The sequence below is a fragment of the Physcomitrium patens genome, chromosome 16 (assembly GCF_059467195.1).
Source record: "Physcomitrium patens ecotype Gransden chromosome 16, ASM5946719v1, whole genome shotgun sequence".
NCBI classification, from domain to species: Eukaryota; Viridiplantae; Streptophyta; class Bryopsida; order Funariales; family Funariaceae; genus Physcomitrium; species Physcomitrium patens.
Window position 1 is genome coordinate 12,132,428 of NC_143425.1, and position 72,089 is coordinate 12,204,516.

The 72,089-nt window shown below is 36.6% G+C and overlaps 3 protein-coding genes across 6 annotated transcripts; 2 read left to right on the forward strand and 1 right to left on the reverse strand.

Moving 5' to 3' along the window:
* Positions 1–5,648: 5,648 nt before the first annotated feature.
* LOC112293451 (putative lysine-specific demethylase JMJ16) lies at positions 5,649–14,217 on the forward strand. Of its 2 annotated transcripts, none has more exons than XM_024542866.3 (12): positions 5,649–6,985; positions 7,348–7,694; positions 8,359–8,430; positions 8,550–8,627; positions 8,747–9,244; positions 9,563–9,781; positions 9,943–10,104; positions 10,367–10,741; positions 10,862–12,317; positions 12,557–12,663; positions 12,872–13,063; positions 13,334–14,217. In XM_024542866.3, exons 1-12 carry the CDS (start codon positions 6,943–6,945, stop codon positions 13,808–13,810), a joined length of 4,026 nt encoding a protein of 1,341 aa, XP_024398634.1. In that variant the 5' UTR covers positions 5,649–6,942; the 3' UTR covers positions 13,811–14,217. The 2 variants fall into 2 exon arrangements, with proteins under 2 accessions (XP_024398634.1, XP_024398635.1); XM_024542867.3 differs by having other exon boundaries at positions 6,619–6,985; positions 7,459–7,694.
* Positions 14,218–16,329: 2,112 nt separating this feature from the next.
* Positions 16,330–19,246, forward strand: LOC112293388 (bidirectional sugar transporter SWEET4). Of its 3 annotated transcripts, XM_090257015.1 has the most exons (7): positions 16,413–16,551; positions 16,743–17,198; positions 17,322–17,358; positions 17,683–17,896; positions 18,029–18,190; positions 18,340–18,462; positions 18,621–19,246. In XM_090257015.1, the coding sequence occupies exons 2-7, from the start codon at positions 17,162–17,164 to the stop codon at positions 18,846–18,848; spliced, it is 801 nt and encodes a 266-aa protein (XP_090113141.1). In that variant the 5' UTR covers positions 16,413–16,551; positions 16,743–17,161; the 3' UTR covers positions 18,849–19,246. The 3 variants fall into 3 exon arrangements, with proteins under 3 accessions (XP_024398475.1, XP_024398476.1, XP_090113141.1); XM_024542707.3 differs by lacking the exon at positions 16,743–17,198 and having other exon boundaries at positions 16,330–16,551; XM_024542708.3 differs by having other exon boundaries at positions 16,408–17,198.
* Positions 19,247–21,324: 2,078 nt separating this feature from the next.
* Positions 21,325–26,737, reverse strand: LOC112293957 (uncharacterized). Its single transcript, XM_024543989.3, has 3 exons — positions 22,225–26,737; positions 21,889–22,021; positions 21,325–21,758 (listed from the first exon to the last, which is right to left on the reverse strand). Exons 1-2 carry the CDS (start codon positions 25,132–25,134, stop codon positions 21,890–21,892), a joined length of 3,042 nt encoding a protein of 1,013 aa, XP_024399757.1. The 5' UTR covers positions 25,135–26,737; the 3' UTR covers positions 21,325–21,758; position 21,889.
* Between the last annotated feature and the right edge of the window lie 45,352 nt (positions 26,738–72,089).

Consider the following 72,089-nt stretch of genomic DNA (forward strand, 5'->3'; position numbering starts at 1 on the left):
ATGATCCCCGTAGATATATTTTTGTATAGATCTTAGCTTGATTCAACTGATCAAGAAGTCTAGATATCAAAGGTAGCGGGTACCTAATTTTTATAGTGATTTTGTTGAGTCCTCGATAATCAACACACATCCGCAATGATCCATCTTTTTTCTTCATAAATAAAATAAGAGCTCCTGTTGGAGATTTGGAATAGCATATGAAGTTCTTGGCCAAATGCTCCTTGAATTCACCTAACTCATTTTGAGATAAATAGTAGATTGGTCCAAATGGCGGTTGTGCTTCTTCTTGAAGGTCAATTGAGCAATCATAGGAACGATGTTCTGGAAGAGTATGCGCATTCTTTTTTTCAAATACATCTTAAAAATCTTGATATTGGCTTGGAATGCCACTTGAAGTTTTTCTACTAGTAGAAAAAAGTGTAGCATAAATGACACAAGGTGATCCTTCTTTTATAGCATGCAAGAAAGCACTTGCACCTACAAATATAGATTTAATTATACTAGATTTATGACTTTCTACTTAATTAACTATACTCTTAGTTATACTTTTAGAAAAGTCAAGACTATGAGAAGTTCAATCTATTTTAGGATTATATTTTACTAGCCATGATAAATCAAAAATGATTGGATTAGAAGAAGATGTAATGATATTAAATATTATAAAGCTACTATGACTATTAGTTGCTATTTCTATAGGAAGGATTTCATGAGTAACATCTCTTGAAGATAACGAACGATGATCTATGACTTGTACATGAACAGGTTTAGTTTAGGGTTTAAGAGAAGGTTCTGAGGAGAGGATAGGACCTTCACTAAGTATTGTACAAGGTTCCAGCCGCACAGTCCCTATTATAGCTGGACAAATTTGTTTTCCGATAAGCTATCTTCTTTGATTGCCGTACTCCTCACTTTATGGTTGCGTCACATTTTTGGACAATGTTGAGCATTGTGCTTAGATTCTCCACAATATAAGCACAATCCTTCTTGACAACGATGAGTATTTTCTTGCTCAATAAGAGGTTTGAAACATACTACATCAATTTGCATATCCTCTACTTTCGAATGTATGTTAGTGTTGCTATTGAATTGTAGTAACGTTTAGGTTCCCTTATACAATTCTCAGATCAAAATTCAAAAAGGCGATTGTCGCACCTCACAACAAAGTCAATTGCTTGTCTCAATATTTTAGAATCAGGTAAGTTGAGCATTAATTTTTTTACCTCATATTATAATCTATAGAGAAATTGGCTAATAAGTGCAGCATCATCCCACTTGATATCATTTGCAAGTTATCAAAATTGTGAAGCATATAACGTTACTCATCAATTGTTTTGTCATAAAATACGGATCTTATTGGTTGCAACATGAATTATATCATGTTTTCCATACATGGATCGAAACTCCACTAAAAAAGCCTTTAGATTATCTAATATTGGATCTCATCGTTTAAGAAAAGATAAAAACCATGATAATACTGAACTTGAAAGAAGCATAGCAATGAATCTAACTTGTGATCCTGGAGTTGGATAGCTTTGGGGTTGAAGTTCAATCACAAGTTACACTTGATTGATAAATCCTCAAAACTTGGATCTGATGCCATCAAACTTCACGGGCAGAGTAATTCTTGGTTCTCTAACAACAAAAGGGCGTTCCACTACAGGAGAAGAGACATGATTTGGTGCAGATATTGAAGCAGCTCCAATCATTTCTATATCTTCACTTCCTGTCAATTTTGTTGCTCCTTGTGGTGGTAAATTGAGTTGATACATCGCAAGCATTAACTTCCTCAATTGCTCTTGCATTTGTGACATTGCACTCTTTATTTCAACAAGTTCTGCCATAATAACACTTAGAAAAGAGAAGATGTCAAATAATCCTCAAGACAAATAGAAGAGAGGACTTGAGAACAAAGAAAATACTAAGGACAATATCAATTTAGAAGAGGGTAATCCGCAACTTCTAATATGCTTGTGTCTTATCAAAAAAAAGGGGGCAATCCACTCTTAATCAAGATTAGACAAAGCTCTAATATTATAAGTGTACTCTTATTAATTTGTCAAGGACAAGAACATGATAAAGACAAATAAACAAGTGAGACTTCTCTCATAGAAAGATGACAAAATAGAAATAACTTGATATTTATATTAAGAAAGAAACTCGAATGGCTATTCCCAAAAGCCAAGAAAACTAAAGACCCTTGAAATTAGATTGGAATCAAGAAAGAAGTTGACAAGAGTGAAGAAGGCTTCACTCTTGTCTCTATACATACTATCTAACTAAGGGCTATGTGGCGACATTCTATAGGACCTCCAATATGTGTTGACTTTGTAGGACACATACCTTGACTTATAAGGCAAGTTTTTCTACGTGTGGACCACATAATTAGCTTGGTCTTCAAGCTAATAAGATGTGTGGTGCATGGCCAACTTATTGACCACGTTTCTAATCCCAAAAAGTCAATTAAAGACACCTATAAATTCAAAGTAGTGTCTATGAAGCTTCTAAGAAGCTTTCATACCAAATACTATAGAATTAACTTACTTTTATCTATTTTTACTTATTTCTATCTATTTATACATGTAATTATTGGCTTACATGCATATGTCCATGACAGTATGTATGCAGACACACACACACACACACACACACACACATATATATATATATATATATATATATATATATATAATATTTTATACAGTAAATATTTTCTAATAAAAGAAATTATATTTACTCAAAATTTCAATACATTTTTTGGCCTAAAATTCATGTAGTGATAAGCTCCATTAGTACTATATCTAGAAAAATATGATGTCATTGAAAAATATCTTTGAAAACATTGAAAATGATTTAAGCAAATGAACATGGTTATCTAGTTCATACTAGAAATAAAGATGATAAAACATTTAATATTGTTGGTTAACTAGTGGTTAGTTGATATGTTGCAATGTATGATCTAAGTTTAAGCATTAAATTTTATATTTTTATATATTTTTTTCTACATATAAAGTAAGTCTATTCAATAACATATTTATAAAAGACACAACAAACAAAACTATGCAAATAAGAGACATTGATAATCAAAAATCAATAATATATTAATAGAAGGTGTATTACAGCTCCAAAAGCTAGATTATATTTATTTGGAATGCATACAGATGAAGAAATATCAAACATTGTTTGATCAATACTACATTGTCTTAGAATATAGCAATTAATATTTAATTTTAATGATATGCTTAAATTATATTACAACATGCAAAAAAATATATATTTTTTTATTTTTATTTTTAAACATGTGTATACACAAAATATATACAAATTTTCATTAATTTTATTTTCAAAAATTTTCAAAAATGAGTTTTTGATAACATGAATTTACAATTATCGTTTTTTCTAAAATAGTATAACAAGTGAAAGATTCTATTTTAGAATTATTATTAATGATTTTTTGAAGTACTCAATTTTCTAAACATTCGTGAATAATATGTAAAACAGTTCGTCCAAAAGTTTATAATGCATGTTTTAAAGTGGCATTAATAGAAGATAACAAAGAGTCAATGGAACAGCTTAAAAATTTACCAACAACAAAATAAGTTGATCAATTGGGAGTATTATTCACATCAATTTTATTAGCAAATGTAAATGTAGCATTGTAAGCTACGAAGCAAATTTGAAATAAGTATTTGTAATGATTTACATTACTAGTTTATTTGTAGATATGTGATCCAAAATCCTACAAAAAAATTGAGTATATGATCATGGTTTGATTTTTTTTTCTCTAACAAAATGCTTCAAGAATCTAATAAAAGATTGGAATATTTTCTACCTTTGTCTTTGTTGAAAAATAATTCGACTCCATAACAATAACTTAATTGCTCAACATAAGACTCGATGTTGTTAAGAGGTTACATAAGAAGCTGAAGTTATTTTCTTTTAAATTAACAAACAGACAAGGTATTGTAAACAAAGATGTAAATGCTTCTGGAATTAACCATTGTGTGTGTTTTGTGTTTTTGCAGGAGTTCATTTTTTTCACTGTTTTTTGTGTAGTTTTTGTGTAGTGCTAATGAAAGATGTTTGTATGTTGTGATGAGTTGTTGTATTGTGTATCATTGTACACAAATAACTTGCTTTTGCAGATTACATACAAAAACAAGGCAATGGTCACTAGTACTGGTAAGTGTGTGTATACATAGTATATTAATTATACTTATGCATTTAGTGTTCATATAATTTTTACAATTTAATGAATTTTTTTATCACAAGAGTATGGTTCAATAACAACTTAAAGTTTATTATTTTTCAGATTATAACTATTTCATTGTGTGTGTATCTATATTTATATAGAGAATTTTCTTGATAAATTCTCTTAACCTTTGATAATATTTCTTCACCTAATAAGAATTGAAATTGAAGTATTATTATTTTACAGATTCGTGCAATATACGTTCAAACTGCTTTTGATAAAAAAAACCATATTATTTTGTGTCTTATTAAAGTGAAAAATGTTCAGCCAAATCATACCCATACTAAAAATAAAATAACGTCAAATAGTTATTTCTAATAGGAAGTTGCTGTATCTAAAGAAATATTTGTAAGGACTTTATTTATTTACTTATAACAAAAAATGATACTTTTGTGCAAAATAAAAAATAAAATAAAAAATGACAGTAAGAATACAATTGTACTAAAATACAATAGACACACACATTTCCAACACTCTGTTATTAGTTATATAATTTTGAAGTTTAAATTTCCATTCAACATTTATTTCTAAAAGTATACCTATTGCATTTATTTTTCAATGTAATTCACACTGTTATAAAAGTATTGAATCTAGTTTGAGTGATCAATATATATATATATATATATGAACAATCAACTTAACTTTGATGTTGTAGAAATATCTCAAAATATATATTTAAGTCATTTTTTCAAACAGCCTATAGGATTTTGAGGCCAAAAGGGTCTTCTATCTAGATACATCAACATTGAATATCAACAATTCACCAAATTCAGTCAAAACTCTTAATAACAATAATCGATTTTTTCAAGATAGTTAAATATCCATGACAAAGTTGTACAATTACCCAAGTCTTGCAAAATGAAGTGGTATCACTACAATTGAGATACTATCAAAACATGGAACACACCATAAAAAACCAAAACTATGGCGACTTTCTAAAAAAGAGGATAAAGTTTGCTAATGAAGTAATAGAGAGCATCATCACATTTGATTCATCCTCTTTCGCTTTTACGATGTCTTTTAGGGCTAAAATCAGCCTCCAAAATAATGTAATAAAAGTGGCAGAGCTTTCAAGGCAAGAAGAGGCGGATCATTTGAGGAAAAAGCAGAGGGAAGTGCCAGCTCAGCAAGGCTTCCACTAATGATAGCGCAAGCTCATTGGATGCCCTGATCATGGATCCACACACTTGGTGCACATGGATGAATGAATAAGTAAAATGATAGATGAACAAATGAATGGATGAATGAAGGGAGAGATGAAGGGAAATGATCATGCATGCATACATGAGCATGGGCTATGGCTCCATCCCTTATGTCATTCATTCCCCATTGAATCCCCGTCGTCTCGTTGGTCGCCATTAGGTCACGCCATAGCCGCAAATCGAGCGTCTACTGCTGCTGCTCTTTTCCTAGTCCTCGTCATTGCCGTCGTCGTCGTCGTCATCGCTGCCAATTTGCCACGCCATTTCCGCGCGGTCACTCGCTCTGCCACACGGAATTTCTATTGTACTTTTTATTTGGTTTTGTTTTGTTTGGGTGTTGTTGTTCGGTTGGTTGTCGGGGGTTTGAGTTTGACACACCGGATTTGACATCGCGTTGCAGTTGGTGATGGTGTTGTGGCGCTTGCTCATAAGCTTGGTCATCGTCTGAGTGTTAGAGTATGGCTTGATGGAATATAGGAGTGGGAGTGGGAGTGGAATGCCGATCGTAGTTGCCTTGGGCAGAGGAAAGTTGTAACAGACGAATTGAGGTGGGATTTGGTGTTACAGAGGGGCTTTGATGTGGATTTGGTAGAGTGGGCCAGCGTTGTATTGATTTTATTATTATTATTTGTTCATTTACTTTATTTCGTGAGCGCGTTAGAAGTTGACCAAGAGCACCGATGGGGAGCTTCGGCAACTGTGCAGATTGAGGGCTGTGCATACTTGTTTGGTTTGTTTTGTGGAATTTTAATTAGTACTTTGGGAGAGGGGGTCTAAGAGTTGTTGTGTTCAATGGTGTGTCGGTGGAGGTGGTTGTCGTGTAACTCTGTCGCGTGGGATGAGGAGTTGGTGAGTAGGTTATGAAGGGGACGGATGGAGTGCATTTGCTTCATTTTGGAAGCAACCTGGATCTGTGGAGAAGTGGTGGTGTGTTGACTAATCAACTATGAAGGTTTTCTAAGTGCAAACTGGGATGTCAGGTTTGCTAGACTGTTGTGATGACGAGGAAGATGGCAGGGTTGGTGATCTGGTTGTGCGTGGGATTCTTCCTCAATTAGAAGCGGTAAAGTTTATGGGACAGGTTGATGTGGTTTGTCAAAGGTAGCGTTTTGGGTGTTCATGATCCAGCGAGGGGATGGGTTTTAGTGGGGCGGAGTAGCAATTCTCTTATGATTGCTGGAGCTGATTTCAGAAATTTGTGTCCCTTGCGACGAAATATACAAAACCTTTCTTGAGTCTCGCGAAGAGAGAGTCGAAGAAGAGTTTTGAGAGAGGATAGTGCTGGGCTCTGAAGTTGCCAATTGTGTCCTAGATGACCGCATGATAATGTTAACTGCTAGTCGTTGTCAGTCAGCTTGAAGCGCAATAGAGTGGATGGGAAGGCAGTGAGTAACCATCGAGCTTTACCTAAAGGTTCTTTTCAGCTGCATGGACACCATTCTATGACAGGGAATTTATGTTTGTCTCTGCGGTAGTCTCGACTTGAAAAAGATGGCGTTGCTGCCACCTCTTGCTGACTCCGTGAGGATGTCAGGTACGTCCGACCATCTCCTACTTTTGTCATCTCTGCACTGTGGTTTTGTTCTTTCATTTATAGTTGCACCTTTTTGAGCTTGAATTCTTGACAGTTTCACTGCTAGGGCTGTGATAGTGCTCTCTACATGTCCGTTGCGGAGTGGGAAATTCAAAGAACTTATGACATGCCATGTGGCGTTAATGCCAATGAGAGCTATGTCGGGGTTTTGCGTGCTTCGATGGAAGATCGAACTGCTTAGCGTCGTTGCATCTTTGCTTGTAATCATTTCGTTGTAGCAATTGCTTTGTGTTCTCGATTTGTTTGCATGGGGTAGTGATGAAGAGAGGACTGACTATTCACCATACATACATGGACTGCAGCTACACTGGGGGGTTTGGATGCACACCCTTCCTTTTACTCGAGTCATGTGGATGTGTCTGGAACTGAAAATTCCCCTCATGTGGTTCTCACATTCCATGGGTCTGATCCAGAAGAGTTTTCCCAGAAGCACATTTTGGAAACCGTGGAATTGAATGTTTCTACGGACAGTCAAGACGAGTCGCCCTTGCCGCCTGTTCGTCGGAAACGGATCATCCGAAGGAATCCAACAGAATCCAGTAGTGAAGATGAGTACGTGCCTAAAACTGTCAGGCGCAAATCTCGAATTAGCTATTGCGAGTCCGACGGTAGCCCAGACGAAGAGGCTGGCCATGTTCGTCTGCAACAAGTAAATATTTATCCATTTTTCTCGTATTGATCTTGTCTGATTCTGGCGCAGGAGTCTAAAGCATAACCCTACATAGCATCTCGACACTCGCTTTCGTACTGCATGGATGTGAAGGTTTGAGGAATGTAGAGCATGTTAATGATCTGTTACGTAAAAACAAGCATCTCGAAGAGAAGCATATTACATGAAGTTTTACAATACTCAAAGGAATTTTATGATAAGTGAACACGTAATAAGTTTTTATGGTCTAAAAGGCACTAAGCAGCAACAAGAACGAAGGAAATCAGAAACTTAAGCTGGTGTTGGAGCTTCTTTCACAGTCCAAGACTATTGAATCCGTTTTGCATGTTGGTTGTCGAATTCATTCATGGGAGGTAATAGCTCGTTACCGTAGGCGTATTTGAAGGATAATTTAAGGGTATTATAAGACTCGTGACTTAGAGAGGTGGTCAACATCGCATGATGTTTTTATACGGTTGGGTGGAGATTCACTCTTGCAAAACCATATCAAAGTCAAACATGTAATGTGTAAGAGTCATGTATTGGGTATTGGCACTGGCTATAGTCAACTTCGACAAATGTGTGTTTTTCCAAGTATGTCTAGACGACGTCTTCATTGCAAGTTTACAATGATTTCATACTGGTCTTTCGTATGTGCTCCCAGGCTGTTGCTACAAAGCCCGAATTACCGTATGGCGTGCTGCGCGGTTGTCCATCTTGTCGCACCTGTCAAAAGGTGACCTTGGAACCTTCTGTTTTGATCGTCCAGGTTATGCTTCATGTAATTTCACTTCTTCAGTGCCTTCGAAGATGCAAGGGCTGAATTTGTACAACTTAATTTGCTATTCGAACTAGGTGTTGGCAACTTGGCGGCCGGATGCTGGTCGAAGGCCCTGTATTGATGAGGCCCCCGTTTTTTACCCGACGGAGGAGGTACGTGTTTCACATCGCAAGTCCTTAGAATCTGTGTCTTTTAGATCTACGTCATACTTTACAGTACTTGTGATATCCTTCAGCTCAAACAGCCAACCTTGCCTCATTGGCTTCTTCAGGAATTTAAAGATCCTCTGAGGTATATTGCAAGCATTCGAGCTAGAGCGGAGCCCTATGGAGTTTGTCGCGTTGTTCCGCCACAGTTATGGAGACCCCCCTGTCCATTGCGAGGGGATTCTGTAGAGGCCCAAAATATGGAGTTTCCAACACGTGTGCAGCAGGTTCACAAGCTTCAAATTCGGCAACCAACTACCAAGGTGTGGTCACCAACAAAACTAGCTAGCAAGAGGCGTAGAGGACGGGCAACAATCGGTAGAATGGGAGGTTTAGCCGCTTGCACTACCTCCCCACCTATTAACGATCAACCGGAGTACTTTGGATTTTGGCCCGGAGACCCGTTTCCATTGAGAGCCTTCGAAAACTATGCCAATGACTTCAAAAGTCAGTATTTCCGCATCCCTGAACGACAAAGTTCAGAACCTGATTGGGAGCCTACGGTCAATATGATTGAAGGGGAATACTGGCGTATTGTTGAGCAAGCCACGGAACAGATAGAGGTATTTCACCATTTTTTGAATGTCGAAGCAAGTCGTTGTAAATTGCTTTGTCAATTTACTTCATAGTATGGGCATCTCAACCTAATCAATATATATATATTTATACATATTAAAGGAGTATTTCCCTGCTCGATCTTCGATGTTGTATTTGGGCTTTAGCTAATTGGTTCAAAAGTTGAAAAGCACGTCTTTTTTTAGAACGTAAGCGCGGGATCTACACTTAGAATGCAGCCCATCACGAACTTTTGTATCTCTAGGTGAGTGCAGGTTAAGGATACGTAATAAGTCCTGATTTTTTTGGTCAAATATTTGGAGCAGGTTCTATACGGCGCTGATGTGGAAACTGGAAAGTTTGGAAGCGGTTTCCCTAAGGCACCACTAGGGTCGGAGGCTGCGACTCATTATGAGAAGTCAGGCTGGAATTTGAATAATATAGCAAGATATCCTGGTTCCATGCTATCATTTGAGGATGGAGACATTTCTGGGGTGCTTGTGCCGTGGTTGTACATTGGGATGTGCTTTTCTTCATTTTGCTGGGTAAGTAAAAAACCTGACCTGAATTGATTTCTCGAATGTAACATGCAGTTATCAAACTTGAGTTGATGTACAGACTTTAGTGCGTTCTGCAACTTACCATTTCGCGATATGGATGTTAACCTTGTAGTCCTAATCTTCATAAATTGTGGAGTATTTTGCAGCATGTAGAGGACCATCATTTTTATTCCCTCAATTATATGCATTGGGGTGCACCGAAAATCTGGTACGGTGTTCCTGGGTCTGCAGCTGACAAATTAGAGGCAGCAATGAAGAAACATTTACCTGACCTGTTCAGTGAGCAACCTGACCTTCTTCACAAACTGGTAATATAGCGTACTTCCACACTAGTTACTTCGACCTTCATGATACTCATTTGGGTTTTGTGCCTTTTGGACTGGTTTGCTATCATATCTTCATTATATCTTATATGTAATCAGCAACTTTCTGCCGTGTAGTATGGTATAAAGCTAGTTACTTTAGGAGATGATGTTCAACCCAAATTCAGTCAGTGTTGTCTCTTGTTTCGTGGTCTAACTGGCTGATATGACTATCAAAGAATGACTTCTGTAAAAATTTGCCGTTCAGGTAACTCAATTGTCTCCATCTTTCTTGAAGCCAGAGGGAGTTCCAGTCTACAGGCTTGTGCAGCAGCCGGGCGATTTTGTGATCACGTTCCCGAATGCTTATCATTCTGGATTCAATGCGGGATTTAATGTTGCTGAGGCTGTGAATGTTGCCCCTGTGGACTGGTTGCCTCATGGCCAAGCAGCGGTGGAACTTTACAGAGAGCTTCATCGTAAGACATCTGTGTCGCATGACAAACTATTGTTGGGGGCAGCCAGGGTGGCAGTGAGAATGTGTTGGCACTCGCAACAAAACGCAGGTGGCTTAAAGCCAAGTTTGGTTTCTTCATGGCTGGCTTATTGTGGGGAGGGTGGTATTCTGGCCAAGGCTCTCAAGGTAAGCATTGGATACTTCTCAAAGTAAGCAATGAACACCTTGTTCTTTATTATTATTATTATTATTATTATTATTTCTGGTGTATCCGTCCTTTGATGGCATCTTTGATGGTCTTTACAGGCAAGGGTGGATATGGAGCGTGTGCATCGGGAATCCTTGAAATCAAGTTCCGGTGAACTGTTGACGTTACCAGCGAAGCAGATGGACAGCAGCTATGATTCTACGGATGAGCGAGAATGTGAAACATGCAAATATGATCTACATCTGTCGGCTGTGGGGTGTGTATGTTGTCCCGACAAATTTACATGCTTGCTACATGGCCACCTTCTTTGTTCATGTCCCTGGAGTAAGAAAACTATGTTTTACAGGTATGATCTAGAGCAGTTAAGCCTATTATTGGCTGCTGTCGAAGGTCGTCCTGGGGCTGTTGCTAATTGGGTTAAGCAGGATGCTCTGCCACCTATTCCGTCACCTAGTCTTCGGGACTTGCTGCCTTCCCAAGTTCTGGCTGGGTATGTACCTAGAGATATCAATCTTCAAATGCCACATTCTTCCATGAGTTCTGCAGTTGTGAAGACTTCTACACAAATAAACCCCGTAACGTTTGCAGTTAAGAAAAAAATGGCAACGCAGAATGTCGGTGGGCTTCATCAGGTCTACAACGTGCTTAATTCAGAACCTGATAACAAGGCTCGGTCCTTTCTGAAGCCCCCCACTTTGGTGAGGAATTCCGTTCAAGTGGCATCGGCTCTCAACAATAATAACCTTCCGGAGCACAACGGTTCTTTCATACGCTCAGAATTGAAGGATGGGTTAGGCCATTCGGAAGGTGTATTCTTCCCGAAGCCCGGCCACGGAAGAAAAAATGCCCCAGAACATTCTGGGTGCAGTGTATCATTTCAAAGGGAATTCCTAAACACAAAATTGGGATCAACACAACAACCAGCTCGCTCTTCCTCTGAAAAGCTGAACGTGGACGCGTCCAGACCTGAAGTCATAATGCTTAGTGATGAAGAAGAGGAAATGGCTACCTGCAAGTTGAAGGAAGCAGTGGAATCTACATCTCCAGTTCACGAAGCATCTAGCGTTGTTTCCTCTAGGGCGGCAGAATGTGATACGGGCAATAATTTAGGGGGTCGAGGATGTCGAGCACAGCCTCAGGTTGGTTCCGACATTGCCAGATGTAGGAGTTCGACCAGTAACCCCCTTAATAGCTGTGGTGTGTCATTCCCTGAAGGGGATCCTTCTCATGGGTCCCTTGAAGTTGCTAGAGCTGGCGGTAGCATGAAGCAGCTAGCATCAGTGACAGCTGTCAGAATCCCTGTTAAGGAGAGACCATTGCATGCCCTTTCATCGGCGAGTATTTCTGTTAAACCGGAGGCTGAGGTGTCGAATGGGCACATTGCTCCCCCAAGGTCTACGACCGAATTGGTGACAGTCTTACAACGCAATGGTAGTGTATGCGTTCCTCCCAGGGTGGCCCGAGTTCGTGTGAAAAGGGAGGTGGAGCTTCTTGATATTGGACGCCTTGTGCTGAGAGAAGGGTGGCATACTAATCTCGCTATTTATTCAGCAGGTAATGCTTCTTTGCTTTGAGATAAGATTAAGCTAACTTTTGGCAAATGTTGAGATGAACTCCCTCTGCGAACATGAGTAGTCTTGCCTTAGATAGTTGCTATTTTTTAATGTTCACGCTTGTAATCATGGTCTTTCCTTCCTCCTGAATGTATGCTGTTAAATATCAGTTGATTTGTAGGCATTTAGCTGGGACGCCTAGTGATGGTCTCTAATCAGAAAAGTTCTTTTTGGTTTTAGGCTTTAAAAGCCGCACACGCTTCATCGATGTTGAAGATGTCCTTAAGACGTGCATTTACGTATCGGAGATTATTGATCGAGGTTCGAGTGCAAGGCCTTTGTTTCAGGTAATTTTTGATACGTTCTTCGCTGCAAGAAATTCGTCTTAATTTCAAATTTCAAATTTCGGAAATTTCAGAAGTAGATTCGTCTACTTCTGAAAGTTTGTGAGGTTCATTAGATTCGTTTAGCAGCTATGAAGCTTATTAACTTTTGGGTAGTCGCTGGTTCATCCCTAGTTCTCATTTGTCGCTCATCCTTTTCCTTGTTTTCTAGGTTATACATCCAACCAAGCGGGAAATCTACTTGAGTGAGACTATAGACGGATGTTGGCGTGACATTCAGGATCAGATTAACGAGGCAATTATCGCCCGCCGTTCTGATAACGTTAAGTTGCAGCTACCTCCTCTCTTACCGCCCCCAAGCGGTCTGGAAATGTTTGGCCTTACAACGACCTCCATTGTCGAGGTAAAGATCATTCAACTTCTGATGACATCGTTGATCAACGTTTCATTCATGCAATAGGTGAAGCCTGGAGAAATTAATGATGCGAATAGATGTCATGCATGCTTGAATCCAATTCTTTGGTTTTTCTTCAAAATATGAATGTATGGGTATATCCGTCACGTGTTTTGTTCCCCTTTACAGTTTACTCGTCCTTGCAAACCTGTTTCTCAAAATTCAACCTTAGACTTGAGGCGCATCAGCTGATCTGAGAACCATGTATTTGTTCTGCAGGCTATGGAGGCGCTGGATTCTTTCCACCAATGCTCTGATTATTGGAATGGCAAGCAGGCTCTTGTAAAGCAGAACTTCAGACCCGATCTAGCAGAGCCTGAGTTTCGGAGAGCAGGGATCAGTGTGGGCCGGTTAAAGGAGGAGTGTCTGGAACTGCCTTTGAGGGCTATGCCAGACAGAGCACCACAAGATAGGATTGTAAATATAAATAGCAGGTCATCTGTGAATATTAACAACACGAAGAATACTTCAGGACATGCTTTTGAGCAGGGGAATCCTGCAAGGCAAGGAGTTATGTCGAGCGGCTTCCGTAATGAAAGGCAGGATGCGTACTCCACTCTTCAAAGTCTCTTTCAAAGGGCAACTTCAGCAGAGTTGAGGGTCTTGTACCGCTTATTCACCACTGAGACACAGGGGACTGATTGGAGCTCTGCATTCCGAGCTCTTACTGAAGAAGTTCAAAAAAGATTTTTGTGATTAAGAACAGATACTTTGACACTATCATTGAATTTATACCACTGCAATTGTGGGTCAGCAGCAGTAGGTTCTAGTGAAAAAGAATTCGGAACGACTGGTTTTTCAAAAGGATGATTATTTTATTACTCAAGTAGAGCCTTGCAATTGAAGGCGCCCTGGATTACATTATGGCCACGAAGTGGCTCATTTAGACTCCTTTTATCTGAAGCTGGGGATACTTCAGGGGATACTGATCTTGTTGCTGAAAGAATGTAAGTCCCTAAGGCTACATAGAGTATAGCTCATGTCAATGCTCATTGAACTTAGAAGTTCTGGAGTTTTTTTGTCCGCGCTTCGGTTTTTCAGAATGTACTTCCTAATTAGATCTTCCTTTGCATGTTGGAATTACGCAGATCTAGAATTGTTCACCTATTGTCACTATTTGCAGTTGGATCATGCTGAAGATTAAGTTGATAGGTTGGAATGACGTAATCAAATCTAACGAGATCATAGAAAAACCAGTCGCGCAACTGAAAACATCTTTAGTCCTATCAAAGTGCGGCGTTGTTCAACAAGCCTACCTTTGGAGGTCCCATCTGGTGGTTGAAGCATTGTTTGAAAGTCTCCCTTGCAAATTTGACGCCACTTAATTCACGTCAGAACCATTTGGCTTTTGAGCAGCCCTTCTGAACCTTATTGGAACTTGTCTGCTCCAACATGGACCGGTGCCAAGCCATTTTGGTATACGTAACTTTCAAAGATCCTATTGAATGGGGGAAGTAAATATGCAGAAGCAGACATTAAAGAGAGATTGGGACTAAATGTTTATCTTTCTTGAAATAAATGACGCTTGTTGCCCATACTGAAGTGAAATCCGGTTACAGCTGGAATTGAAGATGCCATGGATTACCATCAGCTCTCCAGATTGTCCACAGAACCAGCCACCAACCGGCTACGAAGTTACCCTCATTGTAGGTGCAGAACTCAGCATGACCAAAACGGGTATGTCGATGAGCTGATCGACCAGTACAAATTCAAGGTCGTTGTATATAATTGTCCAGGGGTTTTGAGGTCACCAGAATATAGAAATTAACTTTGCATCTTGTAATTCAGACAGGAGTTGGCTGCAACTTAGCTAGGTATTGATAGTTTCTGACTGGGTGCCTAGCTCAAGCATTTAGTTCATCAGATCGAAATATTATTTTAAATGGTTCTAAATGGAAATCTTTATCCACAATTTGAAGCTTCTTGTGCTGTTTTTCTACGTTGACTATTAGAGTATAGATTGTTATTTAAGACTGATATTAGAATGGGCCACAATGTAGCGGTGATTGGCGTGTCTTGTTCCTTTCTATATTATGAGATAAATGAAATGAAATTAATTTACTGAGACAAATTTAACTGGAAAAGATGTGGAAGTAGATATATAATAAACATCAATAACACACTATTAAAACGTATTAGCAAAATTAGTTTAAAATAAGATTTTAAATATTTCTAAGTATTCAATTTGAATGATTTTTTTGGAGGTTTTTTAACTTTATAATTTTTTGTTAAGTTATTACAGTCTAATATATTTTTAATTAATACTTCTGAAAATATATTGCAGTATCAAAATAGAGAAGTAGAAAATTACAAGCCACAGTATTAACAGCCAGCCAAAAGAGGAATTGGCGAGATTAAGAATGATTATAACTTTATTTCTTTTTATGTTAGCCATAAAACATACAGAGTACTGTCTTGACTTTTAGTAACTTACCATACTCACATATTAAGGTGACTTTATTTTGTTGAATTATATTGTTTTTCAAATTTCCACTCGTGGCTAGGACAATCAATATCACAAATATTATTTAATGAAGACTGCAAATCTTTTACCGACATGCCATTCAAATACGTGCAATTTTCCCAATTATTATCCTAACACCAAAAGTAAGAAATTAATCTAAAATCACTTCAACATATAATGTATTAAATAAAAGAGCTTACAAGTGTTCAAAAGCGCAACTTTAAACCCACCCACTCACACATCAGACGAGAATAGAAACATCGTCGACGGAGCAGTTCGTCGCGGGGCCAGACTGAGCTGGTCGATGAGGGAGCGCCAACGCTCACGAGCAGTCCCCACTCGCAGTTGCCATTTCTATCAGACATGAATCGTAATGCCGTGGAATCCATGAGGCGAGAAGAGAGCATGAGAATCCATCGCACTTCAGCGAGGCTGTACCAGCTATGCCCACAATGCGAACTCGCCTCACGCAGCCCATGTTGAGTTGCTGATAGAAGCTCAGGATTGACGGAGTTGGATCCTCATCAGAATCTGAGCTCTGAAGGTGCTGCTTTACTTCTCTCTTGTTCTCTCTGTGTGGTGGATTCCACGGGGTAATGGGTACTTGGATGCCGTTCCATCTTCCATCGTTCGGCGTTGTTGTGGTTGGGTTGTGAGGTGACGACGATTCTGGTTTCGGGATGGCGTTACGGTAGCCCTGCGGTCGGGGGAGAGCAGCTCATGGTAGAGTGCTGGGTTCAAGACCCGTGTGGTGATGCGACAGAGCTGCACTTTCTTTCCACGAGGAGTCTAGGAATGTGCTAGCTCTGATTGAGAGGAAGTTTGAGTTGCATGGTTGTTGACGACGGTGGTAAAGGGTCGTTTTTGTTCTGTGAGGTTGGACCTGCGGACCCCGTGACGTTTATGCAGGAGCTGTATATTGCAACTGAAACTATGGGCCACCTCAACATCAAAGATATCCTAGGAATCTTGGGTGAGGCTCGAGCCTTCTCTACGTGATGTTTCATGTTGTTTGGGTGAATCTGTTGTTGATACCCTTTTACAACCTCACCTTGCTAAGCAGCAATATCACGTTTCACATTGGGCACTACTAATACCATGATTCTATTTTGTTTTATTTTTGTGACATGTCCACTCGTTTGAAAACTGGACGCATCGTAAAAGCTGTAATTGTGTGAAATTTCATCAGTCTCTTCAGTTTCAAGACTAAATTCCCAATTCACAATGGCGGGCTTAGAAAAACACACAAGATTCGATACTTTTCTTTGGTCGTTCCTGAATATTCCTAAGAGACCGAGAACTTGCTATAATCGCACATTGAAGTCGGTCTCGGAGTATTGGAACAAGACCTGTGAGGTTTCAAGCCCGTCTGTTCTATTCATTTCGCCGTCAACCTTGGAAGAAACCCACCAATTTAGTCTGATAACGTGCGCCACAATGACTTTTCTATAGTAATCTTCTATGACGGGGTTCAGAAACTGTCTCATCCTCCCAGTATGCATTACATTATTACGGGCAATAAAACGCTAGGATAGTCCGATGTAGAATCCAGTAGATAGAGTCTTGTTCGATTATTTCTTCTTATGACCAGCAAGTTCAAGAAGGCGTCGATGGCTCAAGGTGAAACGGCATGTGTATCACTTTTGAAGTTCTAGTGATATTAATTACAGAATTCCATATCTCGTTCATTTTTCCACATTCATACTGTCAAGTAACTTTTTTATTTCTGCCGCTTGTGTTCAGGAAACATTACTGCTATCTGTTTGATTACCTCACCGATGTAAGTTCACGTTGACATTTTCTAACGACAGACAGTGCAGCCTGAAACTTGATTGTGTCTCTCATATTTGAAAACGAATCAAACATGTTTCTCATAGTGGGTGGACAGAATAATATGCAGAAAATGCTACTGGATTTTTAAAAAAGAGCCGATTTTATTCAGGCCTAAACATGCATGTTGAATCTGAACTTGTAAACAGTAGTGCGCATAGAAATTGTCATGCATACGAAGCACCACGTTTTTGTGAGCCTAGAAATATACATACATACATATATGCATGAGTGTTCGCATGTTGAGTGTGCGAGTCTCTTGTAACTTCTACAGTCCCACCTTCGTCGACATCGTCAAGAGGAAGTCAGTGGGAGACTACTCTGGCATCCCCTATATATGCACCCTTCTCAATTGCCTGCTCTGGGTCGTGTATGGCCTCCCGGTGGTTGAGCTTCAAGTGTTAGTGGTCACCATCAACGCAGCCGGCGTTGTGATTGAGATGATATACATCGGGTTATATTTGAAGAATGCGCAGAGAAGCGTCAGGGTAAATTCGACAATCAAAAACGTCTTTTTACATAGACATCAGTTCCTGTGTTGATGTTAAATAAGGACGATCCCTAGACAAGTTAATGCTGATTTCGACCTGCCCTTAGCTGCGTTTTGTCTGTGACCGCAGGTTAAGGTGATGAAGGTTTTGCTAGCAGTTTTGATCCTGTTCACTGCGATTGCGGTGCTCGTGTTCGTACTCATCCACGACAGAAAGACCCGCAAGCTTCTTGTTGGGACACTTTGCGCTGTATTTGGAGTCGGAATGTATATTTCGCCCCTTGCAGTCATGGTGCGCCCTCTTGTCCCAACAATCTTCAAGTAAACTGTCGGTTGTTTGAAGAACTGCTCTACGATAAATTGCTTTCTTTCTTCCTTTCTCTTCCTCTTCTTTTTCCTCAATATGGAACTTATCCAACTTTCTTATGCTTTGACATACAGAGGTTGGTAATCTGGACCAGAAGTGTTGAATATATGCCTTTCTTGCTCTCCCTGTTCAACTTCATCAATGGACTCGTTTGGTTTGGCTACGCGGTTATTGGCCACCTTGATATCTTCATTGCAGTAAGTCTCCACACGGACTCCCACCTGTGTAGCTAGTTTTAATGTTTGCTTCCGCTATATGTTAGTAATCTCACAACAATACAAACCGGATGATTCATTGTTACCTTGAAATCGTCATTCATGTTAACCACGCTCCATTTGTAACTGACTGGTTTCAGATTCCCAACTGCCTCGGTGCTCTGTCTGGTGTTGCCCAATTGTCACTCTATGCTTACTTCCGACCTGCGACACCGACAGTTCGTGACCGGAATGAAGAAAAAGGCAACTCCATGAAGTGGGTCTCGAGTTCCGTGTCCATCCTGGTGGAGCAGAACGACCATCCTCCCTTAAATCAACCTTGTGGATCTATCGAGGCTCTTCAAATTTGCGAGAAAGCGAGCAACTGATGACATTATCTTTGTTCAGTCATCCTGTTCTGTGATACTGAGCTCGATGTCTCTGATTATAAATTAATGGATTCTGCCAGTGGATGATGGACAAGATTGTTGATAGCCTAAAAGAAAACAAGCCTATCAATTTCATGACAGCACATGAAATTAGTTGTCGGTAAGGATTAGAACTTACTGACAGTTGCTGTCTGCCTGCTCATTGACAGCCATACACCGACTTTTTGTAACGATGAGATTTTAGATGTTCCATCGTTGCCTACTGTGAATTCAATGTAAGTCTTACAGTATAATTTTTCTTTTCTTTTTTATTTATTTATTTATTTTTCAATCCAACTTTGTCTTTATATTTTGCAAGGTTATGATTTAGTTGATGTATGCAAACAATAAAGTGTACAAGTTTCTTAAATTTGCTCTTTAAGTTGTCAAACGTTTTTTGTTCCTATATCTTTCATGGAATTTAATTCCATCTTTCAGTTTTTTGATTTAATAGTGAAATTAAAGTAATTTTTGATGATAGGAACTAATGAAGGAAAATGGAACAGATTATGTATATCTATATCTATATCTATATATATAATTCTAATACACAATATTTATACTTTATTTTTGAATATTGCAATGCAATGATAGTTATCTATATATATACTTAGGTTGTTTTGTAATATGCAATATAAAGGTAACACAACTATCATAAATATGTCTTATAATTATTGTCATCAAATTGATGGTAAAATGTTGAATAACAGGTTTAGAAGAAAAAATTTAATAAATTAGTAATTTACAAATAGATAAAAATTTAATGCCTTTTCTACCTATTGTTTACCTAAGAAGAATTTATTTGCTTGCGTGGATAATACCCATCAAAGGAACCAGATGGAAAGACATTAATGAAATAATAAATGACGAAATAAGGAATAATAGATGATATTGCCACAATTAACGGAGACATAGCTCAAGATCAAAGACTATTTATGGATAAAAGAAATACAATAATGATAGTTGAGAATTATCACAATGCATAAGCTAGTCTTAGGCAATAGCTCTGCGAGGTAGAATAGTGCTGAGCCAAAGACCATATAATTCTAATTGAATTAATAAATAAAACTTGTTTTCCAATCATCATGTCTTTTGCATTTGATTTTACAAGGTGGTATCTTATGCTTGCTCATAATTTTAAAAGCTTAAGTAACACTATCATTGAAGTGAGGTTTTAGAAGAGAATATTATTTTTATATGATAAAATGTGTAGAGGCTTAATATAAATCAATTGAGTATAAATGATATGTTGCATAGAAGGATAGAATAATTATATCTATTGCAACACTATTTACAGTCTTGTCGTTTAGAAGTGTGAAATTATGTTGGATACAAAAATTGGCAAGTATTTAGTTGGATAGTAAATCCAAAACACCATGCACTTCCTAAAATGACTTATTTCAAGTTAATTGATTTTTATCTCAATTTTTTTGTTTTTGCTATAGTGGATGATTTTTTTGAAGTTTATCCTACTCTCTTATGCTTTGACATACAAAAGTTGGTAATCCAGATCCAAAGTATTAAATACATCCCACTTTTTTTTGTCCTTGTTCAACTTTATTAATGGACTAGTTTGATTTGGCCATTTGATTATCAATTACCTTCATATCTTTATAACAATAAGTCTAATTCATTTAACAATAAGTATGTATTTTAAATATACATTATTTAGATTATATATATATCTAAAATTATGCTTAGATTATTTTGTAACATACAATATGAAGTTGACATAGCTATCATAAATATATCTTACAATTGTGACCATTAAGTTGTTGGAAAAATATTGGATAATGAATTTATATAAAAAAATAGCTAGCAAATTATCAATTTGGAAATATGTAAGAAGTTGACACTTTTCCTACTATTGATGTTGGATGTATATGAAAGAACATTATTTGTATATGATTAAAAGTGTATTGGCTTGATTTAAGTGGATAAAACAAAAATAATAGGTGGCTGAGATGAATAAATTAACCATGCACATTAAGACATTATTCACTTTCTTCTCATTGACAAGCGTAAAAACTATTCAATTTTTATGAAGATTACAAATGCAATACACCATGCACTTGATAAAATAAATTCTTTGTCATTTGATCTTGACTGCATAATTTTTGTCATTGTTGCAATAGATGATTTTTTTTTAAAGAATAAATAAATGAATGGTTATTTTAATGCATTTGTATCCATTAGGGCATTCTCTTTACAATTGTCACTGTGAAGGTTTTTAAGGTTGCTATACTCTCACAGTGGAGTAAGGTAGGTCCATGAACCAAAATGACTTTTGTGTCATTTGATTTTACACAAAATGACTTTTGTGTCATTTGATTTTTCACAAAATGACTTTTGTGTCATTTGATTTTACACAAAATGACTTTTGTGTCATCTGATGTGCATTTGTATACACTAAGTCATTGTCTTATAGAAAATGACATATTATAAAAGATCTAAAGATCGATAAGAATTAAAAAGAAAAATATTAAAAAGATTGTCTAGTAGCACAAGGACCGTAATTCTTGGCTTCACGAACACTTTTTCTTTAGTTTCGTCGCCGTAAAAGAATAGCGGTGATTGAGAAGGGATTTTTCCTATCAGTGGTGTCATGAGTTCAATATACTGATCCGTGTTGATATGCTTGAAACGATCCTCCATGATTCCCGACTAGCATGTCCCATGCTTACGGAGTACTGGGGGGTGAAACACTATTCACATTTACAGAGTACTAAACAAGTTCTCGTCTGTTGATTCGTGTGCACACAAGCTTGCGGGGAAAAGACTCGTCTAAGAGGCTTAGTATCCAAGAGCTGGTTCCACAATGTCGCTTCATCACCTCTTTTGAATAAATCTTAGCATTCAGAAGCATTTCAGCTGCAAAGAAATCGTTGTTAAATTAGATCCATGAATCAGATGGTCGTGCAAATTGAGCTTCTACCGATGGGTACATAGAAATTCTAATTTCAGAAAGACATGAGTGTCTGGAGAAAATGAGATTTTGTACATTAGACGTGGGCCGATTTGAAATCAAAAGGTGTAGGTGATTGTTTTTCACGAAGTATAAGCCTAGCAGGTTCGATCGGCTGGTGACGCAGTTGTCTGCAAAGAGCGCGCCTGAAAATTTTGGAGACTGACAGCTGCTCGAAATTTTCACATAGCCAAGATAATGCTTGTTAGCATGACATTATACGAAACGACACACAAAGGAGCTATTTATCGATGAAGAAGACGCATCGGAATCTCATATCCACACATGTAACCAAGCTTTAAATCCTTAACCTTCAAAGAAACTCATTCAACAGAGGGACAATTCCTTGAACCGAGACCCACAAACACTGACCGTGAAACGGACGCGTCGGGGTAGTTTGGGAGGGGCACTCTTAGTGAGAGCTTTCCTTGGAGTTCCTGAACCTTTCCGCCGCTGCACCACGAGATTTGCAGGTTCTTCCTTTCCCACGGACTGCATCGTTGGTGAGTTCTTAAGAACAATTGCCTCACCTTCGCTACTCACATAACCACTCGAAGTTGAACCTCCCTGCTTGTCAAGAAGACCAGTTTCTTCAACCAATGCTGAGGTTGATGCCTTCCTTCTTATCTGTGCCGAAGCCTCATTGAGCTCTAAAGATTGAAAGTAGTTGACGAGAGTGGCCTCTGGGCAGTGTGCTGTGCCTTTCAGCTGAGAACTTCTAAATTTAGAAGTATATTTGCCAGTTTTAGAGAGCTTGAGGAGAGAACCAACGTCATTAGAAGCTCCTTTCGACCTATGACCATCATGTTCTCTTGCAGAGATATCCACCGCAGTTGGAGCTAAGGCCGGAATCAATGTAAGTGGAGGCTCATCGGAAACCTGAGGATCAGGATGATGAGTCATGCTGTTCATAGGGCTCGAATATTCAGAGAGATCCTCTTGAATAGATCCGTATGAAGCGCTGGCGCTAGATTTGGACACCGATTGTCTAGAACAGTTTCCAAAATCTTCGAAGTCTCGGCTTGAAAACATAATGTTAGACGCTGAAGTCTGGGCACTGCTCTCGTCAGGACCACACAAGATGCTTGTGGGGGACGAGGGCGCATTGAGATGGCTGTTCTGTATGCACGAAGCAGAGTATTTATCCTCTGAACTGAACAAATTTCTGCGATTCAAAGTCGTTGAATTTGTTGACGGTAGTGGATCAATCAGTGACATATCGGAGCTGCTAAAGCTTGAAGTTTTCTCCTTGAAAGACTGTTGACTACATGATTTAGACATTTTGATCTGGCATCCTTCGCGAGGAGTCGAGCTGCAGCGACCCACAAGACCATGTCGTTTTCGACGCTCCGCTGAACCAGGGGCTCTTGGAGGAAGCTTTTTACTAGAAGCATGCTTCAACAATGTTCGCTCACCTCGTTTCCGATGTGCTGGCGAAGAGGTTTGTATGCAGGGAGCGAAGAAACCTGCGAAGGGGTGGGAAGCTCGAAGCTCGCGACTAAAGCTCTCGGCACTACAATACGACGAAACAGCAAGCCGAGGAGGTAGTTGTAGCAAATTAGGACTTCGTGCTACTATCTCCACTTTGGCTTTCCCTGGAGCATCCTCCCACTCGAAAGGCACAGAAAATGCCGGCGAACCGTTATGCATACTTGGTGTGCTCCAGGGTGATTCAAACGCCTTCACCAAGAATCTTGCCGCTGCAGATCCGTCGAAGTCAATGTAGGTGTCTCCTCCATGTATACTATACCTTCTGCTTGACCGTTCAAAACCAGCATTTCTTAAATTCCCTCTCAAATATGCTTCGCCGTAGTACCTATGGCTGCCAGTCCGCCCTGCGTCAAGTTTTCCAGTACCCGGGGAGCTTTGTGTCGATGAACTTCGTATGTGGGCAGTTCCTCTTCGGGGAATGCCATCCTCCGTCACTTCCGTGGAAGGTTTTTCTTCGGACTTGTGCGAACCTGATTGAGCTTCTGCAAAATTACTCACCTCAATGCTTTCTCGTGAAACCCTTCGAGCTAGCATACGATCTGCAGCGTCGGCTATGGTCTTGGGTATACCTGGCTCCTCCTCCCACTTGAATGGAACCGCAGCCAGCACAGATGGGGTGTGGTCAGGAGACGAATTGCTGACATTGGTCGCCTTGGGCCTCTGCGCATGCTTACGAACGGCAACCACCTGCTCTTGTATGGAACCATTATTTAACCTTGACGTCGGAGTGGACAGGTTTTCTAGTGAGAACTCTGCACATCTACGAGGACTACCTCGATGATCAGATGAAGAATTCCCCTGTAGCCTCTTTTCTCCAAGGTTAAACGTAATCTCTAGCTCACCGAGCGCGTTCTCTTCAGCCTTGGATTGGAATTGGCTTGGAATCGGGTGCTTCTTATTCACTGAGGTGGGGCTGCTCTTGATAATGCCGTTGGACGATGTTGGTTGACTTGTCTTAAGCCTTTGGTCATCTTTCCCAGCGGCCTTTCTAGTGTTCTCTTTGTGGTATTTTCCAGCGCTCTCTTCCACCAGTCTTGGGCTAGACGGATGAGCCTTCAAATCCTTCAACCTTCTAAGAATCTCACCTCTTCCTGATGAAGGTGCGACACGCAAAACGATTTTTTTGCAAGCTTCAACCTGCAACTTATTCAGACGATCTCCTAATTGCGCATCACATCCTTGTTCATCATTAGCAGGTGCACTTAGCAACGCGACAGATTCGGTTGAGTCCAGAAGTTTCTTCAGCTGTCTTGGTGACTTTAGATGCCCAGATTGGACTCCAAAAGATTCCACTGTTCCGTTTCGTTCGGACGGAGGGCTTCCACCTGGATTCTCCGCCAAGATCCTACATTTATCAATCTTCTTTGTATTGGTTTCTCTGCAGCTATGTGCATCCCTCTGCAGCATTGTCTGCAAGCTGTCGCTACATTGTGAGTCCAACGGAAAGAGGAAGCTGCTCGCCCAGGCTGCAATTTCCTGCCTACCCAGTGGCCAGCCTGCAGTCTCTCCGACCCTGATACTCACCTCTCCGTTGAAATCGCTCATACTATGACCGACTTTGCTACTGGGTTGTGGGTTTGAGGCAGTGTGAGATTCGGACTTTGCACCGAGTCGGTGACGATTGGAGGAGACAGGATAGAGAGGAAGCTCTCCATCATCACCGTTCAAGTCACCAGTGTCTGGAGGAACTCCAGCATGCTTGACCCTACAAATGCGTTTATCATGAACGCGAGTTGCTTCCTTAACAGTGCGGTGCTTGCCACTGCCAGTGATCCCCCTATTTTCTCCCATCAGTCACCCAATCACTCTTTGAGAATCATACGCGTGAAATGCGCTACATGTAAACGATTCGCACACTTACTAAAATGTACACAGACAGGGGCAGTAACAAAACCTTTGCATTGCACTCAGTCCGGATCCAAGAAAATATTCAATGAAATTTCACTCGCAGGTACGTAGTAACGTTCTGACAACCAGTAATGAAATCTTCTACTCGACGGCTCAATAGTCTTCGATGTGATCACTAATCTTCTTTCGAATGCACCTGATCAAACTCTGTATTCGTTAGACTGATTCGAACCGCTAAGCTTCGACAGCTGATGACTTCATCCGTGAGCAAAGAACTAAGCGAGCGATCTAATTCGAAAACATTGCACTGCACTCGTTCACTGCATGACTTGCAGTAATCAGGAGCACCGCAAGCAGTACTGTGGTGAGAGCTACTGCTGTGGGGTTCGTACTCTTCGAGCCTCGAAGTCAGTACGAATAAAATCAGTGTCGGTGGCATTCGATGGTAAGGCATTCGATGGTAAGGCATTCAGATGTCGATGTCATTTCTTTCACGGACTCGAAACCGAAAAGGAAAGTCGTGCTATCTCCTCGATGGTCCGAGCTAATTAAACCCGCGCTCACTCACAAATAATACCAGCTAGTGGTGGATGGACGAGGAAAATCTCCCGCATAATTCTGAGCACATATGTGTATGTACTGACATCTGCTAGACCTATTTGGCGTCCACAAAAGTGCATTTTACCGGCATATCCTCCAGCAACAGAATGAATTTACCTCCACTAGCCTTGCAGTGTCCAAAGGTTATCTTCATCCATGGGTGAGTGAGAGTGGAACCGATTCTCTCCGGCCCTCCTCCACTGGTCCGTGCGAAACGAGAAAGGATATTTACACACAGAAAGATACAACGGAAAGTTATGAAACACTAATTGGCCGGTGACCGCAAAGCCCGCATCTATATGCCAACAAGCACCACCCACTAGCAGCACCCTGGAGCATCTAGCTGTGGCAGATAGAAGGAAGGGAGAAAAATGCCATTGCTGCAGCTCTAGACTGTCGCGATGGAAGTCAATAGAGGGGTATTTTTAGGTGCGTCTCGGCGCGATGCCGGTGGCTGGGCCGATAACCACTGTCCTCGAGCTCCGCGACGCTGCATGGGTGGCGCCAATCCGCCTGAGCAGTTTGGGAGATTGGACATGCAGCTGAAGCAGCAGAAGCATCAGCAGTGAATTATTTGCGTGGGGCACTGTCGTTGTCTCTCCGCAGCAGCCGTGAGAAAATCGCGTCTGCAATCCAACTGCAGGGGTGTCGAGATGGATGATTCCAGATCGGTGGTTTCATCGCAGCGAGTTCTACTGTCCATGGCTTTTGGCTAAACATGCATCATGGGTGCCTCAGAAACACTGACGAACATTCCTCCTGGTGTGGCGTTGCGCATGCTCATCACACATCTTCGCGACCAAGTCCACCGTCATCTTATGAGCCTCGAATCCTTGCCGCATGAATGCCGCCGCTCCCTCTCCCTCCCTCCGTTCGTCCGACCCGTCTTACTTGCGTGACGACGAGCACGGCGGTGTTTTATATTGAAATAAAAGTTATGAAATGGTACCATTCAATGCTGTCTATGAGATTGCACACCAAACAATACCATTTCTTTACCAGGAGAGAAAACAAAATTTTACTTTTCTTTACTTTAAATTAAAAGTGATACATACTAATGTCTTCCATGTCCTTTATTAGTGAAAATTGAGTGTTCATATTATTTAACGTAGAAGAACTAGAACTATGTCCCACATCGAAGGGCATGTGGATACGCCTTTGAGAAATTACAAATCATATGAATTTTTATATTGTAACTCAAACTTAACATTACTCGATTTTGGTTCAAAAAATAATATGCATAATTTTTTTGTTGTAGATCATGTTTGATAATTTCTATACTATTAGAAACAAAAAATAAGTTAATTCAATAAATTGACTTAAAATAGCATGTACGATAATATTTGTGCTAAAATTGGTAATTTTAAAATTTGAATCAAATTTTGTAATATCACTTTGTTCATGCATTTTGATTTTGTTAAGCTTATATTCAATATATTCTACATATTAACAAATTATCAACCATTTTAAACTCAAGTTTAAATAACATAAGAAAATATTATTCAATTGAAAGATTTTTTCTACAAAGTTTGTTTCTTCAAATAATTGTATGTATCTGTGTAAACAGGTATGTATGCATATATATATATATATATATATATGTTTATGATTATTCATAACCAAAAAAGCTAACAACACAACCATTTGATGCAATTGGTTGGATTGTGGTCCACCAATTAAACAATTATCCTCAATGCTTGAATGAATAAGAAGGATTGTGTAAATGAGATGCTTGATTGTGTTGTCTTTTGGTGTAAACAAGGATAGAAAAGAAATGATAGTTGTTCTTCAATCAAGATTTCAAATCTTCATATGTTTAAATTTAATTAGAAAAATTCTTTTGTTTTCCTCTGTTGGTGAACAAGTTAACAGGGTGTTAGGAGAGTAAAGTTATGGTAAATGTAGAAACTAAAATAAGCAAACAGACAAACCAATGAATTAAAATCGATGCTGAAAAGGAGGACCTCTACTCTAAGGAAGGTTCTACGGATTGGCTAAATTCCAACTCCACGTCACCAACCAATCAAACAATTTAACTTGCATGAAAGGGATTTTCAAAAAAGAAAAATGCCAAAAGGTCAAAGGAAAGGAAGATAGAGGGAGGGAGAAAGTGTGAGAAAGGGCATTGATGGCGGTGCATCTTTTGAGGGAATTATATCAACATGGATTTAAGGGTCTGACTAGTAATGTTACCATGTCATAGCATTGACTAGTTGTGTTGCAATGTTATGGGATTGTTTCTTACAAGGAAGGACTGGGTTACAAGTCAAACTGTTTAGCAGACCATTTGGGCCATGCATTTTTGGTTACTATATTTAATCAATTGGTCACTTTGAGGAGAAGGAGGTTCTTCATTAATTTCAGTTGCTTTGATAACATAGAGGTTGGTAGAAGATACCATGCAATGATATTTCATAAGAAGACAATCACCTATTGGTGTGGATGTCTGTATGTATACACACACACATTTCACCAGTTTTGATATGAGCAGGATATTTATTAGTAGATGCTAATATGTGTGTGTATATGTCTGTAAATATACATATACATATGTACACACAAGGACTCACTTTTACTGTTATTCTTGTTTATTTTATGGTTGAATTAGGTGGTTTGGTTCTTTGAAGATTGTGCTGATGTTTTTAACACACACACACTTATATATATATATATATATATATATCGATTTAGTATTATTATTTTTTGGGTAGGTAAATATATGACAGATTTTTGTGGAAGTACAACTGATAAACATTTATGACTTAGACAGCTTTATTTGGGTGATTCAACATTTTAGTGTTTTAAAGATTTTCAAAGTGAATTTAAAAAAAAAATCAAATCTTTGATGTACATATATACCTACATATATCGGTACATTCTGGAATTCATTTTAGTGTATCTGTAGATTGTAGTAGTAAAATAATTTATTGAATCTGAACGTGCTCAAAATACAGATGTGTAAGTGTAATATGTAATTTTTATTTTTATTTTATTTAGATTGTGAAAATTTTAAGACATAGAAGTTTCAGTGAATCAAATCCAATGAACTTTATTTACATGTTCTCATAATTGATTAAATAGAAGCAATAATTTGAAATGATTATTGTTATTATTATCATATCTTAAAAAATCATGGAAAAACATAAATAAAAAGTTATAGTTGATATAATCAAGTTGCATGTACATTGATAATTTCTGAAAATTTCAGTTTTTGAATTATAAAAAATGGAATATTTTAGTGAAGTTTAAAGCAACTTGTACATTTCTAATGAAAAAAACTTCAATTTCTTGAACTTTTAGTTGTTACAGTTGTTGTTTTGAAAATCAATTCATTCATATGTAGTAATATAAACATAAATAGAACATTAAATAATAAGATTATATATATATATATATATATATGTACATACATACATACATACACACACACACAACAAAAAAATAAGCAATGAATTCCAAAACAAGTGTGTACTCTATGTTATAAGATAAAAATAAAATTTAAATGCATAATAAAAATGCCTCAATTTAAAGTTGATATTTTTTTCTACATGGTAAAATTTAGCAACTATTTTTATTTTATAAATAAATTTTCTAACAATACTCATTATATCAATGACACTTTCAAAAGTAAAGTTTTTGATGAATTAAAAATGCAGGTTACATAATTGAATAAATCAGCAAGAACCAATAAGGATCACTTCACATAGTTATAGAAAGTTAATTTTAAGTTGCCATTTTTATGGAATAAGCTTGCATCTATAGAAACTTATTGCAAAAAAGTATATAAAATAATAAAGGAGATGATTCATAGAAAAATTCATTAGAGAATATGTGTGACTTAATCTCCTATTAAATTGGTCATTTATTGATATCTCTTTTATTGACCTTGAAGTTTATAAAGAAACCTAATTTAGAACATCCTATTTCTACCATCTTCTCCACTTAATGCCTTCTCAAAGAGAAAGAAAGACTCCAAAGATTCAAAAAGTGAAGAAGACAAACTTGAATGCTTCATGTACATCATATTAATTTTAATTAAACAAAGTCTACTAGCCGTATAAGTCAAGTTTTATGAATCAAAGCAACTTTAAGATTTTTTTAGAGTATCTAAAAAAAATTTGATCTTAAGAATAAATATGATCTTATTATATTTAAAAAATCATACATTTAAGTTACTAAATTAATTTGAAATAAGTAATTTAAAAAAAATTAACTTCTACTTAATAGTAAAATTTATCCAAAGATTGGTAGAAATCTTTTTGTCACAATGAGACTATACATCAAAAAAATTAAAAGAATTTTGAATAAAAGATTGCATTCTATCACCAATTTCAATGCCAAAGGATTGACTTTTACTTACAAAGAAGATTTGCTAATGGTAGATGTGATATAGAGGTCAAGACCACCATTAGGATTTTTAACAACTAGAGCTATATTTGAATCGGGTCTTTTGAAAATTGAGCATATAAGTAGAGTTTTTGGATTATGGCTTGATTGGAGCTGATTTTTTGTGTCAAAGTTGAGTAACTAATTTGTTGCCACTAAAAGTGAGATATTAGACAAAGCTTGTTACTTTATCAATTGTATATGGAATAATATGTTATTTTTATTAAATCAAATCTTACAAAATATGATTAGTTTGTGAACCTCTAATATCTATATCCAGAAAGCCTTGATCTTAGTATTATATCCAATAAAGATGTCAAATTTAGTTGAGACTACAACTTATTTAATTGATTTTTTTTCTAAATATAAATAAGATCTAAAATTAGATAAAAATGAAAACTTGAGAGATTTATTTAAAAGTTTTTGGAAGGATGCTACTTGATTTAGTACTTTTTTATGCAAGTAGTTGAGTAGAAAATTGGTAAAATTTTGTTCTATTTCCGTTTGCTCAGTTTGTCTTTCATGTCCTATTGTATTTAGTTTTACTCAATTTTATTTTGGTTTATTTTATCCTATTTTGTAATGAAGTTTTATGTTGCTGTGAAATAGAAGGATCTTGGGTTTTTCAAATAGTCTAGTCTTGATTTATTTGTATCAACATAAGCATTAGACTCTTTATTTTTGATAGCATGTCCATAGTCATCATCTAATTCAAGGTTAATTATTTTTTTCACACTGTATATTGTATTAAGGCTACCACAAACTATTCTTAAAAAGTTAATCGGGAGGTGAAAAGATATCACAATAGTGGAGTCAAGTGGAGAAATTATAGTATGAGAGATATGGCACAACAATTCCAAATGAAGGCTCAAATACAACACCTCTTAGGCTAGATAGCTACTTTGCAAGAAAAAATAGAAGCCTCGAGGATAAGAAAGTTGACATTTTCTAGGTTAAAATTGAATAAGTCTAGTACATACTCAGGAACTTCACGACAAGAAGTTGTATGTCAATGGCTCTTCAACATGCAACAATACCTCCAACTATTTGGGACAAATACCATTGAAAGAATTATATATGCAACCAACTATTTGAGAGATGCGGGAGCCATTTGGTAGCAACATCCAGTTCAAAGTAATGGAACTAAAGGTGGATTTTGTAACTAGGAGGAATTTGACACTGAGTCTAGGAATCAAGTTCGGCCCATCAATGTATAAAAGATAGTACATAGTTAGTTGGCAAATCTTATACAAGCTAGGTCGATGCAAGATAATGTCTCCTCATTCAAGTCCTTATGTCTTCAAATTGACATTATTTTGGAGGCAAAGATGATAGATCGTTTTCTGTGAGGTTTGAAATGTGTAGTTTAGCAAGAGATGGAACTAAGGGATTTACAAACATTCAAAGAGGCAATTCAGATTGCAAAGAGGGTTGATACTATAGATTTTAGAAATCATGGAGTAAAACTTATAGTACGAAGTCTTATGTTACTATCTAATATTATGGCACAACAATCAACGCCAATAGAGATTGATGCCTTACAAGGATCATTGATACTATCAAGACAACAAATATTGGTACAAAAAAGATTGTGTTTCTATTATCTGGAGCTAGGCCATCAGATCGTAGGTTGTTCAAAACATCAAAGTACAAGTATCAACACGATAAGATAGGTCACAGTCTCAAAATTCACCAAGCTGATAATAAGTCAGACTAAAAAAATATGGCTCTCTAGTATAAGCGTCGGAGGCTAATACTGGGGTAGCTATTATCTTTTAGAGACAAATGGCATAACTTTAGATAACTATAAAAAGAGCCAATTGATGCATCTAATGCAACTATTAAGAGGACAACCATGTTGAGTATTTGTAGATTGTGGCTCTACAAAAAATTATATCTTAGCTAAAATTACCAACTTGCTTAGAATTAAAATCAAAGAAGTTAAGAGAGGATGTATATACTTTGCAAATATAGAGAGAATATATTAAATGAGATGTGTGAAGATAAAAACTTCAAATTGACAAACATCTATGTCTTAAGAGAGAGATTCAAGGTGACAAAGCTAAAATATGATGTTATCTTTGATATACCATGGCTAGAGATGGAAAATAAGGAAGTTGATTAGGTAGCAAAGACAATCTCTTTTAAAGATGGAGGACACAAGGTGACTCTTTGCACCTCCACATCAAGTGAAGAGAGAAGATAGCTTGCAACCAAAGACTTACTTGTAGTAATAATCTTTATGAAGAAGTAACAATAGCAAGAGAAATTGGTATATATATATATATATATATATATATATATATATATATATATATAGTGATTCCAAATATTACATCAATGGTAGAAAAGACAACCTAAGGGATGGAATGGATAGAACAACTCATAGGAAAATATCAAGATGTCTTTGCAACCAACCTACTAAGTGGCGTACTCTTGATCGAGGTTCCTCCTTTCAAATAAAACTATTGCGTGAAGCCAAATCAACAAGTCGACCAATTTATTGCTTGGCACCAAAAGAACTTAAAGAACTATGAAAGATATTGGAGAAACTCTTAGAAAAAGGCCTCATTTGAGAACCATCGAGAGCAATTGTACTCTTTGCACCTAAGAAAGATGGTGGACTTTGCCTTTGCATCAACTATCAAAGTTTCACTAAATAGATTGTTAAAAATACATATCTTTTTTCATGTGTGGATGATTTTTTTAACCATCTTCATACTTCAATCATCTTTAGTAAATTGGATCTTCAAAGGGGCTATTGGCAAACACCTATTGCAAAAGAAGATGTGAAAAAAATGGCATTTCGTATGTATTATGGATATTTTGAATGACTAGTTTTATCCTTTGACCTCACCAATGTTCCAGCCTCTTTCATGGGTCACATGAACAAATTGTTTCTGGACTTTTTGAACAAGTATTTAATCGTCTTCACTATTGATATATTTGTATATAATAAAATCTTTGAAGAGCATGAACAATACCTATAAGAAGTGTTTACTAGCTGCAAATTAGTCACTTCTTTTACAAGCAATCAAAATGTGAACTTTGGAAGTTGAAAGTCAGCTTTTTGGAGCATGTGGTGTCTTCTATAGGCATACATATGGAGCAAGATAAGATGAAAGCAATGGAAGATTGGCCAACTATTAAAGATGCTTTTGAAGTTTGCTCGTTTTTAGGTCTTATTCGATACTAATGCCGTTTTGTTTGATGATTTGTTCACATTGCTGCCTCATTGACAAATCTATTCGAGAAGAATGTACCTATTTGAATAGAAATTAGAGTAGCAAAATGCCTTTGATAAGTTAATGGAGGTATTTATTATTGCTCTATTATTGCAATCATATGATCCTAATCCCCGTTGTATGCTTGACACTCATGTTTTGACTTTGCTATTGGTGTGGTCCTTTAACAAGACTTTGATATGGGTCTTCAACTTCTAGTGTATGAATAATAGAAGCTCAAAAAGGTAGAGCGCAATTACTTTACATATGATTAAGAGTAATTAGAGATTGTACATCCCACAAAGGTGTGGCGATATTATCTTTTGGAGAAGCCAATGGTTATTTGGACTGACCATCAATCCTTGCTACATGATTTACATCTGGAATATTTGAAATTATAGCATCATCATTAAGAAGAACAATTGTAGCTTTTTGATATTTAGCTTGAGTACAAATAAAGACAATAACATATTGTATAAGATAATTTATCACAAAGTCTAGACTTAAAAGATGAATCAAAAGATAAGACAAAAGTTACTACCATTAATAGTATCATTTTAGATCTAACTAAAGAAATAGAATAGAAGAAAGCTATGCAATGGGATGCTTATTTCAAGATGGTTAGCGATTGGCTAAAGGTGGGCAATATATAATATCCAATCTATACTTTTGGTGATGGCTTTCTCTATTTTAAGAAGTAAATTTATCTATTTAATAATACTAAATTTCAAACACATATACTTCAAGAGGGACATGACATCCTAATATTTGGATATTTGAGATGAGAGAAGATCTTAGAATGGATCTCAAGGATATGATTATGGATAGGTTTGGATTATGATATTCAAACCTTTCTACGCTTCTTTGAGTCATGTCAATGTAACAAAGCATACAACGCAACATCATTTGAACTATTGCAACCAATTTTGCTACCTATGATATATTGAGAGCAATTGACTATGGATCTCATTATGTGTTTGCTATAGACACTTCATAATTATATTGCAATTACTATCTTTATAGATCAATTCTTGAAGCAACTTCAATTTGCCATAGTACGCTTAGATATTGATGCTCCAATGCTTATACATATCTTCTTTGATACTGTCCTTGAATTACCTTGTGTCATTATTTCAGATCAAGATCCATGCTTCACAAAAAGTTTTTGAGAAGTCTTGTTTAAGATATTACGTACATGATTTACCATGTCTATAGCCTTCCATCTTTAAATAGATGAGCAAACAAAGCGTACAAATTAGACCTTAGAGGATATGCTATAGACGCTTATTGTGGTTCATTATAATGATTGGGATAAATACTTGATATCCTTCAACTTTGCTTATAATGATAGTATCCAAGCAAGTACTAGTCATTCACCATTTTTTCTTACTATCGGTTAATATTTAATTATCCCAATAACTCTTGATTATTCCATTGATATCAACAACATGACAACGAAAGAATTTATATAACAGCTTATAACGGCTTTACAAGAAGCATGATACCACCTCCTTACTATACAAAATCAAGAGAAGTAGTGTGTGGATAACGATCGACAATACAAGACCTTTTGGGAGGATAATTAGGTGATATTTTTCAATGCCAAATTTTTGTTGTTGTATTACGTGTTGTCTTATTTAGGAATGCACCAGGCACCTAGCTGTAGAAGGTGAGGTTGTGTTTCACAAGTAACCAAGAAATCCTAGTAGGTTTCAACCATATGAGAAGAATATAATCCAAATTTTAATTCAAAAGTACTAAAAAATACTCTTTTTAATAGCCTTAATTATACATAAATCTCAATTACCTTATTACTTTCATATTTAAGTAATTTAGATTTTACTTATAAGCTCCAATTCTAATCAGTGAGCTTTAACAAGCTGTAACTTCTAATTTGACCTTCTACTTGATGTAAATTTTTTCATACAACTATCAATGTAAATCTTCTATATGCTCAAGAAATTTCAGTCCAATCCAACTTACAAAATGTGAAAAAACCTCCAAAAATTGTATTGATGTCACCCAGTTGCCAACTTGAAAAGTGAAGCAATAATCCAATTAGTGATTTTTTCTTCTTCAATTGTTAAATTTAACTCAAAATTGGTGTGCAGATTGACCTTTAAGTCTTTCAATACTATGCCAAATTTTACCTTGATCTGGCTAATAGATCTCTAGATATCATAGAAATCTTATTCAACTCCAAACTACCAACTTTCGAAACCCTCTTGTGCTAAATACTAGATATCTCTAAACCACACTATTATATTATTACGAAATTTTATATATACTTAGCACATCTAATAATCCAAAAATATCAAGTTTTGAACTATAGATGCTACATCAATTGCATGAACTAGCCAAAATTACTAGCCCTAATTATATTTATATATAACCCAAATTACTAATACAAATCCTAAGTTTAAATAATAATTACTAAATTTTCAAAAATCCTAAAAAAACAATCCTTATGCCTTTGGAAAGAGCTTTAAGCTAGCTTTCTAATCTTAACCTTTGATCTTTGAATAAAATCCTAATTTATCCTAAGTAGTTATTTTATTGACCAAAGATCTGATTTCAATCCTGACTCACAAAGAGTCAATCCCTAGATATCAACCTAATCTATCTTAAGGATTTTTTTTACCCAATCCTACCCTCAACTTAATCTTAGTATCAACCATATTAACCATTTATCTCTTCTATCTTGATTTTAATAATTTATGACCTTTCTAAGGTAATAAAAATGTTTCTATATCCTAGAAGGTAAAAATGCTAACTAACTTTTATCTACTTGCTATTATGATAAGAAAATAGGCTACAAAGCTTTCATAAAAGCCTTATAAAAATATTTTAAATTCTCCTTGAACTAATATAATAGAGTATTAATTAAAAAAATTATTTTTAGTTATATTTTTACCATCTAATTGTATCACAACACGACACCACTTGGAACATCAATCCAAATCTAAAAACTAGCACCTCAGTGGCATCGACCTATCCGCATTTTTGTAGTAATTTTTAATGTCATGTATCACCTTAAGCTTCTTTTATATATTCAAGTCTATCTACTCTTCCATATTTCATAATTGAAGGAATTTCATAATGAGCCAAAGCACTTTTCAGACTAACATCAATCACGACCACTACCACCACTACCAATTATAATTGATTACCAACAAGAATATGAAGTGGACAACATTTTAGAGCCTCGCTACCTTCGTCATGGCAGAAGGTGTCTACAACTTCAGTTCTTTGGAAACGTTATCTATCACGACATACACATGTAAGCTAGTAATTACGTATATAAATATGTAGAAAAAAATAAAAGTAAATAAAAGTAAGTTAATTCTATAATATCTTCTAAAAAAGCTTCTTAGAAGCTTCATAGATGCTTCTTTGACTTTATAGGTATTTATAGTTAATTTTTAGGTTAAAAACTTGGTGAACAAATTAATCATGTGCCACACATATTGATAGCTTGAAAAATAAGCTAATTATGTAGCCTACATGTAGAAAACGTGTCTTATAAGCTAAGACATGTGTCTTGCAAAGTCAACACATATTAGAGGTTTAAGAGAACATCACCATGTAGCTCCTAGTTAAATAGTATATATAGAGGTAAGAGTGAAGTCCTCTTCATTCTTCTCAATTGATTTCTTGCTTCTAATCTAGTTTCAAGAGTCTCAAGTTTTCTTGTCCTTTGATAATAAGCCATTCCAATTTCTTTTTAATATACATATTATCTTATTTTTATTTTATAACTTTCTATTTGACATAGATTTCATTGATTTATGCATCATCTTCTAGTTCATATCCTTGATAGATTGACAAGAGTATACTTACAATATCAGAGCTTTGTCTTATCTTGAATAAGGGTCAATTATCCATTTTTCATGATTAGACATAAGCCTATTAGAAGTTGCGGATTACCCTCTTCTAAATTGATATTTTTCTTAGTATTTTCTTTGTCTTCAAGTCCTTTCTTCTACTTATCTTGAGTGATATAAGATATTTTTTTAAGTGTTATTATGGTACACCTTGTTAAAATGAAGAGTACAATGGCACAAATCCAAGAACAATTGAGGGAATTAATACTTACAATGCTCAACTTAGCTTACCACCACAAGGATCAATAAAAATGGCAAGAAGTGAGGATATAGAAATGATTAGAGCTACTTCAACATCTACACCAAATCATGTTCCTCTATCCATGGCAGAACATCCTTCAAGTCTTAGAGAACCAAGAGTTGCCATGTCGAAGAAGTTTGATGGTATAAGATCCAAATTTCAAGGATTTATCAATGAAGTATAACTTGTGATTGAACTTCAAGCTCAAAGCTATTCCATTTCAGGATTACAAATTAGAATCATAAATACACTTCTTTCAAGTTCAATACTATTGTGGATTTTATCTTTTCTTGAATGACAAGATCTAATATTGAATAATTTAGAGGCATTTTTGGTAGAATTTTGGTCCATATATGGAAAACATGATGCAATTCATGTTTCAAATAACAAGATCTATATTTTGCAATAGAACAATCAATCTATAATATTATATATTTCATAATTTTGATAACTTGTAACTAATACTAAGTGAGATGATGTTGCACTTTTTAGCCAATTTTTCTATAGATTATAATATGAAGTAAAAAAATTGATGCTCAGCTTATCTAATCCTCAAACATTAAGTCAAACAATTGATTTTTCTATCAAATGCGACAATCAACTTTTTGAATTTCAATTTAAGAGTCGCTCAAGTAGGCCTCAACATTACTATAATTCAATAGCAATAGCAATATCTCTTCAAGACATACATTCTGAAGTAGAGGATATGCAAATTAATATGATATGTTTTAAACTACTTACTGAGTAAGAAAAGAATCATTGTTATTAAGAAAGATTTTTCTTATATTGTAGAGAACCTAAATATATTGCTCAATACTGTTCAAAGAAGTGACAGAGCTACAAAATCAAGATCACAACTATCAAAGAAAATAATGTGTTGAAAAAAACATTCATCGAACTATAATAGAAACCATGCGGTTGAAATCTTATACAATTTCTAATAAAGGTCCTATCTTCTCCTAGAACCATCTTCTTATTTTATAATAGATGTGTATTTAGGACCTAATAATTATAAAGCCTGTGCCTTGATAGATTCCAGAACCTCAACTTGTTTCTTAGACTAGAATTTGTTAAAAGTTATAAAGAACCATTAATACAAAAAAACAAACTTGTTCATATAGAAATCATAGATGGTCGTCCGTTATCTTCTACAGATGTTACTCATGAAACACTTCTTATAGATGTAGCAATAAATGGTCATAGTAGTTGCATAATCTTTAATATAGTTAGATCTCCTTTTAATCTTGTGTCAAGGACAAGAACTCGATAAAAAGAAATTCAGACAAGTGAGCCTTCACTCAAAGAAAAGTAACAAAATATAAATAAATAAGTATGTATATTGAAAGAAAAACTGGAATGGCTATTGCTAAAAGACAAGAAAACTAGAGACCGTTGAAACTAGACTAGAAGCAAGAAAGGAATTGACAAGAGTGAAGAAGGCTTCACTCTTGACTCTATATATACCATCCAACTAGGGACTATGTGGCAACGTTCTATAGGACCTCGAATATGTGTTGACTTTGTAGGATACATGCCTTGACTTACAAGGCAAGTTTTTCTACATATGGGCCACATAGTTAGCTTAATCTTCAACCTAACAACATGTGTGGCACATGATCAACTTGTTGATTACGTATCTAATCCAAAAAGTCAATTAAAGACACCTATGAAGTGAAAGCAGTATCTATAAAGCTTCTAAGAAGCTTCTATATTAAATACTATAGAATTAACTTACTTCTATCTATTTGTATATGTAATTACTAGCTTACATGAGTATGTCCGTGACATTATTCTCCCTTCTAGGGGTGAGTTCTACGAGGAGCAGTCATCATATGTTGAAGAAATCTATGATGTGACGAATTGTATTTACCACCTACTCTGATCTTTGTTCTCTTCGAAGATGATTGATAGGGCCTCTCAACCATCGGTAGTGTCCTATACCAGGGCAGGAAGATCATCTAGTTATTTGATCATTGTTGAGGCCTTCATAACTTCTTATGAATAGAACATTTGGAACACCATCAGGAGTTGTTCCTACCTCTAGCAAAATCACCAAACATCGAAAATTCCTTCCCAAATCGTGATACCAAAAGCGTTGTATCTCACCATCAATTCAAGGAAGAATATGTCATTCTTGAAGATCTTCATCTACATTTTTTCATCTTGAAGGTTGTCACAATCATAATGTCTCGTCCGGTAAGTCAACAAATAAAGGCTCTTAAGCCGAATTCATTGGTTGTTGGTTCTCCATCTCTTGAGCGTCACAACTACAAAGAAGCTACGAATAAGGATTGAAAGTAGAATTTTATCTTGCCTAGATGTTGTTTCTTTTATAAAGAAGGTTTTTATCTTGATTTTGATGAAAAGCCTCCACCGCCTTTGCTGCATTTGTAAGATTATTTATTGGCTCCCATGTGCGTTCACTAATACCATATCTGCGCCAATGGACAAGATATTTAAATTTATTATGGCGTCGCCTTGAATCTAAGACTTCTTCTACTTCAAACTCTTCATTATTGTCTACTTCTATAGGAGGAGGTGGAGCTTGTCATCCTCTTGGTATGTCCACTGTCTTATATGGTTTAAGAAGAGACACGTGGAATACATGATGGATTCTCATTGACTTCGATAGATGTAAACGATATGCAACTGGATTGATTTGTGTAGAAATAAAAAATGGTCCAAGCCTTCGATAGTCCAACATGTCACAAAGATGAGTGGTCTTGATATTGCGACAAAGTAGCTATACCTTATCACCAGAGAGGAATGGTGGTTGTTCCTTTCGATAGACATCCGCATTGACCTTTTGTTGTTCTTGAGTCTCTTTTAACTGCGCCTTCATCATTGCATGTAGCTCTGATAAATGAATCGTTAAATCTTTTGCAGAAGGATTATTAACTTTTGAAAAGTCAAAAATATCAAGTCGTGGATGATAACCATAATTAGCAAAGAAAGGTGTTTTTTTAGTAGAAGAATGTACCATGTTATTGTAAGTAAACTCTGCCAATGGCAAAAGAGTTGTCCAATCATCTTGTTGGTAATTAATGGTACATCTTAAATATTGCTCCAAAACTTAATTAACACGCTCCATTTGTCCATCAGTTTGAGGATGGAATGCGGAAGATAGTTTTATATCCACTTTTAGAATCTTGAAAAGAGTCCGCCAAAATCTTGATACAAATTGAATTCTCCTATCTAATATAATATCCTTGGATAATCCATCATAGCGATAGATATTGTTAAGGAAGAACTTAGCTGTTTCTTCACCTGTGATAGATTTTTTACATGGTATAAAATGTGCTATCTTGGTAAAACGATCTACTATCACGAATATAGAGTCATAAGAACTTGAGATTGGAAGATCCATGATGAAGTCTATAGAAACAGAAGACCATGGTTGTTCTAGAATGGATAATGGCTGAAGAAGTCCAAAAGGTCGATGATGAGAAGTTTTTGATCTTGAGCAAATATCACATGATTGTACAAAAATTTTAACTGCCTTCTACATTTGAGGCCACCAAAAATCCCTAGATATCAGCTCCTAAGTCTTATTATATCCAAAATATCCTGCTGCTGAAAAGTCGTGACGAGCTTGAAGAACACGTAAACGTGCTTCTCCTTCTGGAATATATAGGAGTCCTTCGAAATAGAGTAGGTTATTTTTGAACTCGAATTTAGAGGAATCATGAGATTTAGAAGAATTATTCTTGATATCATGAACAATAGGGTCTGAAGTCATACTTAACTGGACTTGCTTAAGAAAAATTAAATCAACAGTCAATGTTGATTTTATTGCTCGAAGATGAAATTGCTTTGGCTTCAAGAGAACTGTTCTTTGTTGCTCAAAAGCTACATCTCCTTCTTTTGGTGTAAGATAAGAACATCTAGACAAGGCATCGGACAAACCTTGTTATTTTACTTGCTGATAAGTGATGATGAACTCGAATCTTGATAAAGACATGCTCCAACGAGCTTAGCGATGATTTAATACACGTGTTGACATAATATATTTGAGGTTCTTGTGATCCATATATACGGTGACTAGACTAGAAGCGCCTTCTAGATAATGATGCCATTCTTGAAAAGAATCCACGATTGCAAGAAGTTCTTTGTCATGGATCTCATAATTGATTTTTGTTGCTGAGAATTTTCTTGAATGAAAGGCTACTGGATGAAGTTTGTCATCTGTTTCTATTTGTGATAAAATTGCACCCAGTGCAAAGTCTAATGCATCTATTTCCATAAAGAATGCTTTGAAAAAATCAACACGATACAAGATTGGTGCAGAAACAAACGCTGTCTTCAAAGATTCAAAAGCAACTTTCGCTTCTTGATTCCATTGGAGTTTGTCTTTACAAGTCAAACATGTAAGTGGACCTGCAACTCCAGAGAAGTCTTTGATGAAGATCCGATAGTAGTTGACAAATCCCAAAAAATATTGGACATCTCTTACCGTTTTTGGGATCTTCTAATCTATAATAGTTTGAATTTTCTTAGGATCCATCATAAGTTCATCATTTGAAATGATGTAACTTAAGAAATCGACTTGAGTAGTGTGGAATACACACTTTTCTATCTTAGCATAGAGTCCTGCATCTCTTAATTTTTGTAACCCATGACAAACATGAAGTTCATGTTCTTTCGGATTCTTAGAATAGATGAAGATGTCATCTTGATAATAGACCTCAAAATCGTCCAAAAACTCTTGAAAAATATCATTTATTAGATGTTGAAAAGCTGCTGATGTATTTATAAGTCCAAAAGGCATGACATTGTATTCAAAATGTCTATACCTAGTTCGAAACGTAGTCTTCCATTCATCTCCTTCTTTGATGCATATTAGATTGTATGCTCATCGGAGATCTATTTTTGTATAGATCTTAGCTTGATTCAGCTGATCAAGAAGTCCAAATATTAAAGGTAGTGGATACCTATTTTTCATAGTAATCTTGTTGAGTCCTCGATAATCGACACACATCCGCAATGATCCATCTTTTTTCTTCACAAATAGAATTGGAGCTCCTGCCGGAGACTTAGAATGGTGTATGAAATTCTTGGCTAGATTTTCTTCAATATACTTCTTGAGTTCAGCCAACTCATTTTGTGATAAACTATAGATTGGTCCGAATGGTGGTTGTGCTCCTTCTTAAAGGTCAATTGAGTAATCATAGGGACGATGTTTTGGGAGTGTATTTGCATTCTTTTTTTCAAATACATCTTAAAGTTCTTGATATTGGCTTGAAATGCTACTTGAAGTCTTTTCACCAGTAGAAACAGGTGTGGCATAAATAATATATGGTGATTCTTTCATACCAGCATAGAAGAAAGCTTTTGCACCTATAAATATGGATTTAATTGAACTGGACTTATGACTCTCTACTTGATTAACTACACTGTTAGTTATACTTTTAGAGGAAGTAAGAGTTCAAAAAATCTAATCTATTTGAAGGTTGTATTTTTCTAACCACGATAAATCTAAAATGACTGGATTAGAGGGAGATCTAATGATATTAAATACTACAAAGCTATTATGACTATTGATTATTACTTCTATAGGAAGGATTTCATGAGTAATATCTTCAGAAGACAATGGACGACCATCTATGACTTCTACATGAACAGGTTTAGTTTTCTTTACTAAAGATATGTTATGTCTTTTAGTAAATTCTTCATCTTAGAAATACGCCGAGGCTTCTGAATATAATAAGGCAGAGGCTTTGTAATATTTAGGTCCTAAAATAATATTTAATATAAAACAAGGAGAGGGCTCTCAAGAGAGAATAGGATCTTTTGTCATGAACACAGAAATACAGACTCGAGATCTAACAATAAGTTCAAGAAGAACTGACAAGACTAGATTAATTAGATGAATACAAGAATAACGCCAAAGAGGTGAGCTAGAGCTCCAAGAGATGTGTTGTCGAGGCTGAAGAACTCTTCAGCCTCGATTCCAATATATACTTCTATTTAGGAAGCTTCTCAAGTAACTTCTACCAACTAGGAAGCTTCCAGAAGGTTCCAGAGACTTGCTTCTAGAAGGTTCTAGAAACTTATCTGTAGAAGGTTCTAAGGACTATATTTCTAACATCTTCTATCAACTAAGAAGCTTCTAGAAGGTTCCAGAGACTTGCTTCTAGAAGGTTCTAAGGACTATGTTCCTAAAATCATCCCTCATTTAGCTTCGAGGTCTCTGAGAAGCAATGTTATTATTAATCAGTACCAACGCAAGAAAATGAAGATTTATCGCATAACGTCTGTTATGAAGTCCAACTCTTGTTCACAAGGTAAGTGGTTCATCGGCCCTTGAAGCCAACAGTAGTGGCCCACTCCTTTAACTTCTGACCAAGCATGAACTTCCGTTGTCGTGTTGTAACACGACTATATGGTGAAAATATGACAAAAAAATGATATTTTAATTAATATTCTATTATCATGGTTCAACAAGCATTCAATATATTTTACAAGGCTTTTATAAAAGCCTCTAAACCTATTTTCTTCACTTAATAGCTAGTAGATAAAAACTAGTTAGTAATTTTACATTCTAGACTGTAGTAACTTTTTTATTGCCTTAGAAAGGCCATAAAATGATAAAAAAAGGATAAAAAGGATAATTTATTAGCATAGTTGATACTAGGATTAAGTTGAGGGTAGGATCGGGCTATAAAACCATTAGGATAGATTAGATTGATATCCGGGGGTCGGCCGGATATGAGACAGGATCGAAATCCGACCTCTAGCCACTAAAACGGCCGCTTAGGGCAAAATATGGCGGTTTTTTCAGGTCGGGTTTTTGGATCGAAGAGCTAGCTTCAAGCTATTTTTAAGGTTACTAGTTTGGTTTCATTAGGGTTTGTAAGGAGAGAGCAATCGCTGCTCAAAGTTAGTGTTTATTTTGGTGTTTCGGATTTTATATAAAACATTGATGGTTTGCATTCTCAATTGGTTTGTGCAAGTGGTGTAGCATCTATGGGTCAAAATTTGGTATTATCTGGATAGTTGGGTGTGCTAAGTGTATACAAAAATTTGTCTTAATCTAACAATGCAATCAAGAGATATCTGGATTTTAGTACAAAGGGTTGTCAGAAGTTGGCAATCTAGGGTTGGATAGGGTTTCTGTGATAACTGAAGATCTACTAGTTGGATCGACGTAATTTTTGGCTTGGTAATAGAAGATTTGGAGATCAAGTGGCTATTCAATTTTGAGTTGGAGTTAACGGTTGACAAAGAAGAAATCACTTCTGGAGTTTCTACATCAAATTTAAGGTTGCGGCCAAGTGTCATCAGTGCGGTTTTTGGGCGTTTTCTAGCAATCTGTAAGTTGGGTTGGGCTGAAATTTTCTGAGCATATAGAAGGCTTATACTGGTATTTGGGTGCAAAATTTCACACTAAGTGGACGGTTGGATCAAAAGTTACAGCTTGTCAAAGCTCGCTGGCTAGGATTAGGGCTTGTTAAGAAAAACAAAAATAACTTAATTATAAAAGAAATAAAGCAATTGGAATATTGTATGGTTAAAATGACTATGAGGAGTGTTTTTAAATACTTGAAAATTGATATTTCAAATATATTCTTCATACATGGATAAAATCTATTAGGGTTTCTTTGTTATTTGTAAAAACAACTATACCTTCCACAGCCAAATACCTAGTGTATTCCCGAACAAGACAACACATAATATGACGTAAGTGGTGAACCCGACGTGAAAGCTTGAGGTGGAAGGTATTGGATTTCATTTGATTTTATTTTTATTTTATGGAAAACGAAAATAATAATGTTGAAGGATCTTTGGGAGGAGTTTCTGGTGGGGATTCTTCTAAAGGACAAGGTATGCACATGTATCCATCTATTGCTAGTATGTTTCAAGCCTTCTCATTATCAATGCAACAACATCAAAGCAATGATCGAAAGGAAGCTTTGGCAACCAAAGCATTGCAAGGAGTGGTCAATAAAATTGATCAGTTTGATGGAAGGAATATTTCAAGGTATTTAAGATGTTATGTTCGTGAAATGGAATTAAATCAGGTTTCTGAGAAGAAAATGGTTGAATTATTTGGACTTGCCATGATACCGGAGATAAGAGACCATATTAAATCGATTATGGATCGTTATGGGAATTCATGGGAGATTTTTTCACATGCATTGAAAGACGAATATTTCTTGGAAGATGCTGATCGCGTTACTAAGAAGCTATTTCTGGAATGGATTGAATGGCCCAATAAGAATTTGCAAGCAACAGAGCTACTAAGGGAATTTGAGAGGCAATACTCTCAATTATCGAAGGTAGAAAAATTAACATTGGAGCCGAACAAAGTTGATCTATTTCTTCAAGCTGCTGATGGAGAATTGCAAGGGAAATTAGAACTTCTTCTTGAAGACAATGAAGGATTGACAATAAAGTGGAAGAACGTTGAAGATGCGATGGGGTTGCTTACAAAAAGAGAAAGGAGGAAGGATAGGAGCAATATTCCAAAAAAAGTACAAGCACCCAAAGCTCCAGTACATACAACACCACCAACAATGCCTACAGTTCAACCTTCGACATCCTTATCAAAGAAAGTAGATATGGGGATGGAAGAAATTATATGAGGAATGCGAGATCTTCAAATCAAATTGGCAAGACTTGAAGAAAATACTTCTACAAACAATTCGAAGAGTGTTTCAAAACAAAGATATGTACAAAGATGCATTTGGTGTGATGACGCTTCACTTACTAGAAAAGATTGCAATGAATTTAATAATATGATACGGCAAGGAATTATTTGCTGGAAAGATAGAAAGATAGCATTAAAAGATAGGGAGGATCTTCTTCAAACCAATTTTGGCAAGGGAGGAATGAGAGCATTGGTTCAAGATTACCTAAAAGAGCATGAAAGAGGAGCACAAGAAAGTGCAAGTTATGGTGCTAGAGTAGATAATGAAATTGGTGGAAGTACGGAAATTAGTAAGTTTTGGGCTTCTGCTGTTTCTACAATGCAAGAAGGGAAATTATCTCGAGAAGCATTATTGAGGACTCCACCTACAATACGAGGTATAACAGGTTGAGTGAATCCTATTGAGCTTCTTTCAGTTCATGCATATATTGCTAAGAGCCAATATGAAGCTTTGATGGAAGAAAAGAGACGAGGAAATTTTGATGATACGAGAGAAGGAAATTCTTCTAATAGGCAAATTCGAGGAGACAAGGATTGGGAGGCAGCTTCACAAGAATTGCCTATAAAAGATACCTCAGTATCATTGGAAGAAAAAACAAGGGAGACAAAAGATAAGGGCAAATCAATTGCTTATAAGCTACTTTCTGACATTGAAGCGGCAACAAATTTGAAAGGGGTGTTGGAAGAACATATATTAAACGCTAAGGTGGAATTCACATTGAAAGAAGTCTTAGAAATTACAAAGAAGGAGTTTCATGATGTTATCATTGACAGCATTAAGCGAAAGAGGCAATTAATGGGCGAAACTGGAATGAGTCACGCTATTGATGCAAGAATATATAAAGATGAAGAAGAGGTTGATATTGGTTACAAGCAACCAACAAATGAAAAGAATGGGTATAATCAACGAGTACGTTTCGAAGATTATAGTGATAAGGAAATGGAAACCTTGAGCCATTATAATCGAAAGCATTGGGCAAAGGCAACTACTGAGGTATTGGTGAAAGTAGGAGATATAGAAGAACCAATTGTTGCTTTAGTCGACCATGGTTCTGAAATAAATCTCATGTCTAAAGATCTTTATAAGAAGCAAAAATGGCCAATTGATATGGAACCTGGATGGGCAATTCGAGCAGCTAATAAGACACAGAGCAAATTATATGGAGCTTATCTAGATGTCAAAATTCGGATTGGAGATGTTGCGACGGAGCAAAATTTCTTTGTTCCAGATACAACGTCTTATTCGTTGGTTTTAGAACAACCTTATATCACGGTAACACGGATGGAAACAAAAGTACTTGACGATGGTTCTGCTTATGTAAGGGTACGTAGCGAGGATGGGAGGAAAGCTGTATAATTTCTAACAGTACCTCCTAACCATGATCGGAATCAAGATAGGTTGAAGGAGAAACCATTGCCAAAGATTGTTGAAGGATTTAAGGATTTTGGGGAGGTACCACTGTAAAGCGAGATTATGGAAGTACAAAAGAGGAGGTACTCTCGCGAGATGAAGGTGCCTTTGATGCGAGTTTTATTGGTATATTGGAGAATGGAAATATTATGTATAAGAAAGTTAATGATTTTAAAAGAAAAGAAAGAAAAAGATTATATGATATTGAAGGATAATTACACAAGTTAGGTACATTGCAAGATGATGAGAGGATTTTAGGTGTTTATGAAGAAAATGGACTGGAAGATTCATTGGAATTGATTACATCTATTGGGTTAGGGGATAATGATAAGATTGTTGAGATTCATTCCAGAGAGGTTTATACCATACTTGAATCTTTTCAAGCACTGGAAGTCACTGTAGAGACGAGATATAAAACCATAGATAAGAAGGTAAAGCCTGTTGTCGGATCATTACCGGAAGATTCTAAGGAACAAATGGGAGAAGCATCAAAAGAAGCAAGTTTAAGAGATCCAATGAGTATTGGACATCAGTTTACTAAAGAGACTTTTGAAGAATTGAAGATTGGTTCTGATGGTTCTTTATTGCCGGAGGAAATTACTTGCTTCAAAAAGATGTTGGCTAAACAAGGTAGATCGTTTGCCTTTGAATCTCATGAAATTGGGTGTGTGGATCCAAATATTATAACACCTATGGTTATCTTCACTGTACCGCATGTACCTTGGAATCTAAGACCAATTCCAGTACCGAGGGCACATTTACCTAAATTGGTGGAACTATTAAAAGAAAAGATAAAGATGAAATTATTGGAACCCTCGTTTGTACTGTATTCTAGTCGATGGTTTAGGGTGTCGTGTTGTAGTTCGGCTACTATATGAAAATAATGTAATTATGTACTTAATATATAATTTATTAAGTAACATGGTAAGAGCCATGTTAGAAGATTTTAGTTGGTTGTAGGATATAATTTGATTATTACTTTGAGAAGAGGTTGTTTAAAAAGATTACTATAGAATTTGTATAACTTTAATTTTTTTTTGATAGTGGCTTTTAAGATTGGTTTTGGTTGATAGTAACTTCTAAATATTTAGAGTCACCTTTGTTAGACATTGGTGACATTTAAAAACTTATTTTGGTTCTTGTATTTGGTGTTTAGAGCATACATTATGTAAATCTTATAAGAAAAAAGATTGAAGAAGGATTTTGGTAGCAAAGGAAGTAATTAGGGCACCAATATAGATGAATGGAGATGAATGATGAAAATCTCCATTCCTATTGGTCAAAAATCATGACCAATGGGCTTTGAGGAGGCTGCCCGAGGCCATATTAGGGATTAGGGTTAGTTTCTCGAGGGCATTCGAACTTTGAAGGCTAGGGTCAGAGGGTTTAGGTTTTTGGTTAAGGTTTTGGTGCAAGTTTTGTGTCATTTGGGGTTTTTATGAAGAAGTTATAGGCGCTCAAAGTTAAGGTGTTAGTTTTGGACCTATTGTCACTCTTTTTGGCATAACGCACGCGTACAGACGGCAATTGAGGATCAGCGACCGCGACTGAAGAGAACACTTTTGCAGCTATACTTTTCACATACTATTTACTGGATTTTGAGTCAAGATGAAGGAGTTATTGGATTTTGAAGTCAGCACATGCAATCTAAGGGTAGTAAGTAAACCGATTTATTAGTGTTTGTCTCTTGAGCTATATCTTGAGCAATTTTGTGAGGTTTTGACTTAAAATTTCAAGAAACGTGTAATGGCATGTTAGTAAACTTTGTAAATAAGTTTTATGACATTTGGAGTTCGAGTTTTTGAGATATAAGGAAAATAGTTATCGGATGCTTGTAAATTAGGGTTTGGAGTGTCTGCTCGGAATTCATAGATGCCAGAAGATCGGGAGTGAATTTGCGGTTGGTTTTTTTTGGGATACAATTTAAGGGTAAATTCTACCTATCTTGTAAATTTGAAACAAACTGAACGGTTAGATCAATAGTTATGATTTTCTGAAAGTTTGGGGCGAGAAAACACTTCGCGGGAAAAATATGTTTTGAAGGGATTTTGTTATATTTGGAGTTTTATACAAAAATAAAGGAGTTTTGGAAGCTAAGAAAAGAATCATATAAAGTTTTAAGGTACACTCTCTACAGCTTGATACCCAGTGTATTCCCAGATAGCAAATCATGCTATACAACAACGGTACCTAAGAAGAATGAGTCACTACGGTTAATTCAAGATATGCAACCGGTGAATGCAGTAACTGTTAGGAATGCAGGAATTGGATCTATTGTGGATGAATTTGCTGAGGCGTTTGCTGGAAGGGCGATCTATTCAATGGGTGACTTGTATTCAGGTTATGATCAATTTCAACTTGCTGAAGAAAGTAGAGATATGACAACAATGAGGACATCACTTGGATTGGTTAGAATGTGCACTCTTCCTCAAGGCGCGACTAACTCAGTTGTGCATATGATGAATGGATGAATAAGGTATTGAGAGATTTTATTCCGGAAAAGACTATGCCTTTTCTGATGATGTTCCTATAAAAGGGTGCAGAGAAGGAGACAAGGATGAAACTTTAGATACGAGGGGGTGTCGCAAATATGTTGTTGAACATATACAAGATTGTGAAAAGATTTTAACTCGGCTTGGAGAAGTTCATCTTACATTATCGGGTATGAAGTCCGTATTTGGAGTACAAGTGGTTGTGATTGTTGGACATTTATGTGGATCTTATGGAAGAAAACCAGATCCGACTAAAGTTGATGCAATTGGAAGGATGAAAGAGGATTGTGATTCTTTAACAGAGATTCGCAGGTTTTTAGGTGCATGTGTATTTTATCGAATCTGGATCCCTCATTATGCTCACATAATGGATCCATTATATGAACTGTTACGCAAGGGTTACCGATTTGAATGGGAAGAAAGGCATATTCAGGCAATGCAAAGATTGAAGAAATTATTGATGTCACCTCCAATATTGAGGAAGGTTGATTATAGGTGCAATAGACCAGTGATTCTTATTGTGGACGCTAGTCCAATTGCCATTGGATGGGTTGTGAGTCAAGATGATTCCAGTGGGAATAGATTTGCAGTTCGATTTGGAGCTAAAGTTTTAAGTATTCATCAGAGTGCATATTCGCAAGTCAAAAGAGAATTTTGGGGAGTTGTTTCGGCTATGAAAGCTGAAAAGGACTATTTGATTGGGGCAGTAGTAGTAATTGAAACAAATTGCTTGCCATTGCTTGGAATGATTATTAACTTTTCAACGCCAGATATTGCAATGTTGAGATGGATTGCTTATATTAAGTCACTAAATCCAGAATTTAAACATGTTACTGGGAAGGACAATTTAGTAGCAGACATGCTATCTCGAGCAAGATACGAGAGGGAGGACGAAATGGTTGAAGACATTGATGACGTCGGATTGAAATTCTATTCAATATCAAATCTCAACAGGGAAGACAAGCTATTTCTTGAAGAATCTTATGAAGGAGAATTATTGGATATTGGTCATTACTTGAATACCTTGACTAAGGAGGAGAATAGGTCTATAGAAAAATTCAAACAAATAAGAAAAAAAGCATATGGATTTTTACTTCAAGATGGATTCTTATGAAAAGACCGAAGAAAGGAATTCGGATGTCACGACGAGTGATAGGCAAAAAAGAAGAAAAACTAAAATTATTAAAGGAGTTTCATGATAGTTTATGTGCAGGGCATAGCAGAATCTGGGCTACTTTTGCTAAACTCAAGGAACGATATTGGTGGAAAAATATGTATCGAGATGTGCTCTCATTTGTAGAGTCATGTGAAATCTGTCAATCGTATTCTAATATCCGACATCAAGATGGTCTTCATCCTACGTATCCTCTGGCTATTCATTTTAAATGGGTTGTTGATTTGGTTATTATGCCAGTTGGGTTATGGCAGATGAGATATTTAGTTTTAGCTCGTGAAGATTTATCAAATCAAGTAAAAAGAAGAGCATTGAGGACAAAATCTACAGAGGGGATTTGTAGGTTTTTGCTTGAAGATGTCATTTGTCGCTACGGATGCGTAGGAAAAATCACTGCAGATCGTGGAGAATTAAATGCATAAGAAGCTCGTAAGTTCTTTGAAAGATGTGGAGTTAAACTATCACTGACTACTACTTATAATCCAAAAGGGAATGCAAAAAGCGAACGCGGTCACCCACTGATTGTGAAAGCATTAGTTAAAGCTTGTAATGGGAAAGTTAAAGAGTGGCTATGGCTTTTGTCGTTTGCATTATGGGCTGATCGAACAATACATAGTTCGGTGACAGGATATATGCCAGTAGAGCTTATGACAGGTCGAAAATCAATTATGTGGATTGAAGAAAAGGTACTTACTTGGAGTATGCTACCATGGGAAGATGGATTGACAAGAGAAGAACTTTTGGCTATTAGGATTCGACAATTGGAGCAAAGATCGGAAGATGTGCAGATAGCATTGGAAAGATTAAAAAGAGTAAGGTTACAAAACAAGGCGCGATTCGATAAGCAACATCGATTGAGATCTAAAGCAATCGAGGAAGGTGATTGGGTACTTGTTTATGACAATAGTATAGATAATCAACATAGTACTTTGCGGAAATTTTCAAAACGTTGGTTTGGACTATATGTAGTAACAACTATTCATGATAATGCGACCTACTCATTACGGGAGTTAGATGGTACAAAATTGAAAATACCAATTGCAAGGAAGCGAGTAAAAATATTTAAACGAAGACACGCGGAGATGAATAAGGAAGACCTTAATGAAGGTATAGAGATTCCGCAGCAAGAGATTGAAAGTGATTTGGATAATGAAGGTGACGAAGATGAACTGGACAAAGACGTAGAGGATATATTCTAAATCAAACAGCAATTGGGTAAATTAGTGCTTACAGGAGGATGCACAAGTTCAGAGGGGGTGGATGTCGTGTTGTAACACGAGTATACCGTGAAATATAAAGAAAGGGGACTTTTATTAATATTCAGTTACCTCGAATATTGGGAGCAACGACCAACTCTAATGCAAATACTGAATGGCCAGGTTCAGTCTCCCCGTTACAGTTAGCCGGGGCATACTGAAATGCTCCGTTCGATTCCAATAATGGGAGTCAGCAGGAAGGGAAAGGACCAATTCACACGATGGGTGAGTTTGGTTCGAAGAGCCAATTGGATCCAATTTCAAGAATCCAATCTGGGTCCTCTTACCCAATATGAGACTTGAATTGGTCAGACAACCCAATGCAGTGTAATTATGGAAAAATCGAGATCTTACTACGGGCCTCAACCAATCTGACGTGAAGGACCAATTTGATCCAATTACAAAAACATCCGGGTCTTATTACTGGACTGTTAGCCAATATGAGACTTGAATTGGTCGAGGACTCAATGTGGTCCTGATTACGAGGTTTCGATTCTGTTTCAGGCTGTCCTGTTCTCTGTGCCGTTTCAGGGAACGTTGTTTTTGGTAAAAAGATCTCTTAAAGGTAAAAATAGATGAGAAAGCTCTAATGGCGAGAGCCAATTTTGGAGCCAAGCTCTGACAGTGGGAGCCAATTTTGGATCCAAGATAGAGGATTGAAGAAATTCAGAATTAAGGTTAAGAAATGAGAGGGGGGGAGAATAGTTTTTGGGGGGTTTTGAAGGATCAGAGAGCTAGCTTCATGCTTCGGGCAGGGAAAAAGGACAGAGAATTGGGTTTTTTTTCTTCATAGGGTTTTGGAAAGACTGAGGCAATCGTTGTTGAAGTCAGTGTTGTAATGGTGAATCGAGATTTTTAATGAAGTGGGTTTGATTACTCTTGACTGTTTTGTGAAATCGAGTTACGTCTGTGATGAAGAATTAAAAGGATGTTTATAGGATTAAGTGTGCGGAGTGAATGAAATTTATTGGATTAATCTAACGAGATAGTCAGTGGATACAAGATCGTGAGTATAAAGCGGTATCAAAGATTAGCAGTTTGGGTTGTTCAGGGTTCTTTGTAACGTCTAGAGACCTATCGGCTAGGACAAAAAGAACTTCGACGAGCAGTCGAAGGGCATCCGTATAGATTTACGGTGTATTCTTACAGTCGTTTATATTCCAACAGTTAAAAAAATGATAGACTGTTTGAATATTAGCGAATCTCCATACTACCTTCTACAGCCAGACGCCCTGTGCATTTTCGAGCAGGAAAGCACGTAATAGGACACTGTGTCCTCATTGTGAAATTGTCCTGCAAACATGTCTTCTAGCTGACCATCGTAAGTAGGCTCGGACTCAAATACAATCTCCAGTGATCGGTTATTGGGTATCCTCCGTCGTCGTCGTGGTGTAGGTAGTTCTTCATCTCGGGGTCACTTTCATGAACTAGTCAGTTGAGATAATCTGACTGACATAGTATCTATCTCTTGGCTATCCATATCAAAAGACCAAACTGTGGCTATTGAAAAAATTCTATTTTATCTTGGAGAAAATAACTACATCAACTACGAATTTTGGTGGTGCTCTCTCTCTTTCTTATATTCTTGGGTGAGCAAGCTTCAGAAGGAAGCTATCGTCGAACTGGCTTAGATTTATGAGGATGTTGTTGATAAACTCCTGTAGCTTTTGTGGCGTATTGGCAAGATTTTCAATTGGCTCCCACGTTTGCTCATTAATGTCATAGCCGCACCAATGAACAAGATACTCCAACTTACCCTACATTTGCCGTGAATCCAGTACCTTTTCAACCTCGTATTCCTCGTGGTTCTCGATCTCAATACTAGGTGGCGGACATTGCACTCTTCCAGGAAAAGACGACTCTCGATAAGGCTCCAACAGAAAAACATGAAAGACTGGATGTACCTTCATAGAAGCCGATAATTCCAGACGGTACGCCACTAGATTGATTTGCTTCTGGATGATAAATGGTTCCAAACTTCGATAGTCCAACTTATGACATGGTCGCTTGGTCTTGATATTCCATCAAAGAAGCCATGCTTTATCTCCAATTTTGAAAGTAGGTGCTTGATTCCGAAATCTATCTACAGACGCCTTGTAGCATTCTTGAGCGGATTATAATTGAAGCTTCAACGTATTTTGAAGCTCTGATAGTTGTTTCGCAAATCTTTCAGCTGCTGGATTGTTATTTGTTGACGGACTCAATAAATCAAGCTTCGGATGATACCCATAGTTGGAAAAGAATGGTGTATATTGAGTCGACGCATGAAAGGTGTTGTTATATGCAAACTCGGTTAGCGATAGATATGTGGTCCAATCGTCTTGCTGATAGTTGATGCTGCATTGTAAGTATTGTTCGAAGAGTTGATTCACTCGTTCTATTTGGCCATCAATTTGAGGATGAAAAGCCGAAGAAAGCTTGATATCCACCTTTAGTATCTCAAAGAGAGATCTCCAAAACTTTGATACAAACTGGGTTCCTCGATCTGATATGATATCATCTGGTAGTCCATGATATCGATACACATTATCGAGAAAGAACCTTGCTGTGACTTCACTGGATGATGTCTTCTTGCAAGGGACAATGTGTGCCATCTTTATAAGCCGATCTACCATAACAAAGATACTGTCAAATGAGTTCGATGATGGCAAGTCCGTGATGAAGTCCATAGAAACTGAAGACCATGGTCGACATGGAATCGGCAATGGCTGTAGGAGTCGATGAGGGTGATGTTGAGGATTCTTGGATCTTAAATAGATATTGCAGGAGAGGACAAAATCTTTCACCTCCTTTCACATTTGAGGCCACCAAAAATCTCGAGAAATAAGCTCCAAGGTCTTGTTGAATCCAAAATGTCCCGCAACTGAAAAATCATGGCGAGATCAAAGAACTCGGAGTCGTGCTGGTCCTTTTGGGATATACAATTGTTCCTCAAAGTATAAAAGATCTCCCTCCACCTTGAACTTGTCGTCATTGGCATGCTGCTTGATATCAATGGCTACTGAATCTTCAATGGTCATGGCACGTACCTGATTCAGGAAGTCAGCATTAATTGGCATAATAGTAGCATAAAGCCGAAATTACTCTGCCTTCAAGAACGTCATACATTGTTGATCAAATGCTGCTTCTCCAGCCTTTGGTACAAGATATGATCTCCTCAATAAGGCATCAGATAGTCCTTGCTGCTTTCCAAATCAATAAGTGATAACAAAGTCGAATCTAAATAACGACATACTCCACCGAGCTTGACGTTGATTTAGAACTCGAGCCGACATGAAATACTCCAAATTCTTGTGATCTGTGTATACGGTCATTGGGTATGCAGCTCCTTCAAGAAAGTGATGCCATTCTTGGAAAGAATCTAATATAGCAAGAAGTTCCTTATCGTGGATCTCATAATTGATTTCAGCAGTAGAGAACTTTTGAGAATAGAATGCAACTGGATGGAGCTTCTTGTCTTTTTCCATTTGTGAAAGTACAGCTCCCAAAGCAAAATCCGAAGCATCAGTTTCTAAATAAAAGACCTTTGTAAAGTCTGGATGTATCATGATTGGAGCTGTAGCAAATGCGGTCTCAGGTCTTGAAACGCCTTCTCCGCTAGAGGTCCCCATTCCAGCTTATCCTTGCATGTCAACCGAGTGAGAGGAGCAACAACTTGAGAGTAATTCTTGATGAAGATCCGATAGAAGTTAGCAAAACCAAGAATACACTGTATGTCTCTAACTGTCTTTGGAACCTCCCAGGACACGATTGCTTCCACCTTCCTGGGATCCATCTTCAAGCCTTCAGTAGTCGCAACGAATCCAAAAAATTCCATCTCTATTTGGTGAAATAAACACTTCTCCAACTTGGCATATAGTCCTTGCTTGCGTAGTTTCTCTAAGACCAAACGAACATGCTTTTCATGCTCTTCCTCATTTTTAGAGAATATCAAAATATCATCCAAATAGATGACAACAAAATCGTCAAGGTGCTCTCAAAAAATGTCATTCATCATATGTTGAAAGACAGTTGGAGCATTGGTAAGACTAAAGGGCAGGATATTATACTCAAAATGGCCATACTTTATACGGAACGCTGTCTTCCATTCATCTCCTTCTTTGATTTGTACGAGGTTATAAGCTTTCCTTAGATCAATTTTTGTAAAGATCCTTGCATGCCCAAGTTGTTCTAAGAGACCAGAAATCAAGGGTAATGGGTAACGATTCTTCTTTGTTATCTTGTTGAGGCCTCAATAGTCCACGTACATCTGCAACGAGCCATCTTTCTTCTTCACAAATAAGATGGGTGCTCCAGCTGATGATTTTGAATGACGGATGAAGTTCTTGGCTAGATTCTCGTCAATATACTTCCGTAACTCTGCTAACTTCGTCTGCGATAGATTGTAGATTGGGCCAAAAAGCAGTTGTGCTCCTTCCTGCAAGTCTATGGCGCAATTATATAGTCGGTGTTCTAGTAGCATGTCGACATTCTTCTTTTGAAACACGTCTTTAAAATCCTTATATTGTTCAGGTATACTTGCTGTCGAGATCTTTTCTTCGATAGTTAGAGCCGCATAAATGACAAACGGTGTGCCTTCTTTGGACAATCTTTTAAATGCTCTTGCTCCAATGAATAAGGATTTCTCTATTCGGGATTTTCTACTAGGCTTGCTCTTGGGTGGTTTTGTGGGAAAGGTCATCTTCCACAACCTCCAATCTATGGATGGGTTATGCTTTTTCAACCAAGAAAGACCAAGAATAATAGGATTTGATAGAGTTCTAATAATATTAAAAAGAATATGACTACTTTGGCCCTTAAACGTCACTTCTATAGGTTTTGATTCATGGGTGAGACTACCAGACAATAAAGGTCGCCCATCTATGACCTCAATGTGAACAGGTTTGGATTTTTGTACTAAAGGGATCTTATGACGCTTCATAAATTCTTCGTCTAAGAAACAAATAGATGCTCCTGAATCTAATAATGCTAAGGTTCTCAGTTTTTGAGGGCCAATAAGCAAAGGGATTGTAAAACAAAGAGCAGGTTGAGCGGAAAGAAAGAAACCTGGTTGTTGTTGGAATATTTCACTGTCCAGCCGCACGGTTCCTATTGTGGCTGGGCATCCTCATTTTCCTGAACAAACGCGCCTCTAGTCCTGACAATACATCGATTTTGCTTCTTGGGGTAATTTCCAACTTTGTGGCCTTCTTCACCACTATACAAGCATAGACCTTCTTCCATATGCCATTTTTTTCTTCTAGAGTAAGGGTTTTGACACGTACTGCATCAATTTGCATGTCTTCTACCTCTGAATGTGAATTCTTATTACTTGCCGACATAGTTGGGACATGGCAAACCGTATGTTGTCTTGAACGTTGGTCTAGGTGGCGTTGAAATAGGCAATTATCACACTTCACAGCTTGGCTAATAGCTTTGTTGAGCGTTTACGGATCAGGAAGAGTTAACAACAAATCCTTCACATCGTCCCTTAAATTCCAATAGAATTGATTCATCAATGCTTCTTCATCCCAATCGATGTCGCATGCTAATTGCTTGACGTCTGATGCATAGACTGATGTAGAGCTCATCCCTTATCGTAGTGATCGGATCTTTATTGTAGCCCATTAAACCTTGTCGTGTTCACCAAATGCTTCTGCAAACGCCTCCAAAAAGGTTTCAAAGTTGTTTAGTATGGCTGATCGTTTCTCAAACAAAGGAGCAAACCATGATAGAGCTTGTCCTGTAAGTAAGGTTCCAACAAGCCCAACACGTGACTCTTCCGTTGGATAGCGTTCGGGCTGTAAAACTGTTATCAACTTGATTTGATTGATGAATCCTCGAAACTTGGAACGCATACCATCAAACTTGTCTGGAAGGCTAATTCGGGGCTTCTTATGTTGTAGAACCAGTGGTGCTTGTCGAACCTGAGGCAAAGTTGCTTCTCCAAGTGTAGAAGTTTGAGGCTGGTGCAACCTAGATTGTGTCATCCTAGATGTTCCATCATTATGAAGCCTTGCCATGACTCCTTCAATCTCTGCAGTTCTTTGTGATAACGTAGCGAGGATATTCATGATAGCATCCAACTTGGACTCCGAACTTTTCATCATACTAATGTCTTGACCTTTGGCCATTCTAGAGAAGGACAGAAATGATTGTATAAGAAGACAATATTGGTTTAGAAGAGGGTACTCCGCGTCCTCTAAAATGCCTTAAGAGCTTCAAGAAAAGGGGTAATCCATTCTCTCCAAGAAGAATAAGATTCTAATGTTGTGACAAAAGAAGTATCAATTTAGAGGAGGATAATCCGCAACCTCTAAAATGCTAGTACACTTCCAAGCAGAGGGGTAATCCACACTCTAACGAGGAAGAAACTAGCTCTGATATCTGAGGTGAGTGAAGTCTCGACAAACTGTCATGGATACAAAATACAGACTTGATATCTACCAAGAAGTTCAAGAAGAATTGGCAAGAACTAGATTAATCAGATGAATACAAGCATAACACCAGAGAGGTGAGCTAGAGCTCCAAGAGATGTGTTGTCGAGACTGAAGAACTCTTCAGCCTTGATTCCAATATATATTCCTATTTAGGAAGCTTCTCAAGCAACTTCTACCAACTAAGAAGCTTCTAGAAAGTTCCAGAGACTTGCTTCTAGAAGGTTCTAGAAACTTATCTCTAGAAGATTCTAAGGACTATGTCCCTAACATCTTTTACTAACTAAGAAGCTTGTAGAAGGTTCTAGAGACTTGCTTCTAGAAGGTTCTAGAGACTTGCTTCTAGAAGGTTCTAGAAACTTGTCTCTAGAAGGTTCTAAGGTCTATGTTCCTAACACCTTTACTAGATGTTGTGCAAGCTTTCAGCCGCACGGTCCCTATTGTAGCTGGACAAATTCGTTTTCTTACATATTGTCTTCTTTTATAGCTATACTCCTCATTTTTTGATTAAATCATTTTTTTGGATAATTTTGAGCGGTGTGCTTTGATTCTCTACAATATAAACATAATCCTTTTTGATGACGACGAGTCTTTTCTTACTCAATAAGAGGTTTGAAATGTACTGCATCAATTTGCATATCCTCTACTTCCGAATGTATGTGTTAAAGAGGTATTGGTATTGCCATTGAATTATAGTAATGCTGAGGTTGGTTCTTAGATCGAAATTCAAAAAAGCGATTGTCGCACTTCACAACAAAGTCAATTGCTTGACTCAATGTTTGAGGATTTGGTAAGTTGAGCATTAATTTTTTTTACTTCATATTGTAATCCATACAAAAATTGGCTAATAAGTGCAGCATCATCCCACTTGATATCAGTTGCAAGTTGTCAAAATTGTGAGGTGTACAACGTTACTGATCGATTTTCTTGTCGTAAAATATGGATCTTATTGATTGCAACACAAATTACATCATGTTCTCCATACATGGATCAAAACTCCATCAGAAAAGCCTTTAGATTATCTAATATTAGATCTCATCATTCAAGAAAAGATGAAAACCACGATAGTGCTGAACTTGAAAGAAGCGTAGCAATGAATCTAACTTGTGATCTTGGAGTTGGATAGCTTTGGGATTAAAGTTCAATCATAAGTTACACTTGATTGATAAATCCTCGAAACTTGGATCTGGTGCCATCAAACTTCTCGGATAGGATAATTCTTGGTTCTCTAATATTTGAAGGAAATTCCACTACAGGAGAAGAAACATGATTTGGTGCAGATGTTGAAGCAGCTCCAATCATTTCTATATCTTCACTTCCTGTCAATCTTGTTGCTTCTTGTGGTGGTAAATTGAGTTGATGCATCGCAAGCATTAATTTTCTTAATTGCTCTTATTTTTGTGCCATTGCACTCTTCATTTCAATAAGTTCTGCCATGATAAGACTTAGAAAAGAAAAGATGTCTAATATTGCTCAAGACAAATAGAAGAGAGAACTTGAGAACAAAAAAAATACTAAGGACAATATCAGTTTAGAAGAGGATAATCCGTAACTTATAATATACTTATATCTTATCAAGAAAAAGGGATAATCCACTCTTAATCAAGATTAGACAAAGCTCTAATATTATAGGTGTACTCTTGTCAATCTGTCAAAGATAGGAACTCGATAAAAAGAAATTTAGACAAGTGAGCCTTCTCTCAAAGAAAGGTAACAAAATATAAATAAATTAGTATGTATATTGAAAGAGAAACTAGAATGGCTATTGCCAAAAGACAAGAAAACTAGAGATCCTTGAAACTAGACTAGAAGCAAGAAAGGAGATGACAAGAGTGAAGAAGGCTTCACTCTTGTCTCTATATATACTATCCAACTAGGGACTAGGTGGCGACGTTCTATAGGACCTCTAATATGTATTGACTTTGTAGGACACATGCCTTGACTTACAAGGTAAGTTTTTCTATGTGTGGGCCACATAGTTAGCTTGATCTTCAAGCTAACAACATGTGTGGCACATGGCGAAGTTGTTGATTACGTATCTAATCCAAAAAGTCAATTAAAGACACCTATGAAGTCAAAGCAGTATCAATGAAGCTTTTAGGAAGCTTCTTTATTAAATAATATAGAATTAACTTACTTTTACCTACTTGTATATATAATTACTAACTTACATGAGTATGTCCGTGACATCTAGTCATTTTAAGTTTATCCTCATTAAAAAAATATAATTCCTGTATAGATTGGATTTCTCATCCTTTCAACTTATCTAAAAATATAACTGAGAGTGAAATTAATCTAGTAGAAAGTCATAAGTCTAGCACAATAAAACATGTGTTTGTTGATGCGAGAGCTTTCTTGCATAATACAATAGAAGGATCACCTTGTATCATTTATACCACACCTATTTCTTATGATGCAAAGACTTTAAGCTGCATTCCAAGACAATATCAAGAATTTCAAGTTGTATTTGAAAAGAAGAATGTAAATACTCTTCCAAAATATTGTCCCTATGATTGCTCAATTGACCTTCAAGAAGAAGTACAATTGCCATATGGATCAATCTATAGTTAATTACAAAATGAATTGGCTGAATTCAAGGAATATATTGAAGAGAATCTTGTCAAGAATTTCATACACCATTCCAAATCACCAGCACGAGCTCTAATTATATTTGTAAAGAAAAAATATGGATCATTGCGAATGTGTGTTGATTATTAAGGACTCAATAAGATCACCATGAAGAATAGGCATACTCTACCTTTGACATCTGGACTTCTTAATCAATTGAATCAAGCTAAGATCTATACAAAAATAGATCTGTAGGGAGCATACAATCTAGTACATATTAAAAAAAGAGATGAATGGAAGACTGCATTTTGAATGCATCATGCGTTGGCAGCTTTTTAACATCTAATGAATGATGTTTTTTGAGAATTTTTGGACGACTTTATTATTTGTTGTTTAGACGAAAACTTGATCTATTCTAAGAACACAAATAAATATAAAATTTATATTTGTCATGTGTTACAAAAATTAGGAGATATAGGACTTTATGCTAAGATAGAAAAGTGTGTATTCCATACTACTCAAGTCAACTTTTTAGCATATATTATTTCAAATGATAGACTTGTGATGGATCCTAAGAAAGTTCAAACTATTATGGATTACAAGATTCTAAAACATGTAAGAGATGTTCAATGCTTTTTGGGCTTTGCCAACTATTATCAGATCTTCATCAAAGACTTTTTTTGAGTTGCAGTCCCACTTACATATTTGACTTGTAAAAAAAAAACTTGAGTGGAACAAAGAAGTTGGGGGAAACTCTTCAAGGTTTAAAGTTAGCCTTTATTTTTACACCAATCTTATATCGTGTAAACTTTTATAAGATATTTTTTTATAGAAACAGATGGATTAGACTCTGTTTTTGGTGTTATATTATCACAAATAGAAACACATGATAAACTTCATCTAATAGCTTTTCATTCCAAAAAAATTTCAAGAGTCAAGATTAACTATGAAATCCATGATAAAAAGCTTCATACAATCGTGGATTCATTTTAAGAAGGATGTCATTATCTAGAAGGCGCTTTTAATCCAATCACCATCTATACAGACTATAAGAATCTTGAATACTTCATGTTAGTACATACTTTGAATCATTTCCAAATCCGTTGGAGGATATTTTTATTAAGATTTGATTTCAAGATCACATATCAACCCAAAAAACAACAAGATTTCTTAAACGTCCTTTCTAAATGTTCTTATCTTAAACCAAAAGAAGGAGATTTATCTTTTGATTAATAAGGAATGATTTTCTTGAAATTAGAGTATTTTTATCTTTGATTAATAAAATCAATATTGATTGTTGATTCAATTCTTGTAAAACAAATCCAATTAAGTATGACTTCTAATCCTGTTCTTCACAATATTAAGAATCCTTCTTCTAAGTTCCAAAATACTTCTAAGATTGAGTTCAAAAACAACCTACTCTATTTTGAAGGTTGATTATATGTTCCCAAAGGAGAAGTATAATTATATATTCTTTAAGTATGTCACGACTTTCCAACAGCATGACATTTTAGATATAATAAGACTTTGGAGCTTATATTTAGAGATTTTTGGTGGCCACAAATGTAAAAGGGTGTGAAAGACTTTGTTCAATCGTGCGACATTTGTTCAAGATCAAAAACTCTTTGTCATTGAATTTATAGACTTTTTCAACCATTATCCATTTCAAAACAATCATGGTCTTTTGTTTTTATGGATTTCATCACGGATCTTCTAATCTCAAGTTCTTATGACTCTATATTTGTGATAGTAGATCATTTTACTAAGATGGCACATTTTGTACTATGTATAAAATTTATCACAAATGAAGAAACAACTAAATTTTTTCTTGACAATACCTATTGCTATCATGGATTATTCAAAGATATCATATCAGATAGAAGAACTCAATTTCTATTAAGATTTTGGTGAATTCTTTTCAAGATTCTAAAAGTAGTTATAAAATTATCTTTGGCATTCCATCTTCAAATTGATGGACAAATCGAGCATGTTAATCAAGTTTTGGAGCAGTATTTAAGATGTACCATCAATTACCAACAAGATGATTAGACAACTGTTTTGCCATTGGTAGAATTTGCTTATAATTATATAGTACATTTTTCTACAAAAAAATTACCTTTCTTTGCCAATTATGGTTATCATCCACAACTTGATACTTTTGACTTTTCAAAAGCTGATAATCTTGTGGTGGAAGATTTGACAAATCTTTTGTTAAAGTTACATGCAATGATGAAGGCACAGTTAAAAAAAGCTCAAGAACATCAAAAGATCAATGTGGATGTCTATCAAAAGGAACAACCATTATTTCACATAGATGATAAGATATGGTTACTTTGTCACAATATCAAGACTACTCATCCTTATGAGAAGTTGGACTAACATAGGCTTTCATCATTTCCTATTTTTATATAAATCAATCTAGTTGCATATGGTTTACACCTATTAGAGTCAATGAAAATCCATCTATTATTCCACATATCTCTTCTTGATTCATACCAAATAATGGATATTCGAAGAAGAAGATAATTGCCACCTCCCCCTATAGAAGTAGACAATAATGAAGAATTTGAAATAAAAGAAGTCTTAGAGTCAAGGCGGCACCAAAATAAGTTAGAATATCTTGTTCATTGGCACAAATATAATATTAGTGAATGCACATGAGAGCCAACAAAGAATCTTGCAAATGCAGCAAAGAAAGTGGAGGCTTTTCATTGACGACATGTATTAAAATGAATTTGAAGATCTTTTCTATAAAAAAAAATAAGTTCTAAACAAGATAACATTCTACTTTCAATCCTTGTTTGTAGCTTCTTTGTATTTGTGATGTTGAGGAGATAGAAAACTAACAACCAGCGGATTCAACTAAAGAGCCTTCATTTGCTAACTTGTCAAATAAGACATTACAATTGTCACAACCTTCAAGATGATGCAATCAAGATGAAGATCTTCAAGAATGACATGTTTTTTTTCAAATAAATGGTAAGATATAATGCATTTGATATCATAACCTTGGAAGAGATTTCCAATGTTTGATAATTTTATTAGAGATAGGAGCAATTCCTGATGGTGTTTCAAATATTTTATTTGAAGGAAGGTATGAAGGCCTCAACAATGCCCAAATAATAAGGTGGTCTTCTCGCTTTGGTATGGGATACTATTGATGGTTGAAAGGCCCTATCAACCATCTTTGAAGAAAACAAAGATCTAAATATGTGGTAAATATAATTCATTGCATCATAGATTTTTTTTAACATATGATCATCACTCTTCATGGAACTTTTTCCTAGAAGGGAGGGGGGTAATGTCACGGACAAACACATGTAAGCTAATAATTACGGGTATAAATAAGTAGAAGTAGATAGATGTAAGTAAAAAGAAGTTAATTCTATAATATCTTCTAAAGAAGCTTCTTAAAAGCTTTATAGATGTTGGTTTGACTTTATAGGTATTCATTGTTGAATTTTAGGTTAAAAACTTGGTCAACAAGTTAATTATGTACCATATAAGTTGATAGCTTGAATAGCAAGCTAACTATATAGCCCATATGTAAAAAACTTACATTATAAGCTAAAGCATGTGTCTTGCAAAGTCAATACATATTAGACGTCCTATAGAATATTGCCATATAGCTTTGAATTAGATAGTATATATAGAAGAAAGAATAAAATCCTCTTGTCAATTCTTTTCTTGCTTCTACTCTAATTTTAAGAATTTCAAGTTTTCTTATTCTTTGGGAATAAGCCATTTGAGTTTCTTATTAATATATTTACTTCTTTTTTCTATTTTGTTACTTTTTTTTTGATATGGATTTCATTGATTTACGCATCATCTTCTAGTTCATGTCCTTGAGATTATTCCATTCATGATACAACATGAAAACCTGTATAAAACCTCTGCCATTGCGAAGAAACAATTTAGAGATACCATTGAAAGTAAAATGAAGACGTTTTGTATTAGTAGATAGAGATTAATTATAATAGGATATAATTAAGATAATTATATAGATAGCTAGAACCATGGAAGTTTCTAAAATTTGAATTAGATTAGTGGACTATTGTAGATCATTCTAGAAAGAATTTAGGGTGGTTATTTAGATAGAACTCACTATAGAACCTTCTAGATAAGGCTTAAGGGAGTTATCTAAATAGGGCCTACTACCTAGGAATATTTAAGAAAGTCTAGGGTGATAGGATAAGGTATAAATAGGACTCTAGGTCTTTTGGAGTATTTGGTGTTAAGGACAAGAATTCGATGAAAAGAAATTCAAACAAGTGAGCCTTCATTGGAAGAAAAGTAACAAAATATAAATAAACAAGTATGTGTATTAAAAGAGAAACTGGAATGGCTATTGCTAAAAGACAAGAAAACAAGAGACCCTTGAAACTAGACTAGAAACAAGAAAGGAGTTGATAATAGTGAAGAAGGCTTCACTCTTGTCTCTATATTTACTATCTAACTAGGGGCTACGTTGTCGTATTACGTGCTTTCCTGCTCGAGAACGCGCCGGCCATCTGGCTATAGAAGGTAATATGAAGATTCGCCGATAGTCAAGCAGTCTATCAGTTTTGACTGCTGGAATATAAACGACTGCAACAATGTACCGTAAATCTATACGGGTGCTCTTCGACTGCTTGTCGAAGTCCTTTTTGCCCCAGTCGGTAGGTCTCTAGATGTTACAGAGAACCCCGTACAACCCAAACTGTTAACCTTCAATACTGCTTTGTACTTACGATCTTGTATCCACTGACTGTCTTGTTAGATTAACCCAATAAATTTCATTCACTCCGCATACTCAATCCTATAGACACCCTTTTAATCCTTCAATCACAGACGTAACTCGATTTCACAAAACAGTCAAGAGTATTCAAACCCACTTCATTTAAAAATCCCGATTCACCATTACAACACTGACTTCAGCAGCGATTGCCTCAGTCTTCCCCAAAACTCTACGAAGAAGAAAAATCCAAATTCTATGTCTTTCCTTCCCCGACCCGAAGCATGAAGCTCCTCTCTCTAATTCCCTTGATCTTCCAAAGACCTCCAATGAAAACCGACTGATAACTTTGCAAAAGCTTGCAAAAAAACCCCCCCCCCCCCCCCCGATTCTCCCAAAAAACTATATCCCCTCCTAACCTTATCCTCTGAATTTCTTCAATCTTCCGTCTTAGATCCGGAATTGGCTCCCACCTCAAGCTTGGATCCGAAATTGGCTCTCGCCGTCAAGCTTTTTCCTCCGTTTTTACCTTTAAGAAATCCATTTATCGAAAACAACGTTCCCTGAAACGGCACAGAGAACAGGACAGCCTGAAACAGAATCGAACCCCGTAATCGGGACCACATTGAGTCGCCCGACCAATTCAGGTCCTATATTGGAAAAGATGCTCCCGTAATTGGGTCAAATTGGTCCTCGCGTCAGATTGGCTAAGACCCGTAGTAAGACCTGGATTTCACGTAATTGGGTCAAATTGGTCCTCGCGTCAGATTGACTAAGACCCGTAGTAAGACCTGGATTTCCCGTAATTGGGTCAAATTGGTCCGCCCGACCAATTCAGGTCTCATATTGGATAAGAGGACTCGGATTGGATTATCGAAATAGGATCCAATTGGCTCCTCAAACCCGTCGTGTGAATTGGTCCTTCTCTTCCTGTTGACTCCCGTTATTGGAATCGACTGGAGCATTTCAATATGCCCCGGCTGACTGTAACGGAGTGACTGAACCTGACCACTCAGTATTTGTACTGGAGTTGGTCGATGCTCCCAATATTCGAGGTAACTGAATATTAATAAAACTCTCTTTTCTTTTTATTTTCACTGTATACTCGTGTTACAACACGACATCTACCCCCTCTGAACCTGTGCATCCTCCGGTATGCACCAATTTACCCAATTGCTGTTTGATTCAGAATATATCCCCTACGTCTTTGTCGAGTTCATCTTCGTCACCTTCATTTTCCAAATCACTTTCATCTTCTTGCTGCGGAATCTCTGTACCTTCATTAAGGTCTTCCATATTTATCTCCGCGTGTCTTCGTTTAAATATTTTTACTCGCTTTCCTGCAATTGGTATTTTCAATTTTGTACCATCTAACTCCCGTAATGAATAAGTCGCATTATCATGAACAGTTGTTACAACATATGGTCCAAACCAACGTTTTGAAAATTTCCGCAAAGTACTATGTTGATTATCCAGACTATTGTCATAAACAAGTACCCAGTCACCTTCCTCGATTGCTTTTGGTCTCAATCGATGTTGCTTATCGAATCACGCCTTGTTTTTTAACCTTGCTCTTTTTAACCTTTTCAATGCTATCTGGACATCTTCCGTTCTTTGCTCCAATTGTCGAATCCTAATAGCCAGAAGTTCTTCTCTTGTCAATCCATCTTCCCATGGTAGCATACTCTAAGTAAGTACCTTTTCTTCAATCGGCATAATTGGTTTTTGACCTGTCATAAGTTCTTCTGGCATATATCCTGTTACCGAACTATGTGTTGTTCGATCAGCCCATAATGCAAATGACAAAAGCCGTGGCCACTCTTTAACCTTCCTATTACAAGCTTTAACCAATGCTTTCACAATCGGCGGGTGACCGCGTTCGCTTTTCGCATTCCCTTCCGGATTATAAGCAGTAGTCAATGATAGTTTAACTCCACATCTTTCAAAGAACTTACTAGCTTCTTGTGCATTTAATTCTCCACGATCTGCAGTGATTTTTCCTACGCACCCGTAACGGCAAATGACATCTTCAAACAAAAACCTACAAATCCCCTCTGTAGATTTTGTCCTCAATGCTCTTCCTTCTACTTGATTTGATAAATCTTCACGAGCTAAAACCAAATATCTCATCTACTATAACCCAACCGGCATAATAACCAAATCAACAACCCATTTAAAATGAATAGCCAGAGGATACGTAGAATGAAGACCATCTCGATGTCGGATATTAGAATATGATTGACAGATTTCACATGACTCTACAAATGAGAGCACATCTCGATACATATTTTTCCACTAATATCGTTCCTTGAGTTTAGCAAAAGTAGCCCAGATTCCTCTATGCCCTATCCATAAACTATCATGAAACTCCTTTAATAATTTTAGTTTTTCTTCCTTTTTGCCTATCTCTCACGGACATACATATAATTACCTATATGAATAGATAAAAGTATGTAAAAGTAGATAAAAGTAGGTTAATTGTGTAATATCTTCTAGAGAAGCTTCTTAGAAGCTTCATAGATGCTGCTTTGACTTTATAGGAGTCTATAGTTGATTTTTAGGTTAGAAACTTGGTCAACAAGTTAGCCATGTGCCACACATGTTGGAAGCTTAAAGAACAAGCTAACTACGTGGTCCATCCATAGAAAACTTGCCTTGCAAGCAAAGGCATGTGGCCTAGAAAGTCAACATATATTGGAGGTCTTACAAAACATCGCCACATGGCTTCTAGTTAGATAGTATATATAGAGGCAAGAGTGAAGCCCTCTTCACTCTTGTCAACTCCTTTCTTGCTTCTAGTCTAGTTTCAAGGGTCTCTAGTTTTCTTGTATTTTGGCAATAGCCATTCTAATTTCTTTCTTAATATACATATTTCTATTTAGTCCTATTTCTTTGAGAAAAGTCTCACTTACTCTTTAGCTTTCATCGAGTTCTTGTCCTTGACAGATTGACAAGAGTACACTTACAATATGAGAGCTTTATCTTTTCTTGATTAAGAGTGGATTACCCCTTTTTCTTGATAAGACATAAGCGCATTAGAAGTTGCGGATTACCCTCTTTTAAACTGATATTGTTCTTAGTATTTTCTTTGTTATCAATTCCTCTCTTCTATTTGTTTTGAGCGTTATTAGACATCTTCATTTTTCTAAGTGCTACTATGGCAGAGCTTGTTGAAATGAAGAGTGCAATGGCACAGATGCAAGAACAATTGAGGGAGTTAATACTTGCGATGCATCAACTCAATTTACCACCACAAGGAGCAACAAGAATGGTAGGAAGTGAAGATATAGAGATGATTGGGGCTGCTTCAACATCTGCACCAAACCATGTCCCTTCTCCCAGAATGGAACACCCTTCGAGTGTTAGAGAATCGAGAGTGGCCTTGCCCGAGAAGTTTGATGGTACCAGATCCAAGTTTCGAGGATTCATCAATCAGGTCCAATTAGTGATTGAACTTCAACCCCAGAGCTATCCAACTCCAGGGTCACAAGTTAGATTCATTGGTACACTTCTTTCAGGTTCAGCATTGTCATGGTTTTCATCTTTTCTTGAACGACGAGATCCAATATTGGATAATCTGGAGGCTTTTTTGGCGGAGTTTCGATCCATGTTTGGAGAACATGATGCAATTCGTGTTGCAACCAACAAGATCCGTATTTTGCGACAAGGCAATCGATCAGTAACATTATATGCTTCGCAATTTCGACAACTTGCAACTGATATCAAGTGGGATGATGCCGCACTTGTGAGTCAATTTCTCTACGGATTACAATATGAGGTAAAGAAATTGATGCTTAATTTACCTGATCCTCAAACATTGAGTCAAGCAATTGACTTTGCTGTGAAGTGCGACAATCGACTTTTTGAATTTCGATCCGAGAGTCGCACAAGTAGGCCTCAACGTTACTACAATTCAATCGCAACACTGACGTCTCCTCAACACATACCTTCAGAAGTAGAGGATATGCAAATTGATGCGGTACGTTTCAAACCTCTTACTGAGCAAGAAAAGTCTCGTCGTCGACAAGAAGGATTGTGCTTATATTGTGGAGAACCTAAGCACACTGCTCAACATTGTCCAAAGAAGCGACGTAACTACAAAATGAGGAGTACAGCTGTCAAAGAAGACAGTATGTCGGAAAACAAGTACGTCCAGCTACAATAGGGACCGTGCAGCTGGAATCTTGTACAACTTCTAATGAAGGTCCTATCCTCTCCTCAGAACCATCTCCTTGTTTTATAATAGATGTGCGTTTAGGACCTAATAATTACAAAGCCTCTGCCTTGATAGATTCAGGAGCCTCAGCTTGTTTTTTAGATGAAGAATTTGCTAGATGTCATAGAATATCATTAATACAAAAAACTAAACCTGTACACGTAGAAGTCATAGATGGTCGTCCGTTGTCTTCTGGAGATGTAACTCACGAAACACTTCCTGTAGATGTAGTAATAAATGGTCATAGTAGTTGCGTAATTTTTAATATAATTAGATCTCCCTCTAATCCAGTAATTTTAGGCTTATCATGGTTAGAAAAGTATAATCCTCGAATAGATTGGATTTCTCGTAAACTTGATTTTCCTCAGAGCATTAGTAACAGTTCTATTAATCAAGTAAAAAACCATGAGTCTAGTATAGTAAAACCCGCACTTATAGGTGCAAAAGCATTTATACACGCAGCAAAAGAAGGATCAACTTTTGCTATTTATGCTGCACCTATTTCTGAAAGCGTAAAGACTTCAAGTGGCATTCCAAGTCAATATCAGGATTATCAAGACGTTTTTGAGAAAAAAAATGCAGATATTCTTCCTGAGCATCGCCCATACGATTGTTCAATCGATCTCAAGGAAGGAACTCAGCCACCATTTGGACCAATTTACAGTTTATCGCAAGATGAGTTGGCTGAACTCAAGACATATATTGACGAGAATTTAGCGAAGAATTTCATACGCCATTCAAAATCTCCAGCAGGAGCTCCAATTTTATTCGTAAAGAAAAAAGATGGATCTTTACGAATGTGTGTTGACTATCGAGGACTCAACAAGATCACAATCAAGAACAGGTATCCATTACCTTTGATATCAGGACTCCTTGACCAGTTAAATCAAGCTAAGATCTATACAAAAATAGATCTAAGAGGAGCATATAATCTAGTACGGATCAAAGAACGAGATGAATGGAAGACTGCGTTTCGAACCAGGTACGGACACTTTGAATACAATGTCATGCCTTTTGGACTCACGAATGCACCAGTTACTTTTCAACATCTCATGAATGATGTATTTCGTGAATTCTTAGACAATTTTGTCGTCTGCTACCTAGACGATATCCTGATTTATTCTAAGAATGTTGAAGAACATGAAATACATGTTCGTCAAGTATTACAAAAACTTAGAGATGCAGGATTGTACGCCAAGATAGAAAAGTGTGTATTTCACACTACTCAAGTTGACTTTTTAGGATACATCATTTCAAATGATGGTCTTATGATGGATTCTAAGAAAGTCCAAACAATCATGGATTGGAAGATTCCAAAGACTGTAAGAGATGTCCAATGTTTCTTGGGATTTGCCAATTACTATCGGATCTTCATCAAAGACTTCTCACGAGTTGCAGCTCCACTTACATGCTTGACTAGTAAAGATAAATTCCAATGGAATCAAGAAGCGGAAGCAGCATTTGAAGCCTTGAAGACATCGTTTGTCTCTGCACTAGTCTTATATCGTGTTGACTTTTCCAAGGTATTTTTTATGGAAACAGACGCATCGGATTTTACCTTGGGTGCAGTTTTATCACAAATGGGAACAGATGACAAACTTCATCCGATAGCTTTTCATTCAAGAAAATTCTCAGCAGCCGAGATCAATTATGAGATCCACGATAA

What these genes read in the sequence shown, in the direction of transcription:
- LOC112293451 (XM_024542866.3), top strand. Translation starts at nt 6,943, where the DNA reads ATGGCGTTGCTGCCACCTCTTGCTGACTCCGTGAGGATGTCAG. An exon ending in AAGCCACGGAACAGATAGAG is followed by an intron (nt 9,245 to 9,562) that starts GTATTTCACCAT and finishes TATTTGGAGCAG; the next exon opens with GTTCTATACGGCGCTGATGT. An exon ending in TTCTGGCCAAGGCTCTCAAG is followed by an intron (nt 10,742 to 10,861) that starts GTAAGCATTGGA and finishes TGGTCTTTACAG; the next exon opens with GCAAGGGTGGATATGGAGCG.
- LOC112293388 (XM_024542707.3), top strand. Translation starts at nt 16,410, where the DNA reads ATGGTTGTTGACGACGGTGGTAAAGGGTCGTTTTTGTTCTGTGAGGTT. An exon ending in AGATATCCTAGGAATCTTGG is followed by an intron (nt 16,552 to 17,321) that starts GTGAGGCTCGAG and finishes GCTTGTGTTCAG; the next exon opens with GAAACATTACTGCTATCTGT. An exon ending in ATGCGCAGAGAAGCGTCAGG is followed by an intron (nt 17,897 to 18,028) that starts GTAAATTCGACA and finishes CTGTGACCGCAG; the next exon opens with GTTAAGGTGATGAAGGTTTT.
- LOC112293957 (XM_024543989.3), bottom strand. Translation starts at nt 25,134, where the DNA reads ATGGGAGAAAATAGGGGGATCACTGGCAGTGGCAAGCACCGCACTGTT. An exon ending in CCCGACGCGTCCGTTTCACG is followed by an intron (nt 22,022 to 22,224) that starts GTCAGTGTTTGT and finishes AATTTCGAGCAG; the next exon opens with CTGTCAGTCTCCAAAATTTT.